Consider the following 72,089-nt stretch of genomic DNA (forward strand, 5'->3'; position numbering starts at 1 on the left):
TCGGAGCGCGCTGCCACGTTACCACGAGCAACAGTTTATATACAATAACATGACGTCATTTCATTGCTTAACAGAATCCCCTCCTCTCGACCGGGACAAAGTGAGGTTAAAAGTTCATTCTAACTCACTAACACACTCACAGGTCACACAACATAACTGAATTCACTTTTGACCCCCCAACATTATCGATCACCACTTAGCTGACAGTTCTAATTAACAGAGAACATAGGAATGCACTCACAGCCTTATCTAAAACACCCCAGAGCTCAGTTTCGTCGGTTCAACCATAGGTTAACTACCTTATCTGTTTACTTAATCCACAAACCATTCCTTTCTTCCTAGTTGGAATGGTGTTCATTAACTTGAATTACTCCTTGTCTGTGTCACACAATCCCTTCTTATGAACTCATTTTGTTAATCAGATATAATAAAACAGAGTATAAGTTTACTTAGTTACAGTTCCATTTAAAATGAGGATATTGTTTATTCATAATTATTCTAACAACCACACATCATGTCATATTTGAGAACACCTCAGGATGAATGTTTCAGTACATCTTAAATCTGCCCCAATACCCTCACAACCATGTGTTTCAATACTCCACCCAAGTTAAGGTTTCGTCGTCTTTAAGGTGGTGACAGCTAAGTTGGCACTAGTTTTAGTGTTACAAAACACTTCATTTTAACAGTGTACTACCGTTTGGGTAGCAGGTAGCCTAGTGCTTAGAGCATTGGGCCAGTAACCGAAAGGTTGCTAGATCCCAGAGCTGACAAGGTAAACATCTGTCGTTCTGCCCCTGAACAAGGCAGTTAACTCACTGTTCCTAGGCTGTCATTGTAAATAAGAATCTGACTTGCCGAGTTAAATAAAAAAAAACTGCCCCTACAAGATACACTGTGCCCCAGGACTGGAGTATGTCTTCTTTGGGATGAACTCTGACCTCTATACGTCCAACAACAACCTCAATATAGCTCAAATCCAGATGGGCCGGCCCCTAGGAGACCCCTTGGCCTTTATGGTGAAGCAGAGTAATAATGGTCACCCTTTGTCTCCCTGCCCTCGGTGAGCCGTGATCAAAACATATGCACTGTAAATCTTGGCATATTCTAAACCTAAGCCTGCCTATCTAACATATTAATGCATACCATTTCTAACCTCTTGCTCTGAATCAGAAAGCATTTTACTTTTGTCATTTAAAGAAACAAACCAACAACAAGAAAATCAACAACAACGTCCAAAGTATGAGCAATATATTTCTGAAGATAATGGTTTCTTTAAATGTAAAAACATTTTAAGTTTATTTGACAAGGATCACGTACAATTGCAACATACTTCTCACTGGAAATATGATGAATGAAACTCAAGTTGTCAGCCTTTTGTTTTCATTCTCTCATGACTGTGCCATGTTTGTGCTGCCAATGCAATAAAAAGCTTGATATTGAAATATTGAACTGATAATCCAGTACGTTTATTACATCGGATGTTATGTGGTATTCAATGGAACCTATTTTTCTCTAAATATATCATCATTTAATACATTTTTACATAGGAACTGTTACTACTGTTGGAATAGCCTACCTTGTTTAAAGACATTCATAGCTAGAGTGTTGACTGCAACACGTCAACAAACTGGACCAGTTCAATGACAAACTGTTAAGGTTATTTTTCATTGATATATTATACAAGAAAGTGATTAGTTGATTATGGAATATATTTGGTGGGAACTACTTATACAGTAAGAGGCATCAAGATGATTGTGTGTGTACTTCAGTTACAGTATTGTAAGCAACTATACAATCTAATCCAAATATTAAGCTACTACAATAGTACTGATATTTCATGGGGACAATAACGCAATAGACTATAATTATAGTCTCAGAGAACAGCACCATTTTCAAATGTAATTGTTTCTCAGCACTTTCCTGAATCAACTAAGTGTAAGTAAAAGAAAAAGGTCGGACCAATGCTTGATTTTACCAAACCCAATGAATGTTACAGAAGAATGAAATATGAATCCCATTCACCACTTACATACTGTAAGAACCCAAACATTCAATGGCTGCTATTTATAGACAGAACTATGGATGTTTGCGGCTATATAGTGTTTGTTCAAATGTTCTTGGTTTACAAACGTTGGAGTAAAACAAGCTTATATTTTGGTTTCTGATGGGATACGACAGTTGAACTAAACCCATGAGGCATAAGTTACTGTATATTCTTCAAGAATCAATGGGTACATATGATGATTAATTTATAAGTCCAAAAGTGGATATACTAACTGCTGATTGCCACTTTAAAGCATTGGAAAACAGATTCCTCAATGATCGTTGTCAGTGCCTACCAAGTAAACACATCAAGTTCAAAGACTGATGTATTTTTTGCGAATTGCTTTCAAGCAATGCAAAACAGAGTAAGTAACAAGTAGTTGTGGCACAGTGGTGTATAACAGATTATCATTCCAGCCCCCATTCCAAGGCTCTTCAATTTAGAGAACATACTGCTCATGAAGCAGATGGCAAGGACCATGATTTGAGTATGAAAACGTGCATAAACAGATTCAGAAAAATTCATATTTGAAATCTGACATTAAATCTGACATTTATTACTGCAGGTAATGTATTTTATTAGACTACGGCCCGACACCATTGTTCATTATATTACAATTCCTCTTTGAGGTAGAGGCTCTCACTTGATGCTAAAAGACTCTTTGAGGCTTTTTTCTGCCTGTTCCTTTGTGATCAATTTCCAGGCAGGTGGTGTTATTGCTGGGAGTGCGTCATACTTTTTGGCAAATTCATTGTTGAATTTTACCATTACATATTTCCAGTAGTCTGAGGCCTCGATGCTGGGATCAGCCGGGATATGCCAGTTGGGGAAAATGTCTCTGTACCTTTTGTAAGGATGGTATTTTTCATTTGTCTCGTAGCATTGGAATTGTTGCTCACTGAACACAGAGGAGGAGCAGATATCAGTCACGAGTTTCCTTGAGGACACAAACCTGTACTGACCCAGACCCTGTGGTCTGTGTATTGAGGCACAGTGGTCTGTGTGGGCCTCTCCTCCTGCCTCGCACGGTGCCTTGCAGAATGGACATTGCTTCCCACAGCCAAATACTCTTTTGAAAAGAACATTCTGTGGTTTAATCCTCAATTGTTCCAGTTTCCTCTGTGCATCCACTCCCTCTTGGAACTTGGTCCTCAGGGATTGTTCCATTTCTTCAACAGATGTTTTGAGACAATGGGCAAACTGCTCTTGTTCAGCATTATTGAGAATCATGAAGGCACTCAGAGGATCCTTGGGAATGACCAGTGTATCTCCAAGCTCTGTGCAAATGTCCTGAATTAATTTCTCAAAGTTGCTGTTTTTCTTGGTTTGGGCCTTTGTAATGGCATCCATTATTTTCTTGACGATTGCTTTTAGATGTTTATCTTCCAACTGAAACATTGTTTGCCCCTTTGAAAAGCGAGCCCTGATTTGATCAAATATCCAATTCTTGACAAACTTTTCATACGAACAAATGTAGCTGTCATAGCTCTCAAAGTTAAATTCTGAAAGCAAATGTTTCAAGATTGAGTACTGGAAAAATGCACGAGTGCTGAATTGAAGGGCATTTTTTCCTGTCAGCATTTCATCAACGATATCTGGACCCAATGAATGGGCAACACTTTCTTCCACTGCAGGTCTGAGGCAGAGGCATGTGAATTCCTCTGCTTTTTTCTGACACTGGTCTCGTTCATTGAACAAGTCCTTGAAGTCAGAGCAGTACTTGTCTTTGTACAGATCAAGGCATCGGCGTGGGTCATTGACTTCTATGAAATGGTCATGCATTTGCTGAAATTCCCTGGCTGCTGTTCCACAGATATGTAGTTTTAGTGTGACTTCAAATAGGACATCAGTCTCAAGATCTTTGCTGGCTTTTAATCTTTCCTCAATCATGTGTAGGATCTCCAGAATATAATTCTCATGGTAATCTGTTTCCCTTTCCACCTTCTCCATCACAAATTGTCTGCATGTCTCTATGAGGTTGTCAGCCATCAACTGGGTTTTCTGTGTGTGTTGATCAAAGTGAAGCCATTGTTTTACTTTCCTTAGAAACCCATTTGAAGCCACTTTGAATGGCTCTTTTCCTGAATGTTCCAGCTTTACTCTAGCTATCATTTCATTCACAGAACTTCCCTTTTGGTACATGTTTGAACGGAGCTGGCGAAAAATCTTTCCAAAAATGTTTTTCTTCTTCAATCCTGGGAAGGACAACCTCTGCACAGTTTCATTCCACATCTGATCGAAATCTCGCTCGAGTTCCTGATCTGACTTCTCAGATTTGCTCTTCCTGCATTTATCAATTAATCCCAGAACACTCTCTTCCAGTCTTGCTGTGTGGGTCTTCTTTATTGTGTCCAAATTGTTCATTCCCTGTCTGATCTCAGCAGCTGCTTCCAGTTGATTCAGCACAGAGTTCTCCATTTCTCGTCGAAGGCTTTTTGCACTGTTGGAGAAGACCTCTCTGTACCCCTCCACTAGATGCACATTTCCTTCTGTCTGTTCATAATACTTGGTCAAGTTGTCAAGAATGGTCTTCTCCCATTTGGAAAGCTCAAACAAAGCTTTGTTTTTCAATTTGCCAATCAAGTCATTCATGTCTGATGCCTCAGATTTCACAGTGATTGTACCAAAGTTGGAGATCCTTGTTTCAGCATTTGTTACCCAAGTATACATGTGCTTTTTGAATGACCATTCCCATTTGTGGAACTCAGTGCACAACTTCATGTAGGCATCAGCCACCAGGCTGTTTCTGAAGCTAAAAATGAAGTTTTCATACTTCACAGCATTCCACAAGCTTTTTGTCCACTCCAGAAACTCTGTTATGTTGTTTCCAGAGGCCTCACATTTCTCCAAGACTTCAATCATGTTTTTTTTAAACTCGTAGACGGACTCGCTGTACCCAGCGTTGACAGGTGCCATTGGAGGGTTTCCATGCCAAAGTCCAGGGATGTACCAGTTACCAGTCTCTGGGTTGTACTCCATCACATCTGTGAAGATCTTGTTCTCTTCTTTGTTTTCCATGCTGGCTGCTGCCTGGGTCATCTCGTTCAATTGCTCCAAGAGCATTTTCCGGTCTCTCATGTTCTTGTCGTGTGCCGAGACATCTGCCACATTCTGGTGGACGAACTGACACTTGGGCTTCTTTCCCACCTCTTTCATCCGGAGAAAAGCATGGACAACAATTTGAAGGATGTCCTTCATCTCGGTTGAGTTCTCCATGGCAATATTGATTATTGTGACATCACTCAGCCCAACAACTAGAGTGGCTAGCTCGTTGTCGTGTTCAAAGCTGTCATCTAACTGTGCCAGCTCTGGCGACTTCAGCCCTTCTGTGTCGATGATCACTACAAAGTCGCAGTTCAGCTCTTTCTTGAAGTCTTCTTTGACTTTGATGAGAAGCATGAAGGCCCCTCTTGTGCATCTGCCGCTACTGACTGCGAACTGCACTCCAAACATTGTATTCAGTAGGGTGGACTTTCCTGTGCTCTGAACACCTAGAACAGTTACCACCAGGATCTTGTTCTTCGGCTGCACCAAGACATTGAGCTGATGCAGCACATCACTCACCCATCTCAGAGGTATGTTAGACGCGTCTCCGTCCACCAACTCCAGAGGAAACCCATCCAGAAGTAACTCAGCACATAGTCTGGGCAGGTGCTGCAGTTGTTGCCGTGACTCTTTAGTTTCGCTCAGTAAGACCGCAGATTCGTACAGTTGACCCATTTCCCGTAGGAAATGTTCAGTTCCTAAAGAACTGTTTGAAATCTGTCTATCAAGGTATGCAATTTCTTCTTTGGTTTCAGATGAGTTCTGAGACTTTTCTTTGTACAGCTCCCTAAGGCCTGAAAGGTTTTTACGAGACAGATTGTCCAGGTTCATTCGCATCCATTTCAAGAAGTAGGACCTTTCTAGCCCTGTGCTTGATATTGCATGTATGAAGCAGGTCATTGCCTCTGACATGTCATACCTCCTTTGCTGTTCCCTAAGTTGTCTTTTCTCTGCTTGCAGTTCACTTTTGTACGTCTCAATGTTCATCTCCCCAGCTTTCCGCAGTCTGCATTCCTCCTTCTCTAGACGTGCCAGCTCCTTCCAGATCTGTCCTTGCAAGGGAAGCTGACTTTCCTTATACTGTGGGGTGTCATTAATTTTTGACGTGATTGCATCAGCATTTTGCTTGGCAATCTGACATTCTTGGCAGTCCTCGTCAACCAAGATCCCAAGCTCATGTGCCACTTCAGCCATCTGCTCCAATGGCATTTTAGAATATGAACTCTTGATCACCTCACCAACTGTGTTTCTCAGGTTCTTCACAAAGTCTGCATCATTCATCTGTTTGGTTTTCAGGATGATGTTGCTTTTCTTCAAGTTCAACTCTGCTGCTGTTTTCTTCAAAGCATCAATGCTGAAGCTCTTGCTCTGTGGGTTACCCACCAGAAACAGCTGTGCCTTGGTGTGTTGGCTGGTCAGTAGCTTGTACTTGTTGTCCAGGTTGTCGAAGAACACAAAGACTGCTGCGGAGGTTGAACAAAGAAAGAAGTACTGGGTCTCAAAGGAACTGATGTCCCCTCTCAGATTGGTTACAGCAACAGCTTCACCAAAAATGTCAATGTTTTTTTTCCCACTTGGGAGGTACCAGCTTATCTCAACCAATCCATTGGATATCCTCCTTGGACTATCACCACATTCCATGTCATGGTGGACAAACGTATCGTGATACTGTTGGGGATTACTCAGAAGCTTGTTCAGAATCTGTGACTTGGACAGAGAGCACTCACCCAATCTGACAAAAGAGACCATGGGGAGGTCAGAGAGAACAATCCTGTCTTCAACAAATCCTCTTGGGTCTGCCAATGAATGAGGTCTAAACTTCTTGACAATGTCTCGCATTGCCCAAAGCATGAGCATGCACTGTTTTGTGTCACAATTGGGGAGAAGCAAGGGCACAGAAAACTGACACATGGACATTTTCAAGACCATCTCTTGCTGCAGAAAACTGTTAGAGCACAGAAAGAGAGCAGTAACAATGTCTAAGGGGTTTACAACATTACTAGAGTCCATGTTATCAACAAGATTATCCAGATCTAGGTCTATGTTGCAAAATGAAGCATCACAACTTGCCTCGCCTCCTGATGAGATGCATTTCACACTCCTAGCTGTTACATTAACCATCATTAACCTCTTCAGGAAAGACCATGGTAGGGCTGAGAGAGTCTGAGCGGGTTCATCTGTGACGGTCTTCTCATCGATCTGCAGCACGGTGCTCAGGGCGAGCTTCTCTGTGTAGTGTTTCTCCAACCCCAGGTCCAACAGCAAGCTCTCCAGGTGGGTTTCTGTGGGGGAACGAGAAGGGTTTCAGATCTGAGCGCCTTGGTTGTCAATCAATCCATTAGAAAACATCCTCCTGTCAAAGTAACACAGTGAAAATTCTTAATACACTCACTTGTGCGTACATATGTCACAGCAGACTTGCTTTGGGTCCCGTTTTTCAGCACCATAGAGACGTGGAAGGAGTATTTGACACCTGGACTCAGACTGGAGAACGTCAGGGTGTTGGATTCTGTTGTTATCTTCTGCACATCCTCTCCATCACAGGAACAGGTCACGAGACATGCCTCAGGAACACCAACACGTTTGTCCCAACTCAGAGACACTGATTCACTGCTGACATGATCTATCTTTATCTTTTCAGGTGGCACAGGTTCTGCAAAAAGGACAAAGGACCCAATCCAATTATAACTGAAATAATGAAAACACAAGTTAAACATAATTCTCCCTGTAATGCAAGACATGTTTGAATCAAAGCACTTACTTGTATACATGGACATTGTGACCGATGCTTTCTGATTCCTATCGTCAGTGACCGATGAGACGCTGAAAGTGTACTCTGTCCCCGGGTACAAGCCTTCCACGTCAGTGCTGTTGGATCCTTGGATGGACAGGATCTCTCTCTGGGTGTAGCAGGAGTAGGTCAATTTGTAACTCCATGCCGGGTCAAAAGGAAGCCAGCTCAGAGAAACAGAGTCACTGCCAACATAGTGAACTGTTATTTCTCCGGGGGAGGACAGCTCTGTGAAAGAGAGTAAAAAGTTAAGTTATAAATAATGTTCATCTCTGGGAAAGAGTTGTAGCAGCTAAGGATGGGCACAGTTATTCAAATATCCGAATGGAGTTTAGTATTCGATTACTTGTGTGAATGTTCATTTTAGCAGAAAATGAATATTAGGCCTATTATAACAATGAAAAGCTTGTGTTATTAAATGATATTATCATTGTGACATTGTTACACACAGGGATATACCATGACATTTGAAATTCTTAATTGAATAAAACTAGTTTTTATTATGATGGTATGAAAAGGTTATAAATTAATACTTTTTCTGTATACTGTATTATCGCTACTGTTGTTATGCTAGTAGTGAAAAACAGATACAACCGCTGACAGTTATTAACAAATACAACTGATGTAGTGGTAAAACAAATTGGTGGGTAACTGCTTATGATTGTTCACAGTGAATAAAGTAATGCTCCCTATATTTTATGCACTTTTCCATGATATGCGAGTAAACTCTTGAACATAAAACAAATAATTTACGTGTGTTTTCCCCCCACTACACCACTGGTTACAACATAATATCACTACAACTCCCTAATATGCATACAGATGCAGTGTTTTCATGTGAATGGAAAGAAACTGATATTCATTTTATGAAATGATAAAGAATACTCTAAGCTTGACAATAATTCAGAGATACAGTATTTTGTAAATGATATAATTTTCTCTAATATTACTGAAGCACCTTCTACAGCAGCCTCCATCTGTTGAGCTGGCTCTACCTCCAGACCGTCAACTTGTGCTCTCTGACATGTGTCCTCATCTTCCCCAAGTTTTAAGTCAAGGAATTGATCACTTGCATCATGAAAGTCCTTCAAATGAATAGAAAAACGTTCACAGCTAGAATGAAAGGTTTTATACTTTCACATTTATGTCAATGTAATGATTAAAAAATGTCCCCACATTGCAAATTGCAAAGCAAATTCATTGATAAAAGAGGGCACATTTTAAGGACAACTACATAAAGTATTCACACCCCATGATTTTCCCCACATTTTTTTGTGATACAAATTGAGATTGTAATGAATTTAATTGTCATTTTCTGTCAATGATTTACACAACATACTCTGTAATGTCAAAGTGGAAGAAACATTTTAATATTTGTAAAACATACAAAATATTAAAAATATTAAAATAATAAGAATATATACAGTGCATTTGGAAAGTATTCAGACCCCTTTACTTTTTCCACATTTTGTTACGTTACAGCCTTTTACAAAAATGTATTTAAAAAAATCACATCAATCTACACACAATACCCCATAATGACAAAGCAAAAACAGATTTTTGAAGTTTTTCAAATGTATATAAAAATAATAATATGAAATACCTTATTTACATAAGTATTCAGACCCTTTGCAATGAGACTTGATATTGAGCTCAGGTGCATCCTGTTTTGATTGATCATCAGTGAGATGTTTCTACAACTTCATTGTAGTCCACCTATAGTAAATTCATTTGATTTGGCATGATTTGGAAAGGCTGTCTATATAGGGTCCCAGAGTTGACAGTGCATGTCAGAGCAAAAACCAAGCCATGAGTTATTGTCTGTGGAGCTCCAAGACAGGTTTGTGTCGAGGCACAGATCTGGGGAAAGGTACCAAAAAAATTCTGCAGCATTGAAGGTCCCCGAGAACACATTGGCCTCCATCATTCTTACATGGAAGAAGTTTGGAACCACCAAGACTCTTCCTAGAATTTTCCTAGAGCCAAACTGAATAACCGGGGGAGAAGGGCCTTGGTCAGGGAGGTGACCAAGAAGCAGATGGTCACTCTGACAGAGCTCTAGAGTTCCTCTGTGGAGATGGGAGAACCTTCCAGAAGGACAACCATCTCTGCAGCAACCCACCAATCAGGCTTTTATGGTTGAGTGGCCAGAAGGAAGCCACTCCTCAGTAAAAGGCACATGACAGCCCGCTTGGAGTTTGCCAAAAGGCACCTAAAGATTCTCAGACCATGAGAAACAAGATTCTCTGGTCTGATGAAACCAAGATTGAACTCTTTGGCCTGAATGCCAAGCGTCAAGTTTGGAGGAAACCTGGCACCATCCCTACGGTGAAGCATGGTGGTGGCAGCATCATGCTGTGGGGATGTTTTTCAGCGGCAGGGAACGGGAGACTAGTCAGGATCGAGGCATAGATGAACGGAGTAAGGTACATAGAGATCCTTGATGAAAACCTGCTCCAGAGTGCTTAGGACCTCAGACTGGGGTGAAGGTTCACCTTCCAACAGGACAACAACCCTAAGCACACAACCAAGACAATGCAGTAGTGGCTTCGGGACAAGTCTCTGAATGTCCTTAAGTGGAATAGCCAGAGCCCAGAATTCAACCCAATCATACATCTCTGGAGAGACCTGGAAATAGCTGTGCACCTATCCAACTTGACAGAGCTTGAGAGGATCTGCAGAGAGGAATGGGAGAAACTCCCCAAATACAGGTGTGCCAAGCTTATAGTGTCATACCCAAGACTCGAGGCTGTAATCGCTGCCAAAGGTAATTCAACAAAGTACTGAGTAAAAGGTCTGAATACTTATGTAAATATGATATATTTAAAAAAAATGGTTTTGCTTTGTCATTATGGGGTAGTGTGTGTAGATTGATGAGAAAAAAACTATTGAATCAATTTTAGAATAAGGCTGTAACATAACAAAGTGTGGGAACAAATCAAGGGGTCTGAATACTTTCCGAATACACTGTATGTATACTGTGCCTTGCTAAAGCATTCACACCCCTTGGACTTCTTCACATTTTACTCTGTTACAAAGTGGGAATAAAATGGAATTAATTGTATGTTTTTGTCAACAAATCTACACAACAATGTTAAAATGTTCAAGTCTTGCCATAGATTTTGAAGCTGATTTAAGTCAAAACTGTAACTTGGCCACTCAGGGACATTCACTGTCTTCTTGGTAAGCAACTCTAGTGTAGATTTGGCCTTGTGTTTTAGGTTATTGACCTGCTGAAAGGTGAATTCCTCTCCCAGTGTCTGGTGGAAAGCAGACTGAACCAGGTTTTCCTCTAGGTTGTTGATGTGTTTAGTGCCACCCCATTTTTCTTTATACTGAAAAATGCCCCAGTATTTGCCGATTTCAAGCATTTACTTTAGTGCCTTGTTGCATACAATATCCATGTTTTGGAATATTTTTGTATATTTGTATTCTTCTTTTCAAATCATCCGTCATTATTGTGGTGTCACTACAATGTTTTTGATCCATCCTCAGTATTCTCCCATCACAGCCATTGAACTCTGTACTGTAACTTTTTTTAAATCCCCAATGGTCTCATGGTAACGTCCTTGAGCAATTTCATTCCTGTCCCATAGCTCAATTCAGAAGGACGACTGTATCTTTGGCGTGTGCCTGTGGTTAAATTCATAATCTTACAGCATATTAACTTGACCATGCTTAAAGAGATATTCAATCCCTGATTTGTTATTGCTACCCATCCACCAATCACTGCCCTTCTTTATGAGGCTTTTGAAACAGCTCTCTGGTCTTTGTAGTTGAATCTGTGCTTGAAATTCAGTACTTGACTGGGAGACCATACAGCTGTTGCATGTATGGGGGACAGATTAAGGGTTAGTCGTTACAAAATAATGTCCACCCCTATTATTTCACACAAAGTCCATGCAACTCATTATGTTATTTGTTAAGCCAAATTTACTCTTGAACTTATTTAGGCTAAGGAATAACTAAGCAACGACTACATTTTAGTTATCACATTTTCGTCAATATTTTTTTTTTTATGTGATATGTTCTTCCACTTTGACATTACAGAATATTTTGAGTAGACAAAAACGTACAATTAAATCCATGTAAATCCCACTTTGTAACACAATAAAATGTGAAGAGATCGAAGGGGTATGAATGCTTATGCAAGGCACTGTATATACAGTACTAGTCAAAGGTTTGGACACACCTACTCATTCAAGGATTTTTCTTTATTTTTACTATTTTCTACATTGTAGAATAACAGTGAAGACATCAAAACTATGAAATAACACATGGAATCATGTAGTAACCAAGAAAGTGTTAAACAAATCAAAATATAGCCACCCTTTATATACCAACCCTTTGCCTTGATGACAGCTTTGCACACTCTTGGCATTCTCTCAACCAGCTTCACCTAGAATGCTTTTGCAACAGTCTTGAAGGAGTTCCCACATATGCTGAGCACTTGTTGGCTGCTTTTCCTTCAATCTGCGGTCCAACTCATCTAAACACCACCTCAATTGGTTTGAGGTCAGGTGATTTTGGAGGCCAGGTCATCTGACGCAGCACTCCATAACTCTTCTTCTTGGTCAAATAGCCATTACACAGCCTGGAGGTGTGTTGGGTCATTGTCCTGTTGAAAAACAAATGATAGCCTCACTAAGCGCAAACCAGATGGAATGGTGTATCGCTGCAGAATGCTGTGGTAGCCATGCTGGTTAAGTGTGCCTTGAATTCTAAATAAATCACTGACATTGTCACCAGCAAAGCACCCCCACACCATCACTCCTCCACACTTCACGTTGGGAACCACACATGCGGAGATCATCTGTTCACCTACACTGCGTCTCACAAAGACATGGTGGTTAGAACCAACAATCTCAAATTTGGACTCATCAAATAAAAGGACTGATTTCCACCTTTCTAATGTCCATTGCTGGTGTTTCTTGGCACAGGCAAGTCTCTTCTTTATTATTGGTGTCCATTAGAAGTGGTTTCTTTGCAGCAATTCATTTATGAAGGCCTGATTTCACGCAGTCTCCTCTGAACAGTTGATGTTATGATGTCTGTTACTTGAACTCTGTGTCTGTGAAGCATTTATTTGGGCTGCAATCTGAGGTGCAGTGAACTTATCCTCTGCAGCAGAGGAAACTCTGGGTCTTCCTTTCCTGTGGTGGTCCTCAAGAGAGGCAGTTTCATCATAGCGCTTGATGGTGTTTGCGACTGCACTTGAAGAAACGTTAAAAGTTCTTGAAATGTTCCACATTGACTGACCTTCATGTCTTAAAGTAATGATGGACTGTTGTTTCTCTTTGCTTATTTGAGCTGTTCTTGCTATAATATGTACATGGTCTTTTACCAAATAGGGCTATCTTCTGTATACCAACCCTACCTTGTCACAACACAACTGATGGGTTCAATTGCATTAAGGAAAGACATTTTCAAGGCACACCTGTTCATTGAAATGCATTCCAGTTGACTACCTCAAGAAGCTGGTTGAGAGAATGCCAAGAGTGTGCAAAGCTGTCATCAAGGCAAAGGGTGGCTACTTTGAATAATTTCAAAAAGAAGGTATATTTTGATTTGTTTAACACTTTTTTGGTTACTACATGATTCCATATGTGTTATTTCAAAGATGTAGAAAATAGTAAAAAGAAAGAAAAACCCTGGAATGAGTAGGTGTGTCCAAACTTCTGACTGGTACTGTATATTGAACTGACAAAGTTTTTCATTCTGTATGATAAGTTATACAATACATATCTATCTTCAAAAACCTTTTGGTGAAAGAGGAACAGAAAACCCTACCTCTTCATCTGAGGAACTGTCCATTGGCAAGGTGTCTTCAGCCGCCCCACTCCTACCCAGGTCATAGGTCACATCTTTCAAACTGCCTGGCTCTGCAATACGTTTGGGATAATAGATGAGCTCATGTTGCAGCACATCAAAAACATTAAAAGATGCTTTATTTTCCATTATAAACTGGGTGGTTTGAGCCCTGAATGGCTGACAGCTGTGGTATATCAGACCATATTCCACAGGGACGAGAAAACATGTATTTATACTGCTCTAATGAGGTTGGTAACCAGTTTATAATAGCAATAAGGCACCTCAGGGGTTTGTGGTATATTGCCAATATACCACGGCTAAGGGCTGTATCCAGGTATTCTACGTTGCGTCGTGCATAAGAATAGCCCTTAGCCGTGGTATACTGGCCATGTACCACACTCCCTTGGCCCTTATTACATAATTATATACAGTGGGGAGAACAAGTATTTGATACACTGCCGATTTTGCAGGTTTTCCTACTTACAAAGCATGTAGAGGTCTGTTATTTTTATCATAGGTACACTTCAACTGTGAGAGGCGGAATCTAAAACAAAAATCCAGAAAATCACATTGTATGAGTTTTAAGTAATTAATTTGCATTTTATTGCATGACATAAGTATTTGACACATGAGAAAAGCAGAACTTAATATTTGGAACAGAAATCTTTACAATTACAGAGATCATTCGTTTCCTGTAGTTCTTGACCAGGTTTGCACACACTGAAGCAGGGATTTTGGCCCACTCCTCCATACAGATCTTCTACAGATCCTTCAGGTTTCGGGGTTGTCGCTGGGCAATATGGACTTTCAGCTCCCTCCAAAGATTTTCTATTGGGTTCAGGTCTGGAGACTGGCTAGGCCACTCCAGGACATTGAGATGCTTCTTACGGAGCCACTCCTTAGTTGCCCTGGCTGTGTGTTTCGGGTCGTTGTCATGCTGGAAGACCCAGCCACGACCCATCTTCAATGCTCTTACTGAGGGAAGGAGGTTGTTGGCCAAGATCTCGTGATACATGGCCCCATCCATCCTCCCCTCAATACGGTGCAGTCGTCCTGTCCCCTTTGCAGAAAAGCATCCCCAAAGAATGATGTTTCCACCTCCATGCTTCACGGTTGGGATGGTGTTCTTGGGGTTGTACTCATCCTTCTTCTTCCTCCAAACACAGCGAGTGGAGTTTAGACCAAAAAGCTCTACTTTTGTCTCATCAGACCACATGACCGTCTCCCATTCCTCCTCTGGATCATCCAGATGGTCATTGGCAAACTTCAGATGGGCCTGGACATGCGCTGGCTTGAGCACGGGGACCTTGCGTGTGCTGCAGGATTTTAATCCATGACGGCGTAGTGTGTTACTAATGGTTTTCTTTGAGACTGTGGTCCCAGCTCTCTTCAGGTCATTGACCAGGTCCTGCCATGTAGTTCTGGGCTGATCCCTCACCTTCCTCATGGTCATTGATGCCCCACGAGGTGAGATCTTGCATGGAGTCTCAGACCGAGAGTGATTGACCGTCATCTTGAACTTCTTCCATTTTCTAATAATTGTGCCAACACTTGTTGCCTTCTCACCGAGCCGCTTGCCTATTGTCCTGTAGCCCATCCCAGCCTTGTGCAGGTCTACAATTTTATCCCTGATGTCCTTACACAGCTCTCTGGTCTTGGCCATTGTGGAGAGGGTGGAGTCTGTTTGATTGAGTGTGTGGACAGCTTTTATACAGGTAATGAGTTCAAACAGGTGCAGTTAATTCAGGTAATGAGTGGAGAACAGGAGGGATTCTTAAAGAAAAACTAACAGGTCTGTGAGAGCTGGAATTCTTACTGGTTGGTAGGTGATCAAATACTTATGTCATGCAATAAAATGCTAATTAATTACTTAAAAATCATACAATGTGATTTTCTGGATTTTTGTTTTAGATTACGTCTCTCACAGTTGAAGTGTACATATGATGAAAATTACAGACCTCTACATGCTTTGTAAGTAGGAAAACCTGCAAAATCGGCAGTGTATCAAATACTTGTTCTCCCCACTGTAACACCAGTGACAAAAAGCACTAAACTGACCGTCCTCATTGTGACAACTGTTCATGATACAGCCCTCCCACTCCCTCATCCTCATGCACAGCATACACACACACACTATATAATTCACTCACACACATACACATGGATTTTGTTTTGCAGATACACTAACGTTCAAAAGTTTGGGGTCACTTAGAAATGTCCCTGTTTTTGAAAGAAAATACAAGTTTTTGTCCATTAAAATAACATCAAATTGATCAGAAATAAAGTGTAGACATTGTTAATCGTAGCTGGCAGATAGCAACCATTACTTCTGTGTTTCAATGGCACAGTTTTTTTATTTTACCTTTATTTAACTAGGCAAGTCAGTTAAGAACAAATTCTTAATTTCAATGATGGCCTAGGAACAGTCAGTTAACTGTGGACCTTGTCAGGTCAGGGATTCAAGCTTGCAACCTTCTGGTTACTAGTCCAATGCTCTAACCACTAGGCTACCTGCCGCCCTGTGTTAGCTAATCCAAGTTTATCATTTTAAAAGGCTAATTGATCAATAGAAAACCCTTTTGCAATTATGTTAGCGCAGCTGAAAACTGTTCTGAATAAAGCCAGAAACAAAATGGCCAGAAACAAAGTACTTTCTTCTGAATGAGTGGGAGGCCCCGGTGCACAACTGAGCAAGAGGATAAGTACATTAGAGTGTCAAGTTTGAGAAACAGACGCCTCACAAGTCCTCAACTGGCAGCTTCATTAAATAGTACCCGCTTATTCACTGTTGACCTTGAGACTGGTGTTTTGCAGGTATTACTTAATGAAGCTTCCAGTTGAGGACTTGTGAGGAGTCTGTTTCTCAAACCCTAATGTACTTGTCCTCTTGCTCAGTTGTGCACCAGGGCCTCTCACTCCTCACTCCTCTTTCTATTCTGGTTAGAGCCAGTTTGCGCTGTTCTGTAAAGGGAGTAGTACACAGCGTTGTACAAGATCTTCCGTTTCTTGGCAATTTTTTGCATGGAATAGCCTTCATTTCTCAGAACAATAGACTGACGAGTTTCAGAAGAAAGTACTTTGTTTCTGGCCATTTTGAGCCTGTAATCGAACCTACAAATGCTGTTGCTCCAGATACTCAACTAGTCTGAAGAAGGCCAGTTTTATTGCTTCTTTAATTAAAACAACAGTTTCAGCTGTGCTAACTTAATTGCAAAAGGGTTTTCTAAAGATCAATTATCCTTTTAAATGTTTTACCTTTATTTAACTAGACAAGTCAATTAAGAACAAATTCTTATTTTCAATGACAGCCTAGGAACAGTGAGTTAACTACCTGTTCAGGGGCAGAACGACAGGTCTCTAACCACTAGGCTACCCTGCCACCCCCCAAAATGATGAACTTGTATATCTAACACAACGTGCCATTGGAACACAGGAGTGATGGTTGCTGATAATGGGCCTCTGTACACCTATGTAGATATTCCATTAAAAATCTGCCATTTCCAGCTACAATAGTCATTTACAACATTAACAATGTCTACACTGTATTTCTGATCAATTTGATGTTATTTTAAAGGACAAAAAATGTGCTTTCCTTTTAAAAACAAGGACATTTCTAAGTGACACCAAACTTTTGAACAATAGCGTATGTGGTAGTACAGTAGTGGCTGAGTTCACACACTTAATGTAATGTAATGTTTTTTAATTGTATATAGCTGCCTTAATTTTGCTGGACCCCAGGAAGAGTAGCTGCTGCCTTGGAAGGTACTAATGGGCATCCATAATAAATACATACTGTATACAGACAATGGACCAATAGTTTATCGGAATAGGGTTAAATGTATGTAATATGATATTCTAGCAGACTATTTTATCTAAAGAGACGCAGTCGTGCGTGCATACATATGGGTGTTCCCAGGAATTAAACCCACTATCCTATTCCAATCGTCATAGCCTACCAACTGAGCTGGAGGACCACTATTGACGCTGATACAGGATAGGATCACCCCACCCCCCTCCAGATCAAAGACTAAGAAATATATATATATATATTATATATACACAAGTAAACTATCATATTCATAAAATGAAATGATCACAGGCCCTATTTTCACGATGTTACGAAATACTTTTTAAAACTATTGATGCATTTATTTTTCTACTTGTGAGTGTGAAGAGATTGTTGTTTGAATGAATACCGTTTTCTAGTTGGTAGTGTATTTTGTTTGAGGCCGACAGGACTCATCACTCGTCTAGAAAAGGCCCGACGCTACTTACCTATCTCTTCTTCGACGATTGCGTTGCATCTCAAGCAAAACTGCTGTCCCTCCTCACAAAGGGTGTTACATCGAGGACACTTCATTTTCTGAAAATGTCTGGAACACAACTCAATAAAAATATGTGCCTAACAGTAAAGTGAAATGTTGTACTAATTTAGACACCCCATAGAATGAATAAAACTGTTTATCAATGCCGCATAATCAGATCATAAGAATGTTGGGAAAAAAGGACATCTATTAGGCTACACTTTCAAACATTTGCATTCGTAAAAAGTATTGGCTTACAGCAACCTTGGTTTATAATCAGCTAATGTGATATTAGATTTACAATTTCGTTGGCTTACAGGTTGTATTATCTTTCACTTCGTTAAGATAAAACATTAGTGGCCATGTGATTTAAGCTATTAGACAGTTTGATAAGCAACACTTTACGAGACACGACTCACCTGCATATCACACCGCAGCTCAATGACAACGCATAATCAAACGTTCCAGCTACAGCACTAAATGCCATTGGGATGAACCATGTGTAAGGATGAAACTGTCTACTGTGCCAGACTGACAACATTCATGCCATCACATTTTGAAAATGTTCAGTAGTTCATTGTATTCACATATAACTTTAGCCTACACTTTATTAGAATGTAGTTAACGTTAAAACAAATATATATATATAAGCCTGATTTTGTTATCATTTGGTTCAGTCCGTCTATACTTTTATTTCAGTTTCATTTCACTCAAATGGTAAGGGGATAGAATAGAATAGACTAGGTTGAGTTTCGTTTTGACAAGGCAGACTGCAGAACGTTTTCAATGGCACGTAATGAAGGATGGTCTTGAACATGAATGAACATTTAGCAGACTAATTGGTGTACTGGTTCAAATGTGTGTGGCTTGAATCAGAGCCATTGAACCACTTTCCCTTCAAAGTCTGCTTGGTCCCAAAAAATTAAATGGCAAATGTTCTCTACGTAGCCAACAAACATTTAAAACTAGGGCTCAAAAGTAGTGCACTATAGAAGAAATAGGGTGTCAGACGCAGCCATGTTTAATTGTATTGTTTTACTGTAAAGTGTAGAATTACCTCCAGGGAGAGTGCAGTGTCCAGCCCGTTGTAGCTGGGTCTGTGTCACATGTATCATGGCAACCCAGACAGGTCTTGTTGACTAATGTAAACGTTTACTATCAAATCAAATAGATTTTATTTGTCAGATGCGCTGAATACAACAGGTGTAGGTAGACCTTACCTTGAAATGCTTACTTACAGGCCGTTAACCAACAATGCGCTTCTAGAAATAGAGTTAAGGAAATATTTACCAAATAAACTAAATAAAAAAATGCAATAAAGTAACACAATAAAATTACATAACAATTACGAGGCTATATACAGGGGGTATTGGTACCTAGTACAGGTTAGTCGAGGTAATTTGTACATGTAGGTAGGGGTAAAGTGAGCATGCGTAGATATTAAACAGTGAGTAGCAGCAGTGTAAAAATAAAGGGGGTGGGGGGTCAATGTAAACAGTCCGGGTGGCCATTTTATGAATTGTCTAGCAGCCTTATAGCTTGGGGGTAGAAGCTGCTAAGGAGCCTTTTGGACCTAGGCTTGGCACTCCGGTAACGCTTGCCATGCGGTAGCAGAGAGAACAGTCTATGACTTGGGTGACTGGAGTTTTTGACAATTTTTTGGGCCTTCTTCTGACACCACCTAGTATATAGGTCCTGGATGGCTGGAAGCTTGGCCCCAGTGATGTATTGGGCTGTACGCACAACCCTCTGAAGCGCCTGACAGTCGGATGCCGAGCAGTTGCCTTACCAAGCGGTGGTGCAACCTGTCGGGATGCTCTTCTGAAGCGCCTGACAGTCGGATGCCGAGCAGTTGCCTTATCAAGCGGTGGTGCAACCTGTCGGGATGCTCTCGATGGTGCAGCTGTAGAACTGGTTACCTTAGATAGATAGGTTACTTAAGGCAAAAACGAAAGGAGGGTGGTTTGTTCTTTACATTTATTTGATTTTTATTTCACCTTTATTTAACCAGGTGGGCTAGTTGAGAACAAGTTCTCATTTACAACTGCGACCTGGCCAAGCTAAAGCAAAGCAGTGTGACACAGACAACAACACAGAGTTGCACATGGAATAAACAATAAACAAGCCAATAACACAATAAACAAGTCAATGACAGAGTAGAAAAAATAAAGTCTATATACAGTGTGTGCAAAAGGCATGAGGAGGGAGGCAATAAATAGGCCATAGGAGCGAATAGTTACAATTTAGTAGATTAACACTGGAGTGATAAATGAGCAGATGATGATGTGCAAGTAGAGATACTGGTGTGCAAAAGAGCAGGAAAGTAAATAAAAAACAGTATGGGGATGAGGTAGGCAGATTGGGTGGGCTATTTACAGATAGACTATGTACAGCTGAAGTGATCGGTTAGCTGCTCAGATAGCTGATGTTTAAAGTTGGTGAGGGAAATAAAAGGTCAGAAGAATGGCTGGATGGCTGGATGGGCATGAATGTGTTGCAACCTGAACAGCTACCAACTCTAAAGTTGCATGTTCAAATCTCATCCCAGACAATTTGAACTAATTAGCAACTTTGCAACTACTTACTACTTTTTAGCAACTTTACAACTACGTGTGTCCAAACTTTTGACTGGTACTGTGTATATCTATGTATTTTTTTTAATTGGCAAAATATTTTATCGCCTTCCGTTGACATCAATGAATACATGCCACTGTAGGGCCTTCCTGGTGAAATAGAGGGATTATGGTCACCATCGCCTCCCTGAGCTGTGATCAGAACACACTGTAAAGATTAAAGCCTATATATCCATTAATGTGATCTGTTTCTAACTTCTAACCCTTCTTTCCTTCTCTGTAAACTGTTGGTCGAAACAAAACTGCTTGCTTCCAATTTACAGAAACACGAAACTGAAAGAATATTGGACGGACTGAACCAAAACTTTATCCTTGCTTTTAAAATGTTAATTACAAAATCAAACTTCGGCAATGTGATCGTGAACACCACATTTGGTCAGAAACAGTCAGTCATGAAAGATAGTCTTTCTCGTTTCATATGGTTCCTCCCACCACCTCACTCCGAGAGCATTTATGGTGAAAATGAAACACATTTTTATTAGATTGCTGAACTCTCTGGAAGATGTATTGAGGTGAGCTGGTTGGCGGAAAGTATGTGATATGCTAGTAAGAATACATTAAACTTTCAAATAATAGTTTAAATCAAGGCAATAGACAAGTTGTTTGTTTTATGTTTTAATAACGTCAATAGAAGCCTTTAAAATAAATTGTGAGGCTTGTTGTTAGGCTATCATTAGCGTAATCGGTGCGCTCTGCATCATCAATTCCAACAGTCATATTTTCTGATTTAACTCAGTGATTGCACGTGTGCACACATGCATGATGGCAAATGTAAATATTCATAATATGCTACGTGGCCTAGAGTTACACATGCAATGCAAAAGAGTTTCAGCTTGAGATGTAGTAGCGTACTTCTTGTTGTGTGGCAGGTTATTTGCTGTAAATGAAGTGTCCTCGATGTCTCACGCTTTGTGAGGGACATCCGTTTTGCTTGAAATGCAATGGAGAAAGAGAGGAGAGTCATGGCTGTTTTATGAGTGAAAACTAAATATGTACCCAGCTAGCACATAACGTTAACAATCCAAGAACCATATGCTTATTCGAGTTTGGTGAGAGCCATGGTTGACCTATGGTTATTTTGCATACAACCTTCCCACAATATTCTGGGAATAGTGCATAATACCCAGCTAGCACATAACGTTCTGAGAACCATGTGTTTCTAAAGTGGACATATTTTTACTTTAGCATAATACTTCCAACAGGTTTCTTCATGGTTCTATTTGAAGTAATCTTCTCAAATTATTCCGAGAAGGTTAAGAAACAACCGTTTTTCTGTGGGAATTTCATTACTTCAGCATAACATTTTCTGCAGGTTTCCTTGTGGTTCTATTTAAAGTCATGTTCTCAGGACATTAAGAAACTTACCATAAACCACAAGAAAACATTGGTAACGTTATAAGAATGTTATTTAAAAACTTACATTCCTTTCTCAGCTTCAATAAAACTCTCTAGCCTCGATCTTGTTAAGTGTGTTCAGGTGTGTTGGCTTCCTCCAATTATTGGCCACACCTGAACTTAATGAGTACTTGTTTCCTCTGAAATAGGGTCTGTTTGAATAGAATAAAATGAATGGATTGTATAAGTTTAAAAAAAAGATGGCATGCTAACGGCAGGGAAGCCTAGTGGTTAGAGCGTTGGACTAGTAACCGGAAGGTTGCAAGTTCAAACCCCCGAGCTGACAAGGTACAAATCTGTCATTCTGCCCCTGAACAGGCAGTTAACCCACTGTTCCTAGGCCATCATTGAAAATAAGAATTTGTTCTTAAGTTCTTAACTGACTTGCCTGGTAAAATAATGTATTTTTATTTTTTAAACTACATCCTGGTGGCACAGTGGAATAATCCCATGAATAGGGAACAGAAGATCATAGGTTTGAATCTCACTGACCATGTGCCACAATAAAACTTTTTTTTTTGCATTATTAATGCCTAACTAAATTAAGTTCCATGTGTTCTATCTGTGCTTGGAGTTCAAAACAGTTAACCCAAACTAATGTAACAGTATGACTTTAATCCGTCCCCTCGCCCATGCTCTTCACACATCAATAGTCACCCTCGAAGCATCGTTACCCATCGCTCCACAAAAGCAGAGCAAGGGGAACCACTACTTCAAGGTCTCAGAGCAAGTGACGTCACCGATTGAAATGCTATTAGCGCGCACCACCGCTAACTAGCTAGCCATTTCACATCCATTACACTAAGCTAGCAGTGTTATTAAAAGCCTTATTGAAACATGTTCTCATAACATTATTAATTATTTTCAAATAATAACCTATAATTTTCATTCTCAGAATGTTAATGAAACCTCCCTGGAAAACTTTCAGAGAACCATAGTAAAACATTTTCAGAGCCTCCCTGCAACCAAACAATGTGTGTTCCCAGAACAGGCTAAATGTTTACTTTCGTTCTCAGAAGCTTTACAAACGTTCAGTTTTATCGGTCTATTTTTATCTTAGAAAAAGCCTCCAAAATGGCTTCGTTCCCAGAACCAATGAAAAAGCAAAAATGTATGGTCCCTCAACTTCCAAGGATCGAAATGTGCTGCCTGGGTATTTTGTCATACTGCTACCTGTCAGTGAAGTAAATTCTGGCAAAATGGTTAGTGAGTGCCACAATAACATACCATTTCTCGAGCATTAATTAATTTGATAATACTGGTTCTCCTTTACCATGTCATTTTGGGGACTTGCAAACTTTTGGATACTAGTCCAACGCTCTAACCACAAGGCTACCCTGCCGCCCCAGTGACCATTTACAATAAAGCATCTATTAATGTTTTTACCAACACTTGTAATGGAAGTTTATGCTGTTTTTTTTATCCTAAGGTTATTTAATTAGCATTGTTACATTGGTTAACTTATCTATTATCCCATACTTATTTCAGATCCAGGCCATCTGAAAGTTTTTGACCTTTGACCCGGTGTAAGAGGCGTGGCTGAAAACACCCTGCTAATGGATATAAATGAAGAGGTAGGTTGTGACACTTGGGGTTGAACCTTAAATCTTTTCTCAATTTCTCACGTCCTCTCCTCACTCCCTTCCTTAAATGCAATGCAATGGATCTCTGATGCGTTTTGAGAAAGGAGGAAAGGAGATAGAATTCAAGGAAAGACTTTTGATGCTTTTACATAGGTACAGGAGGACAGTGTCCAGATTGGAGGGCATTCATATTTGTTCAGATAGCTAGATGCTTTGCATACTGTCAAGATCGTGTAAAACTATAGCACCACCGAGGATACCCCTTCAGGCAGATGGAGCAGAGGCTAAAGTTGTCTATTGCCCAGAGACTGAGAGGAGGGTGGAGAGAAAAGGGACTGGAAATGTCAATGAGAAGCCTCACTGCTGGTTAACTTGGTCGTCTGACCATGTTGGTGAAGATGGACAGATGAAGGGCAGAGAAAAAGAGAGGCTGTTTTGGTAATACAGATACCCATCCAACACACCTCCAGGCTGTATAAGGGCTATTTGACCAAGAAGAAGAGTGATGGAGTGCTGCATCAGATATCCTGGCCTCCACAATCACCTGACCTCAAACCAATTGAGGTTGTTTGGGATGAGTTGGACCGCAGAGTGAAGGAAAAGCTGCCAACAAGTGCTCAGCATATGTGGGAACTCGTTCAAGACTGTTGGAAAAGCATTCCAGGTGAAGCTGGTTGAGAAAATGTCAAGAGTGTGCAAAGCTGTCATCAAGGCAAAGAGTGGCTATATAAAGTAGATTTTGATTTGTTTAACAAATCAAAACTTTTTTGGTTACTACATGATTCCATATGTGTTATTTCATAGTTTTTATGTCTTCACTATTATTATACAATGTAGAAAATAGTAAAAAGAAAGAAAAACCTTGGAATGAGGAGGTGTGTCCAAACTTTTGACTGGTATTGTATATTGAACTGACAAGGTTATCGATTATGTATGATAAGTCATACAATACATTTCTAACTGCAAAAACCTGTTAGTGAAAGTGGAACAGAAAACCCTACCTCTTCATCTGAGGAACTGTCCATTGGCAAGGTGTCTTCAGCCGCCCCACTCCTACCCCGGTCATAGGTCACATCTTTCAGACTACCTGGCTCTGCAAAACGTTTGGGATAATAGATGAGCTCATGTTGCAGCACATCAAAAAGATGGTGAAACATTATCAGATGCTTTATATTCCATTATAAACTGGGTGGTTTGAGCCCAGAATGGCTGACAGCTGTGATATATCAGACCATATACCACAGGGACGAGAAAACATGTATTTGTACTGCTCTAATTACATTGGTAACCAGTTTATAATAGCAATAAGGCCCCTCGGGGGTTTGTGGTATATTGCCAATATACCATGGCTAAGGGCTGTATCCAGGTACTCTGCGTTGTGTCGTGCGTAAGAACAGCCCTTAGCCGTGGTATATTGGACATATACCACACCCCCTCGGCTCTTATTGCTTAATCATATAACACCAATGAGAAAATGCACTAAACTGACAGTCCTCAATTCTGACAACTGTTCATGATACAGCCTTCCCACCCCCTCATCCTCATGCATAGCATACACACACACTATAAAATTCACACTATACACACACGTACACATGGATTTTGTTTTGCAGATACACTACCGTTCAAAAGTTTGGGGTCACTTAGAAATGTCCTTGTTTTTGAAAGAAAAGCACATTTTTTTGTCCATTAAAATAACATCAAATTGATCAGAAATACAGTGTAGACATGGTTAATGTTGTAAATGACTATTGTAGCTGGAAATGGCAAGTTTTTTATGGAATGTACATAGGCATACAGAGGCCCATTATCAGCAACCATCACTCCTGTGTTCCAATGGCACATTGTGTTAGCTAATCTAAGTTTATCATTTTAAAAGGCTAATTGATCATGAGAAAACCATTTTTCAATTATGTTAGCATAGCTGAAAACTGTTCTGATTAAAGAAGCAATCAAACTGGCCTTCTTTAGACTAGTTGAGTATCTGGAGCATCAGCATTTGTGGGTTCGATTACAGGCTCAAAATGGCCATAAACAAAGTACTTTCTGAGTACAAAGTTCTGAGAAATGAAGGCTATTCCATGCGAGAAATTGCCAAGAAACTGAAGATCCCCAGGAAGAGTAGCTGCTGCCTTGGAAGGAAATAATAAGCATCCATAATAAATACATACCTTATACAGACAATGGGCCAACAGTTTATCGGAATATGGTTAAGTGTATATAATATGATAATTATGCTATCTAGCAGACTATTTTATCCAAAGCGACTTAGTCGTGCGTGCATACATATGGGTGTTCCCAGGAATTAAACCCACTGTCCTATTGCAATCGTCATGCTCTACCAACTGAGCTACAGAGGACAACTATTGACACTGATACAGGGTAAGATAATTCCCCCCACCACACACACAGGCTTGGAATATGTTGATCCTTGATCAAAGACTAAGAACAGGCTCTATCTGGAGCATAGTTTATCAGTTACCTAACATGAAATTCCATGGGCATTAGTTGGCAAGGCCTATACAAAAGGCAAATATTTGGGCAATGACTCGTTTCACCAAATCTTACTCCCTTGATTGTTCGTAGTTTGTGGGAATATAATACAGATTTAATTGAATTATGATTATAAGATATATATATATATATATATACTATGTTACTATGGAATACTGAAGTATAATTACAAGCATTTCATAAGTGCTTTTATTGACAATTACATGAAGTTCATGCAAAGAGTAAATATTTGCAGTGTTGACCCTTTTTCAAGACCTCTGCAATCCGCCCTGGCATGCTGTCAATTAACTTCTGGGCCACACCCTGACTGATGGCAGCCCATTCTTGCATAATCAATGCTTGGAGTTTGTCAGAATTTGTGGGTTTTTGTTTGTCCACCCGCCTCTTGAGGATTGACCACAAGTTCTCATTGGGATTAAGGTCAGGGGAGTTTCCTGGCCATGGACCCAAAATATCAATGTATTGTTCCCCGAGCCACTTAGTTATCACTATTGCCTTATGCCAAGGTGCTCCATCATGCTGGAAAAGGCATTGTTTGTCACCAAACTGTTCCTGGATGGTTGGGAGAAGTTGCTCTCTGAGGATGTGTTTGTACCATTCTTTATTCATGGCTGTGTTCTTAGGCAAAATTGTGAGTGAGCCCACTCCCTTGGCTGAGAAGCAACCCCACACATGAATGGTCTCAGGATGCTTTACTGTTGGCATGACACAGGACTGATGGTAGCGCTCACCTTGTCTTCTCTGGACAAGCTTTATTCCGTATGCCCCAAACAATCGGAAAGGGGATTCATCAGAGAAAATTACTTTACTCCAGTCCTCAGCAGTCCAATCCCTGTACCTTTGGCAGAATATCAGTCTGTCCCTGATGTTTTTCCTGGAGAGAAGTGGCTTCTTTTCTGCCCTTGTAGACAACAGGCCATCCTCCAAAAGTCTTTGCCACACTGCGCGTGCAGATGCACAGATGCACCTGCCTGCTGCCATTCCTGAGCAAGCTCTGTACTGGTGGTACCCCGATCCCGAAGCTGAAACAACTTTAGGAGACCGTCCTGGCGCTTGCTGGACTTTCTTGGGAGCCCTGAAGCCTTCTTCACAACATTTGAACCGCTCTCCGTGAAGTTCTTGATGATCCAATAAATGGTTGATTTAGGTGCAATCTTACTGGCAGCAATATCCTTGCCTGTGAAGTCCTTTTTGTGCAAAGCAATGACGACGGCACGTGTTTCCTTTCAGGTAACCATGGTTGACAGAAGAAGAACAATGATTCCAAGCACCACCCTCCTTTTGAAGCTTCCAGTCTGTTATTCGAACTCAATCAGCATGACAGAGTGATCTCCAGCCTTGTCCTCGTCAACACTCACACCTGTGTAAGCGAGAGAATGACTGACATGATGTCAGCTGGTCCTTTTGTGCTAGGGCTGAAATGCAGTGGAAATGTTTTTGGGCGATTCAGTTCATTTGCATGGCAAAGAGGGACTTTGCAATTAATTGCAATTCATCTGATCACTCTTCATAACATTCTGGAGTATATGCAAATTGCCATCATACAAACTGAGGCGGCAGACTGTGAAAATTAATATTTGTGTCATTCTCAAAACTTTTGGCCACGACCAGTGATGTATTTATTTTTTGTAAATGTATTCAAACTACTTGTGAGTGTGAAGAGATTGTTGTTTGAATGAATACCGTTTTCTAGTTGGTAGTGTATTTAGTCAATAATTGAAGAAATAGGCCTACAGCCGACAGGACTTATTACTCTTCTAAAAAAGGACCGACGCTACTTACATCTCTCTTCCTCGACGATTGCGTTTCTTCTCTAATAAAGTGTAGGCTAAAATTATATGTGAATACAGTGAACTACCGAAAATGTTCAAAATGTGATGCCATGAATGTTGTCAGTCTGGCACAGTAGACAGTTTCATTCTTACACATGGTTCATCCCAACGGCGTTTAGTGCTGTAGCTGGAACATTTGATTCTGCATTGTCATTGAGCTGCAGTGTGATATGCAGGTGAGTCGTGCCTCGTGTCTCGTGAAATGTTGCTTATCAAACTGTCTAATAGCTTAAATCACAGGGCAATTTGTGTTTTTTTGTAACGAAGTGAAAGTTTATACAACCTGTAAGCCAACGAAATTGTAAATCTAATATCACATTAGCTGATTATAAACCAAGGTTTCTGTAGGCTAATACTTTTTATGAATGCAAATGTTTGACAGGGTAGCATGATATATGTTGTTTTTGTTCAACATTCTCATGATCCGATTATGTGGCATTGATTTTAAAAATGATTAATTCTATGGGGTGTCTAAATTAGTACAACATTTCACTTTACTGTTACGCACATATTTCTATTGAATTCCAGTTGTGTTCCAGACATTTTCTGAAAATGAAGTGTCCTCGATGTAACACGCTTTGTGAGGAGGGACAGCAGTTTTGATTAGAATGTAGTTAACGTAATAAAAAAAAATATATATAGCATAATTTTGTTATCATTTGGTTCAGTCCGTCTATACTTTTATTTCAGTTTCATTTCACTCAAATGGTAAGGGGATAGAATAGAATAGACTAGGTTGAGTTTCGTTTTGACAAGGCAGACTGCAGAACATTTTCAATGGCACGGATGGAAGAATGGTATTGAACTAGTTGGTGTATTGGTTCAAATGTGTGTGGCTTGAATCCGAGCCATTGAACACTTTCCCTTCAAAGTCTGCTTGGTCAAAAAAAGAAAAAAAAGGCAAAAGTTCTCTACGTAGCCAACAAACTTTAAAAAATAGGGCTCAAAAGTAGTGCACTATATAAGAAATAGGGTGTCAGACGCAGCCATGTTTAATTTAAACCAACATTGCGGTTCAAGAAATAGAGTTAAGGAAATATTTACCAAATAAACTAAATAAAAAAATGCAATAAAGTAACACAATAAAATGACATAACAATAACGAGGCTATATACAGGGGGTACTGGTACCTAGTACAGGTTAGTCGAGGTAATTTGTACATGTAGGTAGGGGTAAAGTGAGCATGTGTAGATATTAAACAGTGAGTAGCAGCAGTGTAAAAACAAGAAGGGGGTGGGGGGTCAATGTAAATAGTCCGGGTGGCCATTTTATTAATTGTCCAGCAGCCTTATAGCTTGGGGGTAGAAGCTGCTAAGGAGCCTTTTGGACCTAGACTTGGCACTCCGGTACCGCTTGCCATGCGGTAGCAGAGAGAACAGTCTATGACTTGGGTGACTGGAGTTTTTGACAATTTTTTGGGCCTTCCTCTGACACCGCCTATTATATAGGTCCTGGATGGCAGGAAGCTTGGCCCCAGTGATGTATTGGGCTGTACGCACTACCCTCTGAAGCGCCCTACAGTCGGATGCCGAGCAGTTGCCTTACCAGGCGGTGGTGCAACCGGTCGGGATGCTCTCGATGGTGCAGCTGTTTAACTGGTTACCTTAGATAGGTTACTTAAGGCAAAAACGAAAGGAGGGTGGTTCGTTTTTTAAATGTATTTGATTTTTATTTCACCTTTATTTAACCAGGTAGGCTAGTTGAGAACAAGTTCTCATTTACAACTGCGACCTGGCCAAGATAAAGCAAAGCAGTGTGACACAGACAACAACACAGAGTTACACATGGAATAAACAATAAACAAGCCAATAACACAACAAACAAGTCAATAACACAGTAGGAAAAAAAAGAAAGTCTATATACAGTGTGCGCAAAAGGCATGAGGAGGTAGGCAATAAATAGGCCATAGGAGTGAATAATTACAATTTAGCAGATTAACACTGGAGTCATAAATGAGCAGATGATGATGTGTAAGTAGAGATACTGGTGTGCAAAAGAGCAGAAAAGTAAATAAAAACAGTATGGGGATGAGGTAGGTAGATTGGGTGGGCTATTTACTGGTGGACTATGTACAGCTGAAGCGATCAGTAAGCTGCTCAGATAGCTGATGTTTAAAGCTGGTGAGTGAAATAAAAGTTGGGTTGAATGGATGGATGGGCATGAATGTATAGCAACCCAAACAGGCTACCAACCCAAAAGTTGCATGTTCAAATCTCATCCCAGAAAAGTTTAGCTAATTAGCAACTTTGCAACTGTAACGGAAGTGAAATGGCTAGCTTAGTTAGCGGTGCGCGCTCAATAGCGTTTCAATCGGTGACGTCACTTGCTCTGAGACCTTGAAGTAGTAGTCCCCCTTTGCTTTGCAAGGGCCGCATCTTTTGTGGAGCGATGGATAACGATGCTTCGTGGGTGACTGTTGTTGATGTGTGCAGAGGGTTCTGGTTCTGGTTCGCGCCCGGGTATGGGCGAGGGGACGGTATAAAGTTATACTGTTACACAACTACTTACTACTTTTCAGTAACTTTACAGCTATGTGTGTCCAAACTTTTGACTGGTACTGTGTATATCTATGTATTTTTTTTAATTGGCTAAATATTTTATCGCCTTCCGTTGACATCAATGAATACATGCCACTGTAGGGCCTTCCTGGTGAAATAGAGGGATTATGGTCACCATCGCCTCCCTGAGCTGTGATCCAAACACACTGTAAAGATTAAAGCCTATATATCCATTAATGTGATCTGTTTCTAACTTCTAACCCTTCTTTCCTTCTCTGTAAACTGTTGGTCGAAACAAAACTGCTTGCTTCCAATTTACAGAAACACGAAACTGAAAGAATATTGGACGGACTGAACCAAAACTTTATCCTTGCTTTTAAAATGTTAATTACAAAATCAAACTTCGGCAATGTGATCGTGAACACCACATTTGGTCAGAAACAGTCAGTCATGAAAGATAGTCTTTCTCGTTTCATATGGTTCCTCCCACCACCTCACTCCGAGAGCATTTATGGTGAAAATGAAACACATTTTTATTAGATTGCTGAACTCTCTGGAAGATGTATTGAGGTGAGCTGGTTGGCGGAAAGTATGTGATATGCTAGTAAGAATACATTAAACTTTCAAATAATAGTTTAAATCATCAAGGCAATAGACAAGTTGTTTGTTTTATGTTTTAATAACGTCAATAGAAGCCTTTAAAATAAATTGTGAGGCTTGTTGTTAGGCTATCATTAGCGTAATCGGTGCGCTCTGCATCATCAATTCCAACAGTCATATTTTCTGATTTAACTCAGTGATTGCACGTGTGCACACATGCATGATGGCAAATGTAAATATTCATAATATGCTACGTGGCCTAGAGTTACACATGCAATGCAAAAGAGTTTCAGCTTGAGATGTAGTAGCGTACTTCTTGTTGTGTGGCAGGTTATTTGCTGTAAATGAAGTGTCCTCGATGTCTCACGCTTTGTGAGGGACATCCGTTTGGCTTGAAATGCAATGGAGAAAGAGAGGAGAGTCATGGCTGTTTTATGAGTGAAAACTAAATATGTACCCAGCTAGCACATAACGTTAACAATCCAAGAACCATATGCTTATTCGAGTTTGGTGAGAGCCATGGTTGACCTATGGTTATTTTGCATACAACCTTCCCACAATATTCTGGGAATAGTGCATAATACCCAGCTAGCACATAACGTTCTGAGAACCATGTGTTTCTAAAGTGGACATATTTTTACTTTAGCATAATGCTTCCAACAGGTTTCTTCATGGTTCTATTTGAAGAAATCTTCTCAAATTATTCCGAGAAGGTTAAAAACAACCGTTTTTCTGTGGGAATTTCATTACTTCAGCATAACATTTTCTGCAGGTTTCCTTGTGGTTCTATTTAAAGTCATGTTCTCAGGACATTAAGAAACTTACCATAAACCACAAGAAAACATTGGTAACGTTATAAGAATGTTATTTAAAAACTTACATTCCTTTCTCAGCTTCAATAAAACTCTCTAGCCTCGATCTTGTTAAGTGTGTTCAGGTGTGTTGGCTTCCTCCAATTATTGGCCACACCTGAACTTAATGAGTACTTGTTTCCTCTGAAATAGGGTCTGTTTGAATAGAATAAAATGAATGGATTGTATAAGTTTAAAAAAAGATGGCATGCTAACGGCAGGGAAGCCTAGTGGTTAGAGCGTTGGACTAGTAACCGGAAGGTTGCAAGTTCAAACCCCCGAGCTGACAAGGTACAAATCTGTCATTCTGCCCCTGAACAGGCAGTTAACCCACTGTTCCTAGGCCATCATTGAAAATAAGAATTTGTTCTTAACTGACTTGCCTGGTAAAATAATGTATTTTTATTTTTTAAACTACATCCTGGTGGCACAGTGGAATAATCCCATGAATAGGGAACAGAAGATCATAGGTTTGAATCTCACTGACCATGTGCCACAATAAAACTTTTTTTTTTGCATTATTAATGCCTAACTAAATTAAGTTCCATGTGTTCTATCTGTGCTTGGAGTTCAAAACAGTTAACCCAAACTAATGTAACAGTATGACTTTAATCCGTCCCCTCGCCCATGCTCTTCACACATCAATAGTCACCCTCGAAGCATCGTTACCCATCGCTCCACAAAAGCAGAGCAAGGGGAACCACTACTTCAAGGTCTCAGAGCAAGTGACGTCACCGATTGAAATGCTATTAGCGCGCACCACCGCTAACTAGCTAGCCATTTCACATCCATTACACTAAGCAGCAACACTAGCAGTGTTATTAAAAGCCTTATTGAAACATGTTCTCATAACATTATTAATTATTTTCAAATAATAACCTATAATTTTAATTCTCAGAATGTTAATGAAACCTCCCTGGAAAACTTTCAGAGAACCATAGTAAAACATTTTCAGAGCCTCCCTGAAACCAAACAATGTGTGTTCCCAGAACAGGCTAAATGTTTACTTTCGTTCTCAGAAGCTTTACAAACGTTCAGTTTTATCGGTCTATTTTTATCTTAGAAAAAGCCTCCAAAATGGCTTCGTTCCCAGAACCAATGAAAAAGCAAAAATGTATGGTCCCTCAACTTCCAAGGATCGAAATGTGCTGCCTGGGTATTTTGTCATACTGCTACCTGTCAGTGAAGTAAATTCTGGCAAAATGGTTAGTGAGTGCCACAATAACATACCATTTCTCGAGCATTAATTAATTTGATAATACTGGTTCTCCTTTACCATATCATTTTGGGGACTTGCAAACTTTCGGATACTAGTCCAACGCTCTAACCACAAGGCTACCCTGCCGCCCCAGTGACCATTTACAATAAAGCATCTATTAATGTTTTTACCAACACTTGTAATGGAAGTTTATGCTGTTTTTTTTATCCTAAGGTTATTTAATTAGCATTGTTACATTGGTTAACTTATCTATTATCCCATACTTATTTCAGATCCAGGCCATCTGAAAGTTTTTGACCTTTGACCCGGTGTAAGAGGCGTGGCTGAAAACACCCTGCTAATGGATATAAATGAAGAGGTAGGTTGTGACACTTGGGGTTGAACCTTAAATCTTTTCTCAATTTCTCACGTCCTCTCCTCACCCCCTTCCTTAAATGCAATGCAATGGATCTCTGATGCGTTCTGAGAAAGGAGGAAAGGAGATAGAATTCAAGGAAAGACTTTTGATGCTTTTACATAGGTACAGGAGGACAGTGTCCAGATTGGAGGGCATTCATATTTGTTCAGATAGCTAGATGCTTTGCATACTGTCAAGATCGTGTAAAACTATAGCACCACCGAGGATACCCCTTCAGGCAGATGGAGCAGAGGCTAAAGTTGTCTATTGCCCAGAGACTGAGAGGAGGGTGGAGAGAAAAGGGACTGGAAATGTCAATGAGAAGCCTCACTGCTGGTTAACTTGGTCGTCTGACCATGTTGGTGAAGATGGACAGATGAAGGGCAGAGAAAAAGAGAGGCTGTTTTGGTGCCATCATCAACTGCACCTTTCTGTTACACCATTTTTGCAACTCTGCTAAGGCTGAAAAGGAGGGCAATAGCGTGGAGGCGAGCTGACCCTGTGTGCATGTAGCTTCCTGTTGAAATGAGCTATACTGCTTCCTGCCTTTGACTATTTTGAAGCTGAACGTTGCTAATAGAGAGTGAATTTAGACCAAGCTTGGCAAGTGTCTTGTTACCTTGTTTGAACCTGATGAGCTAAAGTTGTAGCCTGGTTTGAGCTGTTCTGTTTTGACATGTTCTATACACTTGTTTATAGGTAACTGATGGTTAAACGATTACATCTTAGCCTAGAGGTTAAGAGTTTAGGGCCAGTAACCGGAAGGTTGTGGGTTTAAATCCGTGAGTCGACGAGATGAACAATGTGTTGATGTGCTCTTGAGCATGGCACTTAACCCTAATTGCTTCTGTATGTCTGCTAAATGACTAAAATGTAGTTTTAAGCTGGAGGTTTTGAGCCCTGAATGCTGATTGCCTGAGAGCTGTGGTATACAAGACCGTATACCATGAGTATGACAAAACATTTATTTTTCCTGTTGTAATTACATTTGTAACCAGTTTATAATAGCAATAAGGCACCTCGGGGGTTTGTGGTATATGGCTAATATACCACGGCTAAGGGCTGTATCCAGGCACTCCGCGCTGCGTTGTGAGTTTGAACAGCCCTTAGCCGTTGTATATTGGCCATATACCACATGCCCCTGTGCCTTATTGCGTTGTTGTGGTGTGGTTAGTGTTATAGGAGACCTGGGAAGTTAAACCCGAAAATTACCAGCACCGACATTGCTTTCCTCTTACCTAAGCATTTAGCTTACATCAGTCATTTTCTGTGATTTAAAGAAAGAAAATATACACAACGCTCCCGTGAATTGTTCAAAAATCCATTATTTGGTCAGCTTTAATAGCCTCTGCATTATGTTAATTCCTGCTATGAAAGTATCTGCCTGTCCCTGTTACGCTGTCGGCTGCTGACTCTCACTCCCTGTCCCCACTGTCCGCACGTATGAGGGAGAGATGCATTCTGAGAAGCACAAGCATATGACCGTTGATCAAAATGCTATTGTGGGAAAAATACAGCTTTCAAAGATCAAAATACTATTGTTGGAAAAATAATGGTCTATACGAGATAGTAAACCTAAATTGGGTGAAGAACATTGCCCACCTTGCATGACGCGGATTCAGTCTCCTAGCTGACCGGATATACTCCAGATTCCGGTGGTCAGTCTAGATGAGGAAAGGGTGCTTAGCCCCCTCAAGCCAGTGTCTCCACACCCTCAGGGCCTTTACCACAGCTAACAACTCCCGGTCCCCCACATCATAGTTACGCTCCGCCAGACCGAGCTTCCTCGAAAAGAAAGCGCAGGGGCTGCGTTTCGGTGGCGTACCTGAGCGCTGTGATAGCACGGCACCCACCCCAGCCTCGGACGCGTCCACCTCCACTTTGAATGCTAGAGAGGGGTCCGGGTGCGCCAACACAGGTGCATCCATGAACAGCGACTTCAACCTATTGAAGGCTCTGTCCGCCTCTGCCGACCACCGCAAACGCCCAGGCCCCCCCTTCAGCAGTGAGGTAATGGGGTCCGCTACCTGGCCAAAACCCCGGATAAACCTCCGGTAGTAATTGGCAAACCCTAAAAACCACTGCACCTCCTTCACCGTGGTTGGAGTCGGCCAATTACGCATGGCCTTAATGCGGTCACACTCCCATCACCACCCCCGGGATGGAAATGCGATAACCCAGGAAGGAGACGGCTCGTTTGGAGAACACACACTTCTCAGCCTTGACGTATAGGTCATGCTCCAGCAGTCTACCAAGCACCCTGCGCACCAGAGACACATGCGCGGCGCGTGTGGTGGAATAGATCAGGATATCATCGATATATACAACCACGCCCTGCCCGTGCAGATCCCTGAGAATCTCGTCTACAAAGGATTGAAAGACGGCTGGAGCATTCTTTAACCCATACGGCATGACGAGGTACTCATAGTGGCCAGATGTGGTACTAAACACGGTTTTCCACTCGTCTCCCTCCCAAATACGCACCAGGATAATAATACCCGCTCCTGAGGTCCAGTTTTGTGAAAAACCGCGAAATGATTCCAGCTGTAGCGATGAGAGGTTGCGGGTAACTAAACCCCACTGTGATGGAATTGAAACCTCTATAATCAATGCACAGACGCAGACCTTCCTCATTTTTCTTCACAAAAAAGAAACTCAAGGAGACGGGTGAAATGGAGGGCCGAATGTACCCCTGTTCCAGAGATTCCATGACATAGCCAACGTCTCCTCCTGTGACAATGGGTACACGTGACTCCTGGGAAGCGCAGCGTTTACCTGGAGGTTTATCGCACAATCCCTCTGTCGATGAGGTGGTAATTTGGTCGCCCTCTTCTTACAGAAGGGATAGCCAAATCAGCATACTCAGAGGGAATGCGCACAGTGGAAACCTGGTCTGGACTCTCCACCGATGTGGCACCGATGGAAACTCCCATACACCTACCCAAACACTCCTCTGACCACCCTTGGAGAACCCCCTGTCTCCACGAAATCCTGGGATTGTGACTGGCTGGCCAGGGAACCCCCAGCACCACTGGAAACGCAGGTGAATCGATAAGGAAGAGACTAATCCGCTCCCTATGATCCCCTGCGTTACCATGTCCAGTGGAACCGTGGCCTCCCTGACCAGCCCTGACCCTAATGGCCGGCTATCTAAGGAGTGCACGGAAAGGGGGGATCTATCGGCACCAGCTGAATTCCCAGCTTGAGGGCGAGTCCGCGATCCATAAAGTTCCCAGCTGCGTCTGAATCGACTAGCGCCCTATGCTGGGAAGAGGGAGAAAAATCAAGGGAAAAAATGAACGCAAACATGTGACCAACAGGGGGCTCTGGGTGAGTTTGATGCTGACTCACCTGGGGTGACCGAGAAGTGTTCTGCCTGCCCTCTCGACTCCCTGCCGAGCTCCTCCAGCACCAGTCGGCCGTGTGTCCTCTCCGACCACAGCTGGTGCAGGAGGAGCCTCGACACGTCCCCCCCCCCCAACTCCATAGGAATGGGAGCGAGAGGGCTAGGAGGTGGAACTGACAGAACCCTTTCTGAACACCAGCGGGCAGCTAGCAGATTGTCCAGCCGGATTGACATGTCTATAAGTTCGTTGAGGGAGAGAGTGGCGTCCCGACACGCTAGCCCCCTCGGACATCCTCCCGGAGGCTGCACCAGTAGTAGTCCATCAGGGCCCTATCGTTCCACCCGGGCCCCAGCGGCCAAGGTCCGGAACTCGAAAACGCAAAGTCCTGCGCGCTCCTCGTCTCCTGCCTAAGGTGGATTAGTCGCTCACCCGCTGCTCGGCCCTCCGGAGGGTGGTCGAATACAGCCCGGAAACGGCGGGTGAACTCCGGATACTGCTCCCCCTTGGGCCATTCTACACCGCGTTGGCCCACTCCAGAGCTATACCCGTCAGGCAGGAGATGAGGACGCTCACACTCTCCTCCCCCGAGGGAGTCGACCTCACGGTAGCCAGGTACAACTCGAGCTGGAGTAGAAACCCTGACACCCAGCTGCCGCTCCATCGGGGGGCGCAAGACGAATTGCGCTGGAGCCGGACGCCGGGGAAGGAGTAGGTGGACTTGTCGGAGGAGCCGGAGGTGAAGTGGGGAGACCACTCCTCTCCCATCGGTCCATTCGCTCCATCATCTGGTCCATCGCGGACCCAATCCGATGGAGGATGATGGAGGATGCGTTCCTCCATCGATGGAAGGGGGGTGGGCGCTGCTCCTGCTGACTCCATTTGGGGTGCGGGGTTCTGTAACGCACTGGGCGTGGTGGAGTAGCGCTTTATTACGCACCGGGAAAAATGTACTCGCCAAGAAACTGGGCGCACATAAACAATCGCCCAAAACCAGGACCACACCAGTCCGGAGGGAAAAATCCAAAACAACCAGCACTACCACACAAAATACACAGTTGGAAATGACATAAGCTCGCACAAAGAGCAGGCGGGCCTACCAGCTTAAACAGTCCAACTAAACCTAAACAAGAAACAGGTGTTACTAATCAGACAAAAAAAACAGAAAAAGGAAAAGGGATCGGTGGCAGCTAGTAGGCCGGTGACGACGACCGCCGAGCGCCACCCGAACAGGAAGAGGGGCCACCTTCGGTAGGAGTCGTGACAGTCGGACTATTGACCAAACTGCTTTATTTGTATCACTCTGATGGTAATTACTATTTTGAAATAACTTTAAATATTTTATAAAGTATTATTTGTGTTAGAAGGAAAAGCTATCTCCTCTCTCAGCCCACAAAATGAATGAACAAGATGTCCTCAAGAGTTAGACCTGGCTCGAGGGGCAGTAATGTCGCTGTTAAAGAGTGAGTGGGATAATTTGGAATGAAAATTCCATAGCTATTCCATAGCCACTTCCAAGTGGGAATAGCTTGTGACAATACAGACTAGATTGCATTTCCAGTTGAACAAAGTCTCCCGGTTTTTGTCTCAAAGAGCCCCCTGTGTGAAATTCTGAAATTATTCGATTGGCTGACATTTCAAAAGATTAAACCATTCATTTGAATTTGTTAAATCTTGGATTTTTTTTTTCTTAACTTGCAGGACTGTGACTTATACCTTGGGGAAGAAGAGGATTCATCTCACAGAGCACAAACTGACGGTCCAAAGTCTGAGCCAGCTCAACCAATGGATGCTGCCGTAGCAGGTATTAAACAGACATCTAAACAGGGCCATGTTCAGCAGGACACAACGTTGGCCAGCTTTCAGATAGACATTTATTTTGTATAAGAAACATGCCTCTCTGGGATGTAGAATAAGGAATCACGACAACTCTATTCATGGCATTTCTATCTGCATCCTCCCACATCGTTTGCGTATTGAACATGGCCCCGTACTTCAATAGCTCTGCTGGTGGTACTTGAAATGTACCCCTCTTAATTTATTTGCAGCAGATTAGTCTGTGAGTATCAACAGCTCTAATATATACAGGCAGTTCACAACTTTGAGCAAAAAGAAACATTCATACAGTGAATTGTGATATTCTTAACAACATAATGTTAAACTTGAAAACCCACATATATAAAACCCAATCTTATGTTAAGTTAATGTGATCTTATTTGAAGCTAATGTGATAACATGTGACATGTGAAGCAACGTGATGACATGAAACTGTACATGTGAAAACGTGATTTCACGTTATATTTCTCTTGTGGTTTTTTCTGTGATGGACACACACACAATAACACCTTGTACTGTAGTTAGTTCCTGGGAATAGGCCATGAGACTGCAAGCTGCAGAGTGTCATGGAAACTTCCTCTCTGTGACCTAGTCATGATGTATTTAAAAGTCCCGCCAACCCCACCAGTACAAACGTTGCCTTTCATCAGTCTTAAGCATGATTTAAAGTTTGTTGTCCAACATCAAATTGTCCTTGTCAATCACAAATCTTCACATAAATGCTTTTAATGCATTCATTTTCTCAATTTAAATGGACTGTACGTATCAAATTATCTTCAAAGGGAAAGGGGCACATCCCTAGTATTCTACTATTCTAACTCTCAACTGTAAGTTAAGACATCGACTAAGTTCCCCTCCCCCAATTCATTTTTTAATTTTTTGTTGTTGTTATTATTCTTTTGGGAAATTGATCTGCAGGACTACAAAACGGAGGGCCGCCAGTTGCCCATCCCTGGGTATCCCGGGGCTTTACCAATCTAAAAATGTTTAGCTGACATGGACTAATTCAGTGACTGTCAGTGACTGACAAAAAAAAAAAACATTTCTTATGCACAAGCAAATTTCGAAATTGCACCTACCTTGTGTTTACTACTATTCTATCTCTCAACAATAAGTTGATTACCCAAATGAGTTCCAAAAAAATACAAATAAAGATCCGAGGGCATACATTTCCCTTTTACTCCATACATTTCCCTTTTACTCCATACATTTCCCTTTTACTCCATACATTTCCCTTTTACTCCATACATTTCCCTTTTACTCCATACATTTCCCTTTTACTCCATACATTTCCCTTTTACTCCATACATTTCCCTTTTATGCCATACATTTCCCTTTTACTCCACTGTGGCGAGATTGGCGTGGCGCATTGTGTTGACTAGAATGCAGTGGTATAAAGTTACTAAACTAAAATACTTTAAATTACTACTTAGGTAGTTTTTGGGGGTATCTGTACTTTCCTATTTTTATATTTGACTACTTTCACTTTTACTCCACAACATTCTTATAGGGCTCCCGAGTGACAGAGTGACGCAGCAGTCTAAGGCACTTCATCTCAGTGCTAGAAGTGTCACTACAGACCCTGGTTCGTTTCCAGGCTGTTTCACAACAGGCCATGTTTGGGAGTCCCATAGGGCGGCGCACAATTGGCCCAGTGTCGTCAGCCGACAGCGTAACATTTGGCCCAGGGTTTGGCCGGCGTAGGCCGTCACTGTAAATAAGAATTTGTTCTTAACTGACTTGCCTAGTTAAATAAAGGTTAAAAAGAAAATGATGTACTTTTTACTCCATACATTTCCCTTTTACTCCATACATTTCCCTTTTACTCCATACATTTCCCTTTTACTCCATACATTTCCCTTTTACTCCATACATTTCCCTTTTACTCCATACATTTCCCTTTTACTCCATACACCAAAAAGTCCTTTGGATTTCAAATGCTTGGCAGGACAGGAAAATTGTCCAATTCACACACTTGCCAAGAGAATGTCCCAGGTCATCCGTACTGCCTCTCATCTGGCGGATTTATTTAGTAAATTATGCCAGTTTTGGAGTGTGCCCCTGGCTATCCATAAATTTAAAAATCAAGAAAATTGTGCTGTCTGATTTGCTTAATATAAGGAATGTGAAATTATTAATATATTTGATACTTAAGTATATTATTTGAGCAATTTAATTTACTTTTGATAATTATATTTAATAGCAAATACTTTTAGACATTTACTCAAGTAGTATTTTACTGGGTAGGCTATAAGGTAGGCTATATTTACTTTTACTCAAGTATGATTCCTGCAATAATGTGTGAACTTTACCCGGCTCCACAAGGGGGCAAAAGGGGGCTTAGCCCCCTCTGTTGAAACTTGTGCCCCCTCAGTTTTAGTTTGATGTTCCTATATATAGAGCAAAAAGATCCAAATGATTAAGTGACAGGTTGGTGCAAAATCTGTATCTCTGCTGCGCTGTCTCAGCACAATGACAGAGCACGCAGGGGTACAGTTGAAGTCGGAAGTTTACATACACCTTAGCCAAACACATTTAAACTCAGTTTTTCACAATTCCTGACATTTAATCCTAGTAAAAATGCCCAGTCTTAGGTCAGTTAGGATCACCACTTTATTTGAAAAATGTGAAATGTCAGAATAAAAGTAGAGACAACTATTTATTTAATATTTTATTTATTTCATCACATTCCCAGTGGGTCAGAAGTTTACATACACTCAATTAGTATTTGGTAGCATTGGCTTTAAATTGTTTAACTCTGGTCAAACGTTTTGGCTAGCCTTCCACAAGCTTCCCACAATAAGTTGGGTGAATTTTGGCTCATTCGTCCTGACAGAGCTGGTGTAACTGAGTCAGGTTTGTAGGCCTCCTTGCAAGCACACGCTTTTTCAGTTCTGCCCACACATTTTCTATAGGATTGAGGTCAGGGCTTTGTGATGGCCACTCCAATACCTTGACTTTGTTGTCCTAAAGCCATTTTGCCACAACTTTGGAAGTATGCTTGGGGTCATTGTCCATTTGGAAGACCAATTTGCGACCAAGCTTTAACTTCCTGACTGATGTCTTGAGATGTTGCTTCAATATATCCACATAATTTTCCATCCTCATGATGCATCTATTTTGTGACATGCACCAGTCCCTCCTGCAGCAAAGCACCCCCACAATATGCTGCTGCCTCCCCCGTGCTTCACATTTGGGATGGTGTTCTTCGGCTTGCAAGCCACCCCCTTTTTCCTCCAAACATAACGATGGTCGTTATGGCCAAACAGTTCTATTTTTGTTTCATCAGACCAGAGGACATTTCTCCAAAAAGTACAATCTTTGTCCCCATGTGCAGTTGCAAACCGTATTCTCGATTTTTTTTAATGGCGGTTTGGGAGCAGTGGCATCTTCCTTGCTGAGCGGCCTTTCAGGTTATGTTGATATAGGACTCGTTTTACTGTGGATATAGATGCCTTTGTACCTGTTTCCTCCATCTTCACAAGGTCCTTCGCTGTTGTTCTGGGATTGATTGCCACTTTTCGCACCAAAGTTTTCTCGCACCAAAGTACAGGTGGAAAGCATGGCCAGCCGTAGAAAATGCTTCTTGAAATTCTCAATTATTGTGGATAAATCGGTGGTGACAGTGTTTCCTAGCCTCAGAGCTGTGGGCAGCTGGGAGGAGGTGCTCTTTTTCTCCATGGACTTTAGTGTCCCAGAACTTTTTTGAGTTTGTGCTACAGGCTGCAAATTTCTGTTTGAAAAGGCTAGCCTGTGCTTTCCTAAGTGCCTGTGCATATTGGTTCCTAACGTCCCTGAAAAGTTGCATATCACAGGGGCTATTCGATGCTAATGCAGTACGCCACAGGATGTTTTTGTGCTGGTCAAGGGCAGTCAGGTCTGGAGTGAACGAAGGGTTCTATATTTTTTGAACGGGGCATGCTTATTTAAGATGGTGATGAAGGCACTTTTAAAGAATAACCAGGCATCCTCTACTGACGGGATGAGGTCAATATCCTTCCAGGATACCTGGGCCAGGTCGATTAGAAAGGCCTGTTCGCTGAAGTGTTTTAGGGAGCGTTTGACAGTGATGAGGGATGGTCGTTTGACTGCAGACCCATTATGGAAGCAGGCAATGAGGCAGTGATCACTGAGATCTTGGTTGAAAACAGCAAAGGTGTATTTGGAGGGCAAATTGGTTAGGATGACATCTATGAGGGTGCCCGTGTTTACGGATTTGGGGTTGTACCTTGTAGGTTCATTGATAATTTCTGTGAGATTGAGGGCATCAAGTTTAGATTGATGAATGGCCGGGTGTTAAGCATGTCCCAGTTTAGGTAATGTAGCAGCACGAGCTCTGAAGATAGATAGGGGCAATCAATTCACATATGGTGTCCAGGGTACAGCTGGAGGCAGAGGGTGGTCTATAGCAAGCCGCACACCTCCAATTGACTCCAATTATGTCAATTAGCCTATCAGATGCTTCTAAAGCCATGCCATAATTTTCTGGAATTTTCCAAGCTGTTTAAAGGCACATTCAACTTAGTGTATGTAAACTTCTGACCCACTGGAATCGTGATACAGTGAATTATAAATGAAATAATCTGTCAGTAAACAATTGTTGGAAAATAAAGTAGATGTCCTAACCGACTTGCCAAAACTATAGTTTGTTAACAAGACATTTGTGGAGTGGTTGAAAAACGTGTTTTAATGACTCCAACCTAAGTGTATGTAAACTTCCGACTTCAACTGTATGTGTAAAGGTGACATGGAAAGTCACTGGGGCGGATAGGTATGATTCCTTTGGGTTTCCATAAAAACATTTGGGAAAGGCACACACCTGTCTATAAAAAGTCCCACCGTTGACAGTGCATGTCAAAGCAAAAACCAAGCCATGAGGTTGAAGGAATTGTCTGTAGAGCTCTGAGACAGGATTGTGTCAAGGCACAGATCTGGGGAACGGTACCAAAAAGAATTCTGCAGCATTGAAGTTCCCCAAGAACACAGAGGCCTCCATCATTCTGAAATGGAAGAAGTTTGGAACCACCAAGACTCTTCCTAGAGCTGGCTGCCCGGCCAAACTGAACAATTGGGGGAGAAGGGTCATGGTCAGGGATGTGGCTAAGAACCCCGATGTTCACTCTGACAGAGCTCTAGAGTTCCTCTGTAGCTTTCCACCAATGAGGCCATTATGATGGAGCGGCCAGACTGAAGCCACTCCTCAGTAAAAGGCACATGACAGCTCGCTTGGTGTTTGTCAAAAGGCACCTAAAGACTCTCAAACCATGAAAAACAAGATTCTCTGGTCTGATAAAACCAAGATTGAACTCTTTGGCTTGAATGCCAAGCTTCATGTCTGGAGGAAATCTGGCACCATCCCTACGGTGAAACATGGTGGTGGCAGCATCATGCTGTGGGCATGTTTTTCAGTGGCAGGGACTGGGAGACTAGTCAGGATCAAGGCAAAGATGAACGGAGCAAAGTACAGAGAGATCCTTGATGAAAATCTGCTCCTCAGCGCTCAGGACCTCAGACTGGGGCCAATGTTTACCTTTCAACAGGATAGCGACCCTAATTATACAGCCGAGACAACTCAGGAGTGGCTTCATGACAAGTCTCTGAATATCCTTGAGTGGCCCATCTCTGGAGAGACCTGAAAATAGCTCTGCAGAGACGCCCCCCATCCAACCTGACAGAGCTTGTGAGGATCTGCAGTGATAAAGGCACACCAAATACAGGTGTGCCTTCAACAACGTACCGAGTAAAGGGTCTGAATGTAAATGTGATATTACATTTTTTACATTTGCGAATGTATAAAAATGAACCTGTTTTTGCTTTTTAATTATGTGTTATTGTGTGTAGATTGATGAGGGAGAAAAAACGATTTAATCAATTTTAGAATAAAGCTGTAACTTAACAAAATATGGAAAAAGTGAAGGGGCCTGAATACTTTCTGAATGCATTGTGTAGTTTCTTTATAAATTGTATTTTTTTAATATTTATTTTTCTATATTACAATCCCTAGCATTGATAGGTTTTGATTTCCATTTCATTTTGAATAGCCATGGAGTGGTCTTGGTTTCTTGAAACAGTTATCAATGTATGTATAGCTTGTTGACTATGAGAGCTACTCGTCTGCCTTTTAGTCTATTGTCTTTGAAGATGGGTACAGTACTTTGCGTCGTTCTGCTATTTCATTTGGGAACGGATCGTTCAGGCCTTTTTGAAAGCCGGCACGTTTTTTGCCCCGGCTTTTAACCAATATTTTATCTTTAAAGGGTGCGAATTTGGCAATGATTGGCACTTGTATCGATGCCCTAAATTTGGTCAATAGTATCGCCTGGGATCTGCACCGCTTTAACCATGATTTCACCTGATTTTCGTGCATTGATCTAGTCTGTATAACAAGTTCTCTTAACAACAGCTCTCTTTTTTTAGGTCATTATCGTCAGCTTCGACAACATTAACTGTACCCTTCAACTTTTTAGTTTATTTTTCAACTGTTGCGGCTTTCTCAACACTCATTTCAAGGCTCGCCTTCATCTCTTGTATCAAATCAAAATGTATTTGTCACATGCGCCGAATACAACAAGTGTAGACCTTACATTGAAATGCTTACTTACAAGACCTTAACCAACAATGCAGTTTTAAGAAAAATAAGTGTTAAGTAAAAAATAGAAAAGTAAAAAATGTAAATAACAAATAATTAAAGAGCAGCAGTAAAATAACAGTAGCGAGGCTATATACAGGGGGTACCGGTACCAAGAACCAGTCAATGCTCGGGAAGCATGGTGAGTTGGCTCGTGGACGGCGATACTCCCCAGCCTGCCTCCAGTTCCTCCCGTGGACAGCGATACTCCCCAGCCTGCCTCCAGGGTCTCTTACCATCCAGGATCTCCTCCCATGTCCATGTTAACTGTTAAAGTCTCAAATATATGTCATGAAACTTTAGACACAGTTTGTTACGATAAAAAATAACATTTACAACAGATATAACTGGGTTCAGCTGGATTTGACTGAATAAAAGTATGGTTGACACCAATGCAATGTGTTAAGCAATAATGGAGGGGGGTGAGACCAGCCGCTCAACAATAGACCAACAGGCAGTTCTGGGAAACAGATGAACATTTATGAGAAGTCACACCCTAAACTTTGTCTTGACATATAAAATATTGTTTGGTTATGTGCAAGCTATGGCATATAAATGCAGAATCCAGTGGGGTGAGAACTTGGTTTGAGCTTTTCTCTGCATTCGTCACACACAGTGACACAGTGCATCCAGTTTATGAGACCAGGCTGTCTACACACAGTGACACAGTGCATCCTGTCGGTACTTGTCATAACTCTCCTGTGACTGTTAGAAGGATCAGGTTACAGTGGGTCTGCTCTACAGCGTGCTCTCTCTCATAGAGGGGGAGAGCAGGAAGTCGGCTGTAAGCCAGTCGTAAAATACGCTGCCCCTATGCTCTGTAGTGTTTGAGATTGGAGTGTAAACTGTGGAACACAGAGAGACCTTTGCACATCAAAAGTTTGAATAATTAAACAATATTTCTATTTTTGAGAATGTGGGAGTGGTGTGGACACTTAAAGGACAGTCATGATGAGTGTTTCATTTGGTGATCTCATGAAGGACAGGAAACCCACATTACTGTATCTGTTTGTGTACACTTTTCAATTATCAGATTTACATATAGATGTTGGATAAAATGAATGAGTAAATATTAAACTATTTGTGAAAAAATGTAACGTGATGTTAGCCTTCTAAATGAGAATAGTTCTTCATATAAAAGTTTTAACTAGCACTCACTCTGTGTGCAATAATAGTGGTTAACATGAGCCTAAAATTATTAATTTGGCTTTGGATGGTGTACAATACACCCAGTCACTACAAAGATACAGGCGTCCTTCCTAACTTAGTTGCCAGAGAGGAAGGGAACCACTCAGGGATTTCACCATAAGGACAATGGTGACTTTAAAACAGTTTAATGGCTGTGATAGGAGACTACTGAGGATGGATCAACAACATTATAGTCACTCCACAATACTCAACTAAATGACAAAGTGAAAAGAAGGAAGTCTTTACAGAAGACAAATATTCCAAAACATGCATCCTGTTTGGGTATGCTTGTCATCAGGATAAAAAGAAACAGAATGGAGCTAAGCACGTACAAAATCCTAAAGGAAAACCATGTTCAGTCCGCTTTCCAACAGACACTGGGAGACAAATACAACACAAATACAGACGACGTTGAATGTTCCAAAATGGCCAACTTAAAGTTTTGACTTAAATCTATTTGAAAATCATTGGCAATACTTGAAAATGACTGTCTAGCAATTATCAACAACCAACTTGACAGAGCTTGAAGAATGGGCAAATATTCTACAACCCAGGTGTGCAAAGCCCATAGACTAACCCAAAAAGACTCACAGCTGTAAATGCTGCCAAATGTGTTTCTAACATGGTATTTACTCGGTGGTGAATACGAATTAAGATATATTAGTGTTTTCCTTTTCATAATTCTTTGAGGCTCACAGTATATGCCAGATAATGACAATTAGACCGGCCCACTGAGCTCAAAATGGACCAGCTGGCATTTTCTCAAAATGGCAGATGGCCAGTCTACCCCTGTTCTGATATGTCATCTATAAAATAAGGGTTGTGCTTTACAGATTTAATTAAAAAAATATTTATTAAATTCACCTGATCAAATATCTCTTTCTTTCCCCCCACAGAAATCCACCTGGAGAGATTGCTGCTGAACCTGGGGTTGGAGAAACACTACACAGAGAAGCTCGCCCTGAGCACCGTGCTGCAGATCGATGATAAGACCGTCACAGATGAACGCGCTCAGACTCTCTCAGCCCTACCATGGACTTTCTTGAAGAGGTTAATGATGGTTAATGTAACAGCTAGGAGTGTGAAATGTACCTCATCAGGAGGCGAGGAAAGTTGTGATGCTTCATTTTGCAACATAGACCTAGATCTGGAGAGTCTGGTTGATAACATGGACTCTAGTAATGTTGTAAACCCCTTAGATGTTGTTACTGCTCTCTTTCTGTGCTCTAATGGTTTTTTGCAGCAAGAGATGGTCTTGAAAATGTCAATGTGTCAGTTTTCTGTGCCCCTACTTCTCCCCAATTGTGACACAAAACAGTGCATGCTGATGCTTTGGGCAATGCGAGACATTATCAAGAAGTTTAGACCTCATTCATTGTCAGACCCAAGAGGATTTGTTGAAGACAGGATTGTTCTCTCTGACCTCCCCATGGTCTCTTTTGTCAGATTGGGTGAGTGCTCTCTGTCCAAGTCACAGATTCTGAACAAGCTTCTGAGTAATCCCCAACAGTATCACGACACGTTTGTCCACCATGATATGGAGTGTGGTGATAGTCCAAGGAGGATATCCAATGGATTAGTTGAGATAACCTGGTACCTTCCCTGTGGGAACAAGAACATTGACATCTTTGGTGAACCTGTCGCTGTAGCTAATCTGAGAGGGGACATCAGTTTGTTTGAGACCCAGTACTCCTTTCTCTTTCAGACTTCCGCAGCAGTCTTTGTGTTCTTTGACAACCTGGACAACAAGTACAAGCTACTGACCAACCAAAACACCAAGGCACAGCTGTTTCTAGTGGGTAACCTACAGAGCAAGAGCTTCAGCATTGATGCTTTGAAGAAAACCGCCAAAGAGCTAAACTTGAAGACGAGCAACGTCATCCTGAAGAACAAACAGATGAATGATGCAGACTTTGTGAAGAAGCTGCAAAATGCGGTTGGTCAGGTGATCAAGAGTTCAAAGTCCAAAATGCCATTGGAGCAGATGGCTGAAGTGGCACACAATCTTGGGATCTTGGTTGACGAGGACTGCCAAGAATGTCAAAGTGCAAAGCAAAAAGCTGATGCAATTACTTCAAACATACATGACATACCACAGTATAAGGAAAGTCAGCTTCCCTTGCAAGGACAGGTCTGGAAGGAGCTGGCACGTCTAGAGAAGGAGGAATGCAGACTGCGGAAAGCTAGGAATCAGAACATAGAGATGTATAAAAGTGATCTCCAATCACAGAAGATACAACTCAGGGAAAGGCAGAGAAACTATGACATATTAGGTGCAATGTCTTGCTTCATAAATGCAATGTCAAGGACAGGGCTAGAAAGGTCCTACTTCTTGAAATGGATGCGAATGAACCTGGACAATCTGTCTCGTAGAAACTTGTCTGGCCTCAGAGAGCAGTACAAAGAGAAGTGCCAGAACTCCTCTAAAAACAAAGAAGAAATTGCAGACCTTGACAGACAGATTTCAAACAGTTCTTTGGGAACCGAGCATTTCCTACGTGAAATGGGTCAACTTTATGAGTCTTCTGTCTTACTCAGAGAAACTGATGTGTCACGGCAACAAATGCAGCACCTGCCCAGACTATGTGCTGAGCTGCTTCTGGATGGGTTTCCTCTGGAGCTGGTGGACGGAGACGCGTCCAACATACCTCTGAGATGGGTGAGTGATGTGCTGCATCAGCTCAATGTCTTAGTGCAGCCGAAGAACAAGATCCTGGTGGTAACTGTTCTAGGTGTTCAGAGCACAGGAAAGTCCACCCTACTGAATACAATGTTTGGAGTGCAGTTCGCAGTCAGTAGCGGCAGATGCACAAGAGGGGCCTTCATGCTTCTCATCAAAGTCAAAGACGACTTCAAAAAGGAGCTGAACTGCGATTTTTTAGTGATCATCGACACAGAAGGGCTGAAGTCGCCAGAGCTGGCACAGCTGAATGACAGCTATGAGCACGACAATGAGCTAGCCACTCTAGTTGTTGGGCTGAGTGATGTCACAATTGTCAATATTGCCATGGAGAATTCGACCGACATGAAGGACATCCTTCAAATTGTTGTCCATGCTTTTCTTCGAATGAAAGAGGTGGGAAAGAAGCCCAAGTGTCTGTTTGTCCACCAGAATGTGGCAGATGTCTCGGCACACGACAAGAACATGAGAGACCGGAAGATGCTCTTGGAGCAATTGAACAAGATGACCCAGGCAGCAGCCAGAATGGAAAAAAAGGAAGAGAACAAGATCTTCACAGATGTGATGGAGTACAACCCAGAGACTGGTAACTGGTACATCCCTGGACTTTGGCATGGTAACCCTCCAATGGCACCTGTCAGCGCCGGGTACAGCGAGTCCGTCTACGAGTTCAAAAAGAACATGATCAAGGTTTTCCAGGACTGTGAGGCCCCTGGGAACATCATGGACTTTCTGGAGTGGACAAAAAGCCTTTGGAATGCTGTGAAGTATGAAAACTTCATCTTCAGCTTCAGAAACAGCCTGGTGGCTGATGCCTACATGAAGTTGTGTGTTGAGTTCAGTAAGTGGGAATGGTCATTCAAAAAGCACATGCACACATGGACAACAAATGCTGAAACAAGGATTTCCAACTTTGGGACAGTTGCAATGAAATACCAGATGGACAACATGAGGGATTTTCACAGCAAATTGAAAATGGAAGCCTCAACGGAACTTGTCAAATGGGAGAAGACCATTCTTGACAACCTGACCAAGTACTTCGAACAGACAGAGGTTCATGTCCACCTTGTGGAGAGATACAGAGAGGATTTTGCAAACAGCACCAAAGGTTTGAAAAGGGAGATGGAAAACTCTATAATGAGTAAACTGGAAGCTGCTTTTGAGATTCGAAAAGGAATGATCAAGCTTGACACAATCAAGAAGAACCACACAGCCGTGATGGAGAAAAAAGTGCTGAACTTGCTTGTGAACTGCAGAAAGAGCCATTCTGAGCGGTCAGAGAAGGACCTTGATAGAGAATTTGAAAAGGTATGGGAGGAAACTGTGTATGAGCTATCCAACTTTGAAGGATTGAGGCCACGAGATGTTTCGAGTGATGTTTTCAACCAGCTTCGGTCTAACATGGTGCAGAAGGGAGGTTCAGTGAATGAAAAGCTGAACCAAGTGAAACTTAAAGATCATGGAGAAGAACCCTTCATAGTCACTCCAGAGGGGGTTTTCAAGAGATTTTTCAAGGGTTTGTACATGAATGAGCACACAAGAAAAACCCAGGCCATGGCAGACAACCTTATAGCCAAATGCAAAGAGTTTGTGTTCGAGAAGGTCCAAAAGAAAACAGACTACCATGAAACATACATACAAGAGATTCTGCACATGATTGAAGAGAAGCTGGATGCCAACAAACAACTTGACACAAGCCTCAAATTTGAACTGAACATCAAATTGCACATTTGTGGGTTTGCAGCCAGGACCTTCCAGAATCTGCATGAAAAGTTCATAACTGACAATAATCCTCGTTTGTGCCTTGAACAGTTCAAAGATAAATACTTGGAAGACTTCAAAGACTTGATCAGTGGACAAGATCAGTGTCAGAAGAAAGCTGAGCAGTTCACCACCCTGTGTCTTAAACCAGCAGTAAAAGCCTATGTTGCCAGTTCCCTGGGTCTGGAAATTGTTGATGTAATGCTGACGGGACAGAATGCCTTTCAATTCAGCTCTCGGACATTTTTCCAGTCCTCTATCTTGAAGCAACTACTGTCAGAATTCAACTTTGCTAACTATGTGAGCTACATTTGTGACTACGAAGGCTTTGTCAAGAATTGGATTTTGGATGAAATCTTGAAGCGCTTCTCACAAGGAAACAAAATGTTTGATTTGGAAGACTGTCAACTCAAAGGGATCATCCGTGTCATCACTGAGGCACTCACAAAAGCACAGATGAATGAGAAGGGCAACATAAAGGAATTCATTAAGGACATATGCAGCCTCCTAGGAGAGAAGCTGGTGCTTCCCCAAGATGCATTGGAAGCCACCATGATCCTGAACAATTCCAACCAGGAATCGTTTGCCCACTGGCTTAAAATATCTGTGGTGGATATGGAACAGTCGCTGAGAGAAGAGTTCCAAAGAGCAAAGGATGTGAAAACGAAATTGGAAAGACAGAACATCAAGCCACAGAACGAGCTGTTCACAAAAGTGTTTGGCTGTGGGAAGCAGTGTCCATTCTGCAAGGCACCGTGCGAGGCAGGAGGAAAAGCCCACACAGACCACTGTGCCTCAATACATCGACCAGGGGGACTTGGTCGTTTTAGGTTTGAGGGCTCAAGAAATCTTGTCACTGACATCTGCTCCTCTTCAGTGTTCAATGATACCGCCTTCAAATGCTATGAAACACGTGGACAGTGGCATCCTTACAGGAAATACCGGGACATTTACCCTGACTGGCTTATTCCTGCGGATTCCAGCATACAGGCCTCGGACTACTGGAAATTTGTGATGGCAAAATTCAACAAGCACTTTGCCGAAGAGTATGATGCACTGCCTGCAGATATTCCCCCTGCCTGGAAATGGATCTCAAAGGAACAGGCAGAAAGAAGCATAAAAGAGTCTTTTAGCATCAAGTGAGATTCTCTAAATTGCCTCAAAGAGCAATAGCCTTAACTTGGTTTGACTGAGTCCTGACACATCAATACTTCTCAAGAGACTGCATAGAACATTCTTAGATTAAACACCAAACAAGTGTTCTTAGTTTTCAGTCAAGACACGGGCCCTTGAAATCTACCAATAAAAAAGCCATGGAATGGTGGCTGGTATGATGATCAGTCTTGCACTTGGCCTTAGATAACTGTCTGGCCATATTGTGGGTTTTATTTGCTATGCTGGAAAGCAATTGATTAAATAATGAATCCTACTGTGAATCAGTCTACCTAGGGTACTAGGCTCTGAGGCTAAATCTGTTTGTAAATGCTTAAGAACTTCACTTCTGTAAGTAAAAAGAATTCAAGTTTCAAAATTGTACATGTTCATTGCATTTTATTCATTTTGGTTCTTATGTGGTGAATAGGGTTAACATTTTCATTTAATTTTGTTACGGATCAAACCACACATTGTTATTACCCTATTTCTGATGTGATTCAGTCAAGTGTTGAAAAGGATCATCATTGAAATGGCAATGTTCTTTTAGATTCTAACGTACCTACACATTTCATTTAATGAAAATAAACTTACTCAAGTCTGCTTGTCTGTTTGTTTCTCTGTATGAAAGTAGTACTTCATAATATTATAGGAATATTTACTAGTGTCTGTTAATACCTCAAAGTAATATAAAAACAGAGGTTCTCACAAGTTTCTTGATGTATATATATACAGACTAACTCAACACATTTCTGGTAAAAAACACCATACATTTTCACCCCCTATTTTTATTTGTTCCAATGGCAAGGGGACGTCAAGAGGCAGTTTGGCTCAGCTCAGTCGCGACTCATGATGAGGAAGGACTTTTCAGTTGTTTCTGATTAATAAACAATGCCTCCCCCCGAGGAGACTTAACACATCTTTACTTTCGAACAATTCATTCTGCACCGTTCTATCGAATGCAAATTATGTCTTTATTGAGACAAATAAAATATTACATTTTTCCATTGACACTTTGGGAAACTCTCAATAAACAACAATGCCATTCTGGAATTAGACTAACAATACTCCGCCTCTCCATTACCAGAACTTTACAGAGATAGGCTTCAAACTCAGTAGAATATACTATCCACAGATAAGGCTGAGCAGCAGCTACTCCGCAAGCGCGGTTTTGTTTTACGAGCATGGAGAAAATGCTGGTCGACTTCTAACTCATCAATCAAGTGCAAATCTGCCTCACTCCCTCAAATTCACAAAACCTCGGGTGTTTTAACAGTTAGTCCCATTGAAATGAATGATACTGTCAAAACATTTTTACACATCAGAATCACCTGAAGACAATTCCATTTTGAATGATTTTCTTGACAATTTGGAAACTTCTACCATTTAGTACAGAGAAGAGAGAGGAAATTGATCAACCTTTGCAGTTAGAGGAGATTATTAATTATATTACAGCAATGCAAAGTGGGAAATCCCCTGGCCTAAATGGCTACGCAATCGATTTTTCTTCCAAACTGGCACCCCTCCTGCTTGTAATGTTTGAAAACGCCCTGGACCAGGGTGGTCGATCACGCTTTTGTTAAAACCCAGCACAGATGCATCTGAGTGTGCCTCATACAGACCGATCTCACTGTTAAATGCAGATGTACAAATTTGAGTGAAATTGCTCACCTCTCGAATAGAGTCTACTATGACAGACATCATCTCAACGGCTCAGAATGGGTCTATTAAGGGTCGCCACTCCTTTTCTAACATTCAACGTCTGCTTAATGTCATACACTCTCCTGCAGTAAATATCTCTTTAGATGCGGAGAAGGTATTTGACGGTAGAATGTGAATATTTATGCTCTGCACGGGGAAAATTTGGCTTTGGTGCAAACATCATTTCCTGTGTCCGACTGTTGTACTCATCACCCAAGGCATCAGTACTTACAAATAAACTTTGTTCACAGTATTTCCCACTATCAAGGGCCAGACGCCAATAATGTCCAATGTCCCCTCTGTTATTTGCCCTGGCGATAGACACCCCTTTTATTATGCTAAAGGCCACACCCTCAATACGTGGTATCTACAGATGGGGACTGGAACACAATGTTTTCTTGTACACAGATGACTTGCTTTTATACATCTCAGACCCTGAAGTGTGTGTCCCTGATATAGTAGACCTACTGCATAGGTTTGGTGTGTTTTCTAGTTTTAAATTGAATTTCTCAAAGTTAATGTTTTCCTATTAATGAATTAGCTTTACACATTCCACGGGAAACTATTCAATTTCCTATGTCCAAGTCTGGCTTTAAATATGTAGGGATCAATATCACCCATACCATGTCTTCTCTCCATGAGGATAACTTTATTCCCCTGATAAGCAAACTTAAACTGGACTTTCAGAGATGGAGTATTCTCCATTTGACTTTAGCTAATAAATTGTGTCAAGATGAATGTATTGCCCAGATTTCTGTATTTGTTCCAATGTCTTCCTCTTTTTCTACCAAAGTCTTTGATCACTTTAGTGGATAAGAGTAACTTTTTTTATGGGGCGGTGGGAGTCCAACAATACGTAAAGCATTCCTCCAGAGAGAGAAAACACATGGAGGACTAGGCCTTCATATCTGTATGTATTATTAATGGACAGCGAATATACAAAAGATTGTTTACTAGCTTCACACCCCAGTAACTGACTGGTGTCAACCAGAAGCCAACTCCTGTTTCTCTTCCTCTTCGTCAGCTGTAGTCACCTCCAATTTCCACTTACAGCTTCGCACTACACATCCAATCAAATTGTTGTCAATACTCTTAAAATGCTGGCTCAATTATGTGAACATTTTAAATTCTGTGATTTCTCTATTCAAGGTCCTATACAGTACATTCAGAAAGTATTCACACCCCTTCACTTTTTCCACAGTTTGTTACTTTACAGCTTTATTCTAAAATGGATTAAATTGTTTTTTCCCCCTCATCAATCTACACACAATATCTCATAATGACAAACCAAAAACAGGTTTAGACATATTTGCAAACTTATGAAAAAAAAAAATGAAATCACTGTTGTGTCTTTACTATCATTCAATTGAATTGAATTGACATTAAACAGTCCAAAATCATATTACACAATTTTACAAACAGTATCTTAGTAGAGTGTTTTAGTAGAGGCTATTATATAAACAGCGTTATGGTAATGTGGCCACACCGTCTCCCATGAGCTTCCCCAAGTTGTAACAAACGGACCAGTTCGTAGCTGGATTCTTCACCGATCTTTTATACTTTCTCCGGAACATGAAATTTGTTCGTACCTTAAGTTCTGTGAGGTGGAAGAAATTCCTTTGTGCTCTATGAAAATTTACTCTGCCTCTTATACTATGCAGTGATGTGGCAGGATCTTCTCAGGAATTTACGACCTCTCTCCACAGCAGCCTAGTTGAAGGAGGCAAGGGGGAGGCAGGGAGAGGGGGATGGGGCTTGCTATACCCAAAGAGGGCAACGTCATGACATCACATTTACATAAGTATTCAGACCCTTTATTCAGTACTTTGTTGAAGCATCTTTGGCAGTGATTACAGCCTCGAGTCTCTCTGGGTATAACACAACAAGCTTGGCACACCTGTATTTGGTGAGTTTCTCCCATTCTTCTCTGCAGATCCTCTCAAGCTCTGTCAGGTTAGATGGGGAGCGTCACTGAACTGCTGTTTTCAGGTCTCTCCAGAGATGTTCGATCGGATTCAAGTCTGGGCTCTGGCTGGGCCACTCAAAGACATTCAGAGACTTGTCCCGAAGCTGAAAACATCCAAATCAAATCAAATCAAATTTTATTTGTCACATACACATGGTTAGCAGATGTTAATGCGAGTGTAGCGAAATGCTTGTGCTTCTAGTTCCGACAGTGCAGTAATAACCAACAAGTAATCTAACTAACAATTCCAAAACTACTGTCTTATACACAGTGTAAGGGGATAAAGAATATGTACATAAGGATATATGAATGAGTGATGGTACAGAGCAGCATAGGCAAGATACAGTAGATGGTATCGAGTACAGTATATACATATGAGATGAGTATGTAAACAAAGTGGCATAGTTAAAGTGGCTAGTGATACATGTATTACATAAGGATGCAGTCGATGATATAGAGTACAGTATATACGTATGCATATGAGATGAATAATGTAGGGTAAGTAACATTATATAAGGTAGCATTGTTTAAAGTGGCTAGTGATATATTTACATCATTTCCCATCAATTCCCATTATTAAAGTGGCTGGAGTTGAGTCAGTGTCAGTGTCAGTGTGTTGGCAGCAGCCACTCAATGTTAGTGGTGGCTGTTTAACAGTCTGATGGCCTTGAGATAGAAGCTGTTTTTCAGTCTCTCGGTCCCAGCTTTGATGCACCTGTACTGACCTCTCCTTCTGGATGATAGCGGGGTGAACAGGCAGTGGCTCGGGTGGTTGATGTCCTTGATGATCTTTATGGCCTTCCTGTAACATCGGGTGGTGTAGGTGTCCTGGAGGGCAGGTAGTTTGCCCCCGGTGATGCGTTGTGCAGACCTCACTACACTCTGGAGAGCCTTACGGTTGAGGGCGGAGCAGTTGCCGTACCAGGCGGTGATACAGCCCCCAGGATGCTCTCGATTGTGCATCTGTAGAAGTTTGTGAGTGCTTTTGGTGACAAGCCGAATTTCTTCAGCCTCCTGAGGTTGAAGAGGCGCTGCTGCGCCTTCTTCACGATGCTGTCTGTGTGTGTGGACCAATTCAGTTTGTCTGTGATGTGTATGCCGAGGAACTTAAAACTTGCTACCCTCTCCACTACTGTTCCATCGATGTGGATAAGGGGGTGTTCCCTCTGCTGTTTCCTGAAGTCCACAATCATCTCCTTAGTTTTGTTGACGTTGAGTGTGAGGTTATTTTCCTGACACCACACTCCGAGGGCCCTCACCTCCTCCCTGTAGGTCGTCTCGTCGTTGTTGGTAATCAAGCCTACCACTGTTGTGTCGTCCGCAAACTTGATGATTGAGTTGGAGGCGTGCGTGGCCACGCAGTCGTGGGTGAACAGGGAGTACAGGAGAGGGCTCAGAACGCACCCTTGTGGGGCCCCAGTGTTGAGGATCAGCGGGGAGGAGATGTTGTTGCCTACCCTCACCACCTGGGGGCGGCCCGTCAGGAAGTCCAGTACCCAGTTGCACAGGGCGGGGTCGAGACCCAGGGTCTCAAGCTTGATGACGAGCTTGGAGGGTACTATGGTGTTGAATGCCGAGCTGTAGTCGATGAACAGCATTCTCACATAGGTATTCCTCTTGTCCAGATGGGTTAGGGCAGTGTGCAGTGTGGTTGAGATTGCATCGTCTGTGGACCTATTTGGGCGGTAAGCAAATTGGAGTGGGTCTAGGGTGTCAGGTAGGGTGGAGGAGACATGGTCCTTGACTAGTCTCTCAAAGCACTTCATGATGACGGAAGTGAGTGCTACGGGGCGGCAGTCGTTTAGCTCAGTTACCTTAGCTTTCTTGGGAACAGGAACAATGGTGGCCCTCTTGAAGCATGTGGGAACAGCAGACTGGTATAGGGATTGATTGAATATGTCCGTAAACACACCGGCCAGCTGGTCTGCGCATGCTCTGAGGGCGCGGCTGGGGATGCCGTCTGGGCCTGCAGCCTTGCGAGGGTTAACACGTTTAAATGTCTTACTCACCTCGGCTGCAGTGAAGGAGAGACCGCATGTTTTCGTTGCAGGCCGTGTCAGTGGCACTGTATTGTCCTCAAAGCGGGCAAAAAAGTTATTTAGTCTGCCTGGGAGCAAGACGTCCTGGTCCGTGACTGGGCTGGATTTCTTCCTGTAGTCCGTGATTGACTGTAGACCCTGCCACATGCCTCTTGTGTCTGAGCCGTTGAATTGAGATTCTACTTTGTCTCTGTACTGACGCTTAGCTTGTTTGATAGCCTTGCGGAGGGAATAGCTGCACTGTTTGTATTCAGTCATGTTGCCAGACACCTTGTCCTGATTAAAAGCAGTGGTTCGTGCTTTCAGTTTCACGCGAATGCTGCCATCAATCCACGGTTTCTGGTTAGGGAATGTTTTAATCGTTGCTATGGGAACGACATCTTCAACGCACGTTCTAATGAACTCGCACACCGAATCAGCGTATTCGTCAATATTGTTGTCTGATGCAATACGAAACATCTCCCAGTCCACGTGATGGAAGCAGTCTTGGAGTGTGGAGTCAGCTTGGTCGGACCAGCGTTGGACAGACCTCAGCGTGGGAGCCTCTTGTTTTAGTTTCTGTCTGTAGGCAGGGATCAACAAAATGGAGTCGTGGACAGCTTTTCCGAAAGGGGGGCGGGGCAGGGCCTTATATGCGTCGCGGAAGTTAGAGTAACAATGATCCAAGGTCTTTCCACCCCTGGTTGCGCAATCGATATGCTGATAAAATTTAGGGAGTCTTGTTTTCAGATTAGCCTTGTTAAAATCCCCAGCTACAATGAATGCAGCCTCCGGATATATGGTTTCCAGTTTGCAGAGAGTTAAATAAAGTTCGTTCAGAGCCATCGATGTGTCTGCTTGGGGGGGGGATATATACGGCTGTGATAATAATCGAAGAGAATTCTCTTGGTAGATAATGCGGTCTACATTTGATTGTGAGGAATTCTAAATCAGGTGAACAGAAGGATTTGAGTTCCTGTATGTTTCTTTCATCACACCATGTCACGTTAGCCATAAGGCATACGCCCCCGCCCCTCTTCTTACCAGAAAGATGTTTGTTTCTGTCGGCGCGATGCGTGGAGAAACCCGCTGGCTGCACCGCCTCGGATAGCGTCTCTCCAGTGAGCCATGTTTCCGTGAAGCAAAGAACGTTACAGTCTCTGATGTCCCTCTGGAATGCTACTCTTGCTTGGATTTCATCAACCTTGTTGTCAAGAGACTGGACATTGACAAGAAGAATGCTAGGGAGTGGTGCACGGTGTGCCCGTCTCCGGAGTCTGACCAGAAGACCGCCTCGTTTCCCTCTTTTTCTGAGTCATTTTTTTGGGTCGCTGCATGGAATCCACTCCGTTGTCCTGTTTGTAAGGCAGAACACAGGATCCGCGTCGCGAAAAACATATTCTTGGTCGTACTGATGGTGAGTTGACGCTGATCTTATATTCAGTCGTTCTTCTCGACTGTATGTAATGAAACCTAAGATGACCTGGGGTACTAATGTAAGAAATAACACGTAAAAAAAACAAAAAACTGCATAGTTTCCTAGGAACGCGAAGCGAGGCGGCCATCTCTGTCGGCGCCGGCAGTTCTATGATGATGCTGCCACCATCATGCTTCACCGTAGGGATGGTGCCAGGTTTCCTCCAGATGTGAAACTTGGCATTCTGAGTCCTTTATGTGCCTTTCTCCAAGCGGGGAATTTTTACTGAAGAGTGGCTTTCGTCTGGCCACTCTACCACAAACGCCTGACTGGTGGATTGGTGCAGAGATGGTTGTCCTTCTGGAAGGTTCTCCCATCTCCACAGAGGAAGTCTGGAGCTCTGTCAGAGTGACAATCGGGTTCTTGGTCACCTCCCTGACCATGGCCCTTCACCCCCAATTACTCAGTTTGGCCAGTTGGCCAGCTCTAGGAAGAGTCTTGGTGGTTCCAAACTTCTTCCATTTAAGAATGATGGAGGCCGCTGTGTTCTTGGGGACCTTCAATGGTGCAGAAATGTTTTGGTACCCTTACCCATATCTGTGCCTTGACACAATCCTGTCTCGGAACTCTTTCGTCGACCTCATTACTTGGTGTTTGCTCTGACATGCACTGCCAACTGTGGGACCTTATATAGACAAGTGTGTAGGCAAGTTGTAGAAACATCTCAAGGGTGATCAATGGAAACAGGATGCACCTGAGCTCAATTTCAAGTCTCATAGCAAATGGTCTCAATACTTAAAGATGAAGTCAGGAACTTTACATTGTTAACAAACTATAGTTTTGGCAAGTCGGTTAGGACATCTACTTTGTGCATGACACAAGTAATTGTTCCAACAATTGTTTACAGACAGATTATTTAACATTAGAAGCTTCTGATAGGCTAATTGACATCATTTGAGTCAATTGGATGTATTTCACAGCCTACCTTCAAACTCAGTGCCTCTTTACTTGACATCATGGGACAATCAAAATAAATCACCCAAGACCTCTGAAAACAAATGGTGGACCTCCACAAGTCTGGTTCATCCTTGGGAGCAATTTACAAACGCCTGAAGGTACCATGTTCATCTGTACAAACAATAGTACACAAGTATAAACACCATGGGACCACCCAGCCGTCATACCGCTCAGGAAGGAGACGCGTTCTGTCTCCTAGAGATGAACGTATTTTGGTGCGAAAAGTGCAAATCAACAACAGCAAAGGGCCTTATGAAGATCCTGGAGGAAACAGGCACAGAAGTATCTATATCCACAGTAAAATGAGTCCCATGTCGACATAACCTAAAAGGCCACTCAGCAAGGAAGAAGGCACTGCTCCAAAACTGCCATAAAAAAGCCAGACTACGGTTTGCAACTGCACATGGGGACAAAGATCGTACTTTTTGGAGAAATGTCCTCTGGTCTGATGAAACAAAAGTAGAACTGTTTGGCCATAATGTTTGGAGGAAAAAGAGGGAGGCTTGCAAGTCGAAGAACATCATCCCAACCGTGAAGCACGGGGGTGGTAGCATCATGTTGTGGGGGTGCTTTGCTGCAGGAGGGACTGGTGCACTTCACAAAATAGATGGCATCATGAGGATGGACCATTCTGTGGATACATTGAAGCAACATCTCAAGACATCAGGAAGTTAAAGCTTGGTCACAAATGGGTCTTCCAAATGGACAATGACCCCAAGCATACTTCCAAAGTTGTGGCAAAATGGTTTCAGGAAGACAAAGTCAAGGTATTGGAGTGGCCATCACAAAGCCCTGACCTCAATCCTATAGAAAATGTGTGGGCAGAACTTAAAAAGCGTGTGCGAGCAAAGAGGTCTACAAACCTGACTCAGTTACACCAGCTCTGTCAAGAGGAATGGGCCAACATTCACCCAACTTATTGTGGAAAGTTTTTGGAAGGCTTCCCGAAACGTTTGACCCAAGTTAAACAATTTCAAGGCAATGCTACCAAATACTAACTGAGTGTATGTACACTTCTGACCCACTGGGAATGTGATGAAATAAATAAAAGCTGAAATAAATAATTCTCTCTACTATTATTCTGACATTTCACATTCTTAAAATAAAGTGATGATCTTAACTGACCTAAGACAGGGAATTTTTACTCTGATTAAATGTCAGGAATGGTGAAAAACTGAGTTTAAATGCATTTGGCTAAGGTGTACGTAAAGTTCCGACTCCAACTGTATGTAAATAAGATATCTGTTTTTTATTTGTAATAAATACAAAAAATATAAACTATTTTTGCTTTGTCATTATGGGGTATTGTGTGTAGATTGATCAGGAAAGTCAAGGGGTCTGAATACTTTCTGAATGCACTGTATGTAATAATCACCTCTTCCTTCCAGGCAAACTGGATGTATCTTTTAGGCTATGGCAGATGAATGGCCCTACGAAGTTTACTGACCTTTTATATTGATGACACCTATGCCAATTTCAATGACCTCACCATCAAATGTAATCTACCCCATTCAAATGTATTTACGTATTTCCAATTCTGACTCAAAGCCCCACCTTTCCAATTCTATCATCGGGTTAAAGGGATTCATCCCATATTTTTTAGATCACCATGTCCCTTGATAACCCATCATTCAATAAAATCTGATCTGAGTGGGAAAAGGAACTTGGTGGAGAGATCTGTGACAAAGTCTGTAATAGTGCCTGCCTTCGGATAAATGGAAGCTCCTCTTGTGCCCGGCTCAGCCTTATACAGTTTAAGGTACTTCACTGTATCCATTCCAGTAAAGCCAGATTGTCCAAATTCTACCCAAATATTGATGGTACATGTGACTGGTGTAAAATCTCCTTGGCGGACTTGACTCACATGTTCTGGTCCCCGCTTGGCAGACTATTGGTCCACTATTATTGATTTAAAACCCTTTCTGAACCATGTAACATAGAGTTGCAGCCTAGCGCAGAAATGGCTATTTTTGGAGAACCAGACAGCAATAGACCAACAGACAGCTAGATGTCATTGCCTTTGCCTCCATGTTGGCCCGCAGAAGGATTTTATTGGATTGGAAATCTATCAATCCTCCCTTAGGCTCAAAGTTTTGATGCTGTTACTAAAATTGGAATAAAATTAAGTATACCATTCAAGGGTAAACTCATTTTATTCCACCTGGGACCCGATGATATCCTATTTTGAGCAGCTCCAAACACTTCCTACAGATTTGTGCTCTTGGCCCCACCCACCCCTTGAGGTTACTACTATATACAGTAGGCCTAGAAGGGAGGTAAACAAAATAAAACAATGCCATGCTGGTGGGTGGTAACTAAATAAAACAATGCCATGCTGGTGGGTGGTAACTAAATAAAACAATGCCATGCTGGTGGGTGGTAACTAAATAAAACAATGCCATGCTGGTGGGTGGTAACTAAATAAAACAATGCCATGCTGGTGGGTGGTAACTAAATAAAACAATGCCATGCTGGTGGGTGGTAACTAAATAAAACAATGCCATGCTGGTGGGTGGTAACTAAATAAAACAATGCCATGCTGGTGGGTGGTAACTAAATAAAACAATGCCATGCTGGTGGGTGGTAACTAAATAAAACAATGCCATGCTGGTTGGTGGTAACTAAATAAAACAATGCCATGCTGGTGGGTGGTAACTAAATAAAACAATGCCATGCTGGTGGGTGGTAACTAAATACAACAATGCCATGCTGGTGGGTGGTAACTAAATAAAACAATGCCATGCTGGTGGGTGGTAACTAAATACAACAATGCCATGCTGGTGGGTGGTAACTAAATAAATAAAACAATGCCATGCTGGTGGGTGGTAACTAAATAAAACAATGCCATGCTGGTGGGTGGTAACTAAATAAAACAATGACATGCTGGTGGGTGGTAACTAAATAAAACAATGCCATGCTGGCGGGTGGTAACTAAATAAAACAATGCCATGCTGGTGGGCGGTAACTAAATAAAACAATGCCATGCTGGTGGGTGGTAACTAAATAAAACAATGCCATGCTGGTGGGTGGTAACTAAATAAAACAATGCCATGCTGGTGGGTGGTAACTAAATAAAACAATGCCATGCTGGTGGGTGGTAACTAAATAAAACAATGCCATGCTGGTGGGTGGTAACTAAATAAAACAATGCCATGCTGGCGGGTGGTAACTAAATAAAACAATGCCATGCTGGTGGGTGGTAACTAAATAAAACAATGCCATGCTGGTGGGTGGTAACTAAATAAAACAATGCCATGCTGGTGGGTGGTAACTAAATAAAACAATGCCATGCTGGTGGGTGGTAACTAAATAAAACAATGCCATGCTGGTGGGTGGTAACTAAATAAAACAATGCCATGCTGGTGGGTGGTAACTAAATAAAACAATGCCATGCTGGTGGGTGGTAACTAAATAAAACAATGCCATGCTGGTTGGTGGTAACTAAATAAAACAATGCCATGCTGGTGGGTGGTAACTAAATAAAACAATGCCATGCTGGTGGGTGGTAACTAAATACAACAATGCCATGCTGGTGGGTGGTAACTAAATAAAACAATGCCATGCTGGTGGGTGGTAACTAAATACAACAATGCCATGCTGGTGGGTGGTAACTAAATAAAACAATGCCATGCTGGTGGGTGGTAACTAAATAAAACAATGCCATGCTGGTGGGTGGTAACTAAATAAAACAATGCCATGCTGGTGGGTGGTAACTAAATAAAACAATGCCATGCTGGCGGGTGGTAACTAAATAAAACAATGCCATGCTGGTGGGTGGTAACTAAATAAAACAATGCCATGCTGGTGGGTGGTAACTAAATAAAACAATGCCATGCTGGTGGGTGGTAACTAAATAAAACAATGCCATGCTGGTGGGTGGTAACTAAATAAAACAATGCCATGCTGGTGGGTGGTAACTAAATAAAACAATGCCATGCTGGTGGGTGGTAACTAAATAAAACAATGCCATGCTGGCGGGTGGTAACTAAATAAAACAATGCCATGCTGGTGGGTGGTAACTAAATAAAACAACGCGATGCTGGTGGGTGGTAACTAAAAAAAAATGCCATGCTGGTGGGTGGTAACTAAATAAAACAATGCCATGCTGGTGGGTGGTAACTAAATAAAACAATGCCATGCTGGTGGGTGGTAACTAAATAAAACAATGCCATGCTGGCGGGTGGTAACTAAATAAAACAATGCCATGCTGGTGGGTGGTAACGTGCAAATAAAACCCAGCCCTGAAAAGAAACGTCGTCTGAAAAGTATTAGCACGTCATCTCAAAGGGGAAACACTTTCACACTTCGGATTTCCCACTTCAAACCCATATCATACTTTGACTAAAACTATGTTTTATTGGCTTAAATCATTGTGCAACTTCATGGGTAAACTCTGGGGATTGTCTTTCAGCTGGAAAAAGTGCATTTTTGCTTTTGTGGGGCTTTAATGGAAGAAGCAGTCTTCTGAATGAAGTTGAGGGGGTGCATTCGGTAAATGAAGAGACATACTCGACAGCCTGGCTATGGACGTCTTTATGCGCCTCGCATCAGAATCACAGCATACAGTGTGTCATAACTAAACAGAAATATCATCACCTTGTTTATATACTTTGATTTGACCTGTTTAATAATGCTCTTTTTTTAAATGAATTTTTAACATGTTTTCTTCATCTCAAGTCTTGGGTTTCTTAATTCAATAAAGAAATGTAAAAGAAGACAACAGGTGCAAATGTTGCTATGCAGGCCGAACTGACACCCAACTCTGAATGTTTCCCAGGGTTATTGGTCATGTGCTTCAGTGTACCTGGACTCAGGTACATCGACCAGAACATATACAAACCTTTCTTTGTTTTGAAGGTCAACCATGACACGTAGTCACAAGCAAGACAGGAAGTTCACCTACATGAAACATTGTTACGTACTGCCCCTTTTATTTCAGGTGTTTTTCCAACAGAGCACCGCTCCGGCAAATCTATAAAACTATGATAACTGCTTTACAATCATTTAACAATTGATTTATCATTGAAAATCAACACACCGTCAACAAAATTGGTTTAGGACCAAAAATAATGACTCTCATCGTAGTCTGAGTGCGAGGAATAATACATTAAAATCCAATATGGATTTTTTTGGGGGGGGTCGGTTCAATTGTTTGAAAGTCATCTTAAACTAACACTAGATATCTGCTCCCTCTGTGTCAGTCCAAACCAAGGCTACAACAAAATGGAGTACACACCTAACGCATACACAACACATTAGCTATCCTAACACATGCTCTCACTTATACACTCACTTCCAGGTCCATACCTATGCATGTCTTGTAATGTAGTTCAACCGTCTGGCCACTAGGCGTGCAGTGGCTAAAGCAACTCATTCCCTCCACACCTCTCCACCTGGAAGGCAAGCGTAGCTGTACCAATAGCTTATGATGAGGTCATGTAGCACAACCTACATGAACAGGACACCTACACACATTGTACGTAACGCAGTGTATACAGGGGGACATGTGACCCACCCGCAGTATGTGATTTCCCATGAGGATAAGAGGCAGCTTGCTCCCAGATCTGTTTGTTCTGTCTAGTCAACTCCTAGTCGTGACAATGAATGTATTAGTTGGTAAGAGGGCAAAACCAGATCTGGGACTAGGCTAGATCAGAGGCATCTTAGGTTACATAAAGCCCTCGTTTCTCTATCCCCCTGTGATTTTGGGGCTACGCTACAATACGGAAGTCAACAGGGAGTGAATATCCGGACTCCAGAAGTCACAAGGTTGTTTTTAAAGGTGCACTCTGTAACTTTAATTTCCGGTAAAAGTGTCCCTGCATTGTAGTTGCCATAGGGGGAAGTGGGAACGACAGATTCTGTCTTTAATGTATCCTGCATCATCATACAGATATGCTGATGTGGTAGACAGCTAACAAAGGCCTGCAGTTATCATTGTCCCATTTGAATGTGGGAGAGAGACCATATAAACAACAGCACAGGGTAAGAATGTGTCAGTATCCCTGCTACAGTGTTTGCTTAGTGCTTTGACAGGTTTTAGCAGCCAAGATGCTACATAGACAACTCTATGACTTTGTTCTGAATGTCCATTGTCTACCCACTTCTGCACAACTTGGTTACATCCTGCACTGACAACACGGGGCTAATAGAACTAGAATCTGAATATATTCAAATGGTGTACAGTGAAGGTACAATACTAGCTGGTGGCCCTTATCAACTTGCACCTGTTGTCTCTGGTGTTTTCACAAAGTCATTTCATTCACTCGAAAAAACAAACAAGAAACGTTATATTTACAAATATTTCTGCCTGTTTGTTTGTTTGTTCTTACACTTAAAAATGTACAGTTTTGCTCCTCTTTTTTGAGGTGTCTCTATGTCAAGCAACAATGTATTCCTCCACATTCCGAATGTTCAGAGAATGACAGGTACGTTGTTATGGTGATTGTGTGTCACCATGGCGCCCTCTCGTGTGTAAACCTATAAAATAGTCGAGGAAAAGAACAGAAAAAAATAAATAGCTTCTGTCTCTTCTACTGGTTGAAGTTCTGTTTTGTTGTATATGTACTAGTAGTAGTTTCCTCTGTGACATCACATGAATAAGTATAAAATAGTTCACTAGGATATAATGGCACAGCGACTCTTCATAGGACAGACTCCGATCCCTCCCATCGATGAAATAAGTCTGTCCACTGTCCCAGTTGACCAGTTACATCTCACAACCTTTCCCCTTTGTTTAAGGTTGTGATGATGACTTGGATGCTTTGAGTCTCTCTCCCAGGTTTCTTCTTCTAGTCCAAGAACACAGCTTGTGTTAAGTCTTCTCTAGCTCCCACTGACCACAACCCCAGTCCAGTCTATGTTACAGTATATTGTGCAGCTGATCATTTCCCCACCACACACTGTCTCTCTCAGTAGGCTAACACAGTCTGACTCTACCACTGTGTTCTCTCACATTCTCCCCGCAACTTCCATAATCCTCAAGTATTAATGAAATAGAAACCAAAGAAAAGTCTGAAGCTAAACACAAGCATAGACACAACATGGTCGCTAACGGTTTCCCATAGAGGATACAGTGCACTGTGGGTTCACACTCACAGCTCTACAGTTCTGTTCAGTGGGATTAATCATGTTAACCCGTCGTCCCCCTCTACTGGCCATATTAGAGCATTACAGTCGGGGGCGTTCTCTATAGACTTTCCCTCGACTTTTACGTGTTTTTCCCTGTTAAAAAAAAGAAAGAAAAACTAAAACCCAGCAACAACTGATCACTTTGTTGCCTCTTGGTCTAAGGTCCTCTCCCAGCTTTGTTATCAAAGACCATGGCCTGGCTGACAGACCCCCAGTCTTGCTCAGTGTGCTTAGCGTTACATATACAGCAGTAGAGCTAAGGGGTTGTGGGAGCAACAGAGTTAGCAGGGTGAGGGGTCGGGGATTAAGGGTCAGGAGATGCAGGGTTGAATGACTGTACACAGCAAAGTTATGAGTTTAAAAGTATGTGAGTTCTACTCAACTCTTCACATTCATGTAGCTATTACGCCTAGTTAGTGGTGGAGGAAAGGATAAAGGGATAGGGAAAATAGAATGTGTGTGTGTAAGCAGTTGGAGAAATGTTATTTTGGAGTACAGTTCGCATCATGGGGATGAGCCTCTGAGTTGAGACGTCTGTCTCTCTCATTCTCTCTCTCCTCTCTCCCTCTCTGTCTCCCTCCATCATTCTCCATGCACTCTAATTACCCATGCCCCGGTGAAGCTGTGCTGACATGTACGTACACACACACACACACACACACACACACACACACACACACACACACACACACACACACACACCCACGCACGCACACCCACACACACCCACACACACACCCACGCATGCACACACATCCACGCGCGCACGCACGCACACACACACACACACACACACCCACCCACATCAAACAGAATATGCATGTGCTGGAAATAGAGGTGAAGATAGGACAGAATGTGTGAAAGAAGGAGGGAGAGTGAGAACTGCCTGTCCTTTTCTTTCCTTCCTACTAACAGAATTAGGAAAGTAACATTCTATGAGCCTCCAAGACTTGAGTACTGTATGTACCTTCAATATCTCTACCTGCAGCACCCTATCCCCTACATAGTACACTTCTTGTGACCAGATCATAATGGACACCAATACCTCTAGGGCACCCTATCCCCTACATAGTACACTTCTTTTGACCAGAGCATAATGGACACCAATACCTCTTGGGCACCATATCCCCTACATAGTACACTTCTTTTGACCAGATTATAATGGACACCAATACCTCTAGAAATGTGTCCAAAACAACACACTAATGCCTATAAGGCACTACTTTTTCGCCAGAAGTAGTGCACTAGGGAATAGGATGCCATTTCAGTGGCAGATTATGGCTTCCATGCCTGCCATAATGACTCACAGAGAGACAGGGGCCCAGGGCTCAGTGGATGGCCTGGTTATTACGAGACAAAGACAGAGCTGCTAGAGTGGCACCAATATCTCACATTACATAAGAGGGGCCCTCAGGGGCCCTGGCCTGATGATAGCAGAGCAGGGAGAGAGGGGTCTCTGTGTGACTGATATGTGGTCGCATTGGTTTGCACCTGCTTTGTATGAAATGTGTTGTAAGAATAAAGGTTGTTTTGATTTACTGGGGTAGTTGATTTGGTTGGGGTAGCATGTGGTCTATAGTGCAGTAGTAGACAGTAAGCAATGAACATGGGGGATGGTGATGATATGCAATGTGTTGTATATTCAAGGTGTATGATCATTATTTTATTCATGTTTGTTCCAGTCAGGTTTTTCTTGTTGTAAAGGATAATTGTGCAAATCAAAGGAGCATCCGTGCAGTTTTTTTTAATTGCCTCCATTTTTTGTTTTTGAAGAATAAAATAGGAAGAAAAAGCATTTGAAATAGAGATAGAAATGGTTTAAAACAGGAGAAGTGTGGAAACATTGACTATCCAGTGTCCTTCCCCCATCATCATTTAAAAAAATAATTCATGCATAGATCCCCCACTGAGAAAGCCATTTATATATCTTCTTCTTTGTACACATTTATATATAACTATATATCTATATACTTAAAATTCTTTCCACAAAAAAAATAAGAACTGAAAGCAACAATCAAACAATCAAAGAAAAAAGCACACAAGATAGGCCAAATTGGCACTTTTCATGAACACAGTCAGTAGGCTATCTTGATACAACTCCACACTCTTGATTCTCTCTCAGTTCCCTCCTATGGGAAAACAACACAGTACTTGGCACCAAGAATGCTGGTAGAAAGACGATATCAGAATATCAATATTTTCATGATAGATGCTAACTGTATGTACTGTACGCCTTGTATGAAAAAGACTCCCAACAATTCCTAAGGGTGGGCTGAGGGGTTCATTTGAGGGGGGTTTAGAACTACAGAGGGAAAGATATGGATGTAGAAAAGAGAAAACACTATATCAAGTAAGCAGATGACATGAGTAGAGAGATAGAGGTTTTCCAATATATCAGAGGTCACTTTACCCAACACCCCAAAAAACTATCTCCAACCCTATTACAGCACAGAAACAGATAAAAAGGAGGATGAAAAAACAACAAAATGAAAAGCACAGTAAGAGGATTGTCCTCTGGCAAGGTCTGGGGGCTGTCAGAGTCAGAGAATACGAGACCCCATCAAAATAGTTTCTAAATGTCTCAATGTCCCCCCTAAACATCTGCTGCCCCTGCAGTTCAGCTGCACTTCCACTTAACCTCAACAGGTGGCACTGTAGGAAGTACACAGCATCAGGGCAGCAGGCTGACGGTTGGAGAAACAAAGAGTAAGAGAGAGAGAGATATCCATATAGAGGGAGCCAGAGAGCGTAGTAGTTGGTCCACCGGTCCCCCAGGGGGAGCTCTAGCTTTACTATACACGTGTGGTGGAGTGGGGGTGGGGCAGGGTGTTGTTGTGGCCGGTGCTGGGGAAGGTATTGAAGGGGTGGAGGGGCTGCATGCCGGTGATGGTGCTGGGGATCATAGTGATGGTGTTGGGGGTCATGAGGGGCACATCGTCCGGGGCCCTCCGCAGGGCCAGAGTGTAGTCGGGCGGGCAGGCGGGCCGCAGGATGTCGTGGGGCCGGAGGGGCTCCATGTCGTGGTGCGGGTCATGCTCCGAGTGCTTCATCTGCAGGGACATGATCTCTTCCTCCTGGCTGTGCGCCAGGTCGTTGGCGGGCCCGCCGTGGCGCTGCGGGGAGAGCCGGTGGCGCCTCATCTCCTGCCGCTTGTCCCGCTTGTAGTAGAGCGCGGCGAATGCCAGGATGTTGAGGAAGAGTAGCGACGCCCCCACCGCCACTGTCACCGACAGCTCTGTGGAATAATCCCGCGTGTCACCGGGGAAGAGGTCCAGTCTGGGCCGCTCTGATCCGTAGGGCTCCACGGGGTCAGGGAATGTGGGGTAGGGGTGGCCTGTGGTGCGGGGTTTGGGCTTCCAGGGGACCCCGGGGGGGCGGGTGCTGCCTGGAGGTAGCCTGGTGGTGGGGGGGAATTCGTCATGGAGGGAATGTAGGTGAGGGACCAGCTCTAGCCAGAAGGCCACCTTGTTGGCTCGGTAGTTGTCCCTGACGCGGGGCTTCAGACCGATGTGGAGGTACTGCTTGTCCTTGGAGTTGAACTTGGTCCAGATGACCTCCTCGAAGCGGTTGGGCTTGGTGTGGATGAACTTGGTGTCCTGAGGCACCGGCAGGTTGGGGTCCCTGGAGGAGAAATGAATACCAATCTCATTTAAATGATTTCAATCAAAGGTATTCCAAAGTTATTACACACAGACACTATATAGTATATTTCACTGTTAAACAACCTCTTGAATTTGACATTAAAACATGAAAAGAAACTCAAAATCGCAATACATTTCATAGCATCTTACATACAGTTGAAGTCGGAAGTTTACATACACCTTAGCCAAATATATTCCTGACATTTAATCCTAGTAAAAATTCCCTGTTTTAGGTCAGTTAAGATCACCATGTCACGCCCTGACCATAGAGAGCCTTGTTATTCTCTATTTTGGTTAGGTCGGGGTGTGACTAGAGGGAGTGTTCCTATCTAGGTTTATTATTTCTATGTTGGCCTGGTATGGTTCCCAATCAGAGGCAGCTGTTTATCGTTGTATCTGATTGGGGATCATATTTAGGCAGCCATTTCCCCACTGGTTTTTGTGGGATCTTGTTTGTGTGTAGTTGCCTGTGAGCACTACATGACTTCATGTTTCCTTTGCTATTTTTGTAAGTTTCCTTTATTAAACATGTGGAACCCAAATCACGCTGCACGTTGGGCTGAGTATATTTCCAGTTCGTACGACGATCGTGACAGAAGATCCCACCACAACAGGACCAAGCAGCGTGCCCGGGAAGAGAAGGTATCTTGGGCTTGGGAGGTGATAAAGGAGGAGAAGACATCCTGGACTTGGGAGGAAATTATGGCTGGAGACGAAAGCCTTCTGTGGAAGCAGATGCAGGGAGAGAAGGGAGGACAGAGACGACGCCGGGGTTCACGGCCACAGAGTAAGCCCAAAAGTTAGCCCTAATTTTTTGGGGGCGGGGGCATCGACTGACTGGTCCATTGGGACAAAGCTCTTAAAAGAAAGGGAGTAAAAGGAGAATGGACTCTACTTACATGTGTATTTATCCTACTGTTTTTATCAAACAAATGCCACCACGGCGTGCTCGGCGGACCTGAGGAATGAGCCAGAGACCGTCAGGGAGTCGAAGGAGGAACTCGACAAAAGATTCCGGAGAGAGGTGGTGGCGATGAGAGTGCTGCAGAGCGGGTGTGCTGAAGAGCGTGACACCAGTCCGGTGTCATC

General features: G+C 42.2%; 3 protein-coding genes across 9 annotated transcripts in view; 1 reads left to right on the top strand and 2 right to left on the bottom strand.

Annotated features, from left to right (window-relative positions):
- Positions 1-1,234: 1,234 nt before the first annotated feature.
- Positions 1,235-18,469, bottom strand: LOC112235262 (interferon-induced very large GTPase 1). The gene is made up of 7 exons (XM_024403678.1): positions 18,418-18,469; positions 17,970-18,067; positions 13,674-13,765; positions 8,842-8,968; positions 7,854-8,111; positions 7,485-7,745; positions 1,235-7,374 (listed from the first exon to the last, which is right to left on the bottom strand). Exons 2-7 carry the CDS (start codon positions 18,052-18,054, stop codon positions 2,687-2,689), a joined length of 5,511 nt encoding a protein of 1,836 aa, XP_024259446.1. The 5' UTR covers positions 18,055-18,067; positions 18,418-18,469; the 3' UTR covers positions 1,235-2,686.
- A 2,595-nt stretch (positions 18,470-21,064) lies between these two features.
- Positions 21,065-52,712, top strand: LOC112235261 (up-regulator of cell proliferation). Of its 3 annotated transcripts, XM_042328296.1 has the most exons (5): positions 21,065-21,143; positions 23,515-23,600; positions 33,396-33,481; positions 38,566-38,668; positions 47,413-52,712. In XM_042328296.1, the coding sequence occupies exons 3-5, from the start codon at positions 33,464-33,466 to the stop codon at positions 52,098-52,100; spliced, it is 4,809 nt and encodes a 1,602-aa protein (XP_042184230.1). In that variant the 5' UTR covers positions 21,065-21,143; positions 23,515-23,600; positions 33,396-33,463; the 3' UTR covers positions 52,101-52,712. The 3 variants fall into 3 exon arrangements, with proteins under 3 accessions (XP_042184230.1, XP_042184231.1, XP_042184232.1); XM_042328297.1 differs by lacking the exons at positions 21,065-21,143; positions 23,515-23,600 and adding an exon at positions 27,936-28,131; XM_042328298.1 differs by lacking the exons at positions 21,065-21,143; positions 23,515-23,600 and adding an exon at positions 30,945-31,023.
- Positions 52,713-69,087: 16,375 nt separating this feature from the next.
- Positions 69,088-72,089, bottom strand: part of nlgn2a (neuroligin 2a) — a 288,568-nt gene continuing 285,566 nt past the window's right edge. For all 5 annotated transcript variants that reach the window (XM_042328300.1, XM_042328303.1, XM_042328302.1 and 2 more), the window contains one exon: positions 69,088-70,980. In XM_042328300.1, coding sequence (XP_042184234.1) covers positions 70,152-70,980 — 829 coding nt within the window. In that variant the 3' untranslated portion in view covers positions 69,088-70,151. The remainder of the gene's footprint in view (positions 70,981-72,089) is intronic.

The sequence above is a fragment of the Oncorhynchus tshawytscha genome, linkage group LG10, assembly GCF_018296145.1.
Source record: "Oncorhynchus tshawytscha isolate Ot180627B linkage group LG10, Otsh_v2.0, whole genome shotgun sequence".
Lineage (NCBI taxonomy): Eukaryota > Metazoa > Chordata > Actinopteri > Salmoniformes > Salmonidae > Oncorhynchus > Oncorhynchus tshawytscha.

Bases quoted from the DNA above. Each gene is read 5' to 3' on its own strand.
- LOC112235262 (XM_024403678.1), bottom strand. From the start codon at position 18,054: ATGAAGTGTCCTCGATGTAACACCCTTTGTGAGGAGGGACAGCAGTTT. The intron at 8,969-13,673 runs GTAGGGTTTTCT...ATTCATTTGAAG, and splicing joins ACAGTTCCTCAGATGAAGAG to GACTTTCATGATGCAAGTGA. The intron at 8,112-8,841 runs GTGCTTCAGTAA...TCTCTTTCACAG, and splicing joins GATGGAGGCTGCTGTAGAAG to AGCTGTCCTCCCCCGGAGAA.
- LOC112235261 (XM_042328296.1), top strand. The intron at 38,669-47,412 runs GTATTAAACAGA...TTCCCCCCACAG, and splicing joins AATGGATGCTGCCGTAGCAG to AAATCCACCTGGAGAGATTG.